Source organism: Bombina bombina, chromosome 3, assembly GCF_027579735.1.
Source record: "Bombina bombina isolate aBomBom1 chromosome 3, aBomBom1.pri, whole genome shotgun sequence".
NCBI lineage: Eukaryota > Metazoa > Chordata > Amphibia > Anura > Bombinatoridae > Bombina > Bombina bombina.
Window position 1 is genome coordinate 545,508,291 of NC_069501.1, and position 72,089 is coordinate 545,580,379.

Consider the following 72,089-nt stretch of genomic DNA (forward strand, 5'->3'; position numbering starts at 1 on the left):
AGATCTTATGTGGATGTGTGGTTGACATGGGCTACAAAGCCAGGAATCTTATCTGTGATCTAATCAGGACTTTGGTTTACCGCTGCCCAGGTCAACCACTTGCAAACCCAGTATTTGTATGAGGGACAACCCGCCAACCCTTAATGGCCTCAGTCACCTCTCCCTATCAGGAGGCTGTGTGAATTTGCATAGCCCAAAAAAAATAGAAGATACATCCTTTAAATGTCAAAATAACTGGCACTAAGTTATTGTACTAGCCTAGCCCAACAATCTGCAATCAGGAGGTCTCCTTATTGTGTGTGAGAAAGAGTGATAGATAGCAAAAAGGAATGTGTGCATAGGAGAGTATTACTGTGCCCGCCCACCCACCCCCCTCTTCAGCTCCTGTCTCCAGTCTGTCTCTGGTCATCATCTGGAACACACATTCCTGCAGAGAGATGGCAACAGCCTTTATTGTTTGTTACTATAAATGTGCTCGTTTTGTAAAAGGTAAATTAATGCAACTAGATCTCCCCATATAATGTGCAGTCAGGAAACAACTGTACACATTGTACAAATTAAACACTCTTTGTTTTACCATCTTACATTGTATTTATTTACTCTCTAACAGTGTGTTATGAAGTCATTGCAGCAGCATGAAATACTAGCAGTGTTATGCAGGGTTATACTAGCACATTATACCCCCATGGGACAAGACACTCCAGTGCCCTTCAAACCACAGTAGCCATCAGGTTTCTTGTGCAGATATTGCTGGTGATAATCTTCTGCATAATAGAACACAGGAGCGGGGTGGATCTCCGTGGTGATGGTACCCAGGTTACGACTGGTCAGCTCCTGCGTGTAATCATATTAGAACATTCCGTTATCCCACACATTCAAATCTAAACATCTTGTCTTAAAGGTACATTGCTTCCCTGAAACCAAATCAGTTATAACATTAAAAACTCATTGTACTAAATATGTATACAAAAACTAACTAATGATTGCGCTTTACAACATTTTTTATTTTTTTATTGGCAGGGAAATAACTAATACTGGGGTAGATTTCCACCAAAAAAACAAAACAAAAACACTATAATAACTGAGCCACTTAATAGTATATTAAATAATAATGATATTGTTATTTTCTGATGTCCATGTCTGGATACAGAAAAAGTTCCACACTCACACAGAGTTGTCAAATTAGATACATTGACACACCATTTGGAGTCTGTTCACCATCTCACATGGGGCGCAATCACATATGTTGCACAATTTTCAGCGCAACTGCTGAAACCCGTCACCCGTAAGTTTACCTTGCACATCGGGTGAATCACATAACACACGCTGCCATATGATATACTGGCATAAGTAGGTCAAACTGGGGAGGTTCAGAAATATGCACAACTACAAATTTTTAGCATCACCAGTAATTTACGCCAGTTAAAGTTAAAAATAAAGAGTATTTCTTTTTTTAATGTTAAATTCACACAAAGCCATCCATAAGAAATTAATAAAACAACACGAAAACCGACTGCAAGGGAAACATAGTGGCTAATCAGGGTATGCATTTCCTGTAAGGTGTTTAAAGGCTGCAGGTGAAAGTTTGTGCTGTTTGTGATTGGTTTGGCAAACTTGCAGAGGGCGGATACCGGTTTAATTTATTAAAAGGACCAGTCAACACAGTAGATTTGCATAATCAAAAAATGCAAGATAACAAGACAATGCATTAGCACTTAGTCTGAACTTCAAATGAGTAATAGATTTTTCTGACAATTTTAAAAGTTATGTCTTTTACCACTCCCCCTGTACCATGTGACAGCCATCAGCCAATCACAAATGCATACACGTACCATGTGACAGCCATCAGCCATTCACAAATGCATACACACTTATTCTTGCACATGCTCAGTAGGAGCTGGTGACTGAAAAAGTTGCCAGGAAAGGTTTAACTGTTTGATATGTGTGGCTCAAATGTATGTGAGTGTGCATGCATTAGGTGTTTGTTAAGCCTTTCAGGGACTTGTGCTGCATTACTGTGCCGCAAGCTGAAAATGGAGTAAAAACAAAAAATTTATGCTTACTTAATAAATGTATTTCTTTCTGGGCATGGAGAGTCCACAAAACATTCTAATTACTAGTGGGATATTAACTCCTCGCCAGCAGGAGGAGGCAAAGAGCACCCAGGCAGAGCTGTTAAGATATCAATTCCCTTACCCGTAACTCCCAGTCATTTTGGCCGAAAGGAAATGGAAAAAGAAGATAACACAAGGGTATAGAGGTGCCTGAGGACTAGACAAAAAAACTGCCGTCCTTAATTTGAATAAGGGGTGGGTCGTGGATTCTCCATGCCCGGAAAAAAAAATACATTTATCAGGTAAGCATAAATTTTGTTTTCTTTCCTATGGCATGGAGAGTCCACAAAACATTCTAATTGCTAGTGGGAACCAATACCCAAGCTAGAGGGACACAGAATGAATAGGGGAGGGAGAACAAGACAGGCGGACCTAAACTGAAGACACCAACGCTTGAAGAAACTTTCTCCCAAAAGAAGACTCAGCTGAGGCAAAAAGTATCAAATTTGTAGAATTTGTAAAAAGTATGAATAGAGGACCAAGTGGCCGCCTTAAAGATTTGCTCCACAGAAGCTTCATTTTTGAAACCCCATGAAGATGAAACAGCTCTAGTGGAATGAGCCATAATTCTCTCAGGAGGCTGCTGTCCAGCTGTCTCATAAGCTAAACGGATAACACTTCTCAACCAGAGATAAAGAGTGGTAGAAGTGGCCTTCTGACCCCTACGCTTACCAGAGAAAACAAACAGGCAGAAGTCTATCAAAAATCTTTAAGTCGCTTGAAGGTAAAATTTAAGAGAATGCACAACATCCAAGTTATACAAAAGACGTTCCTTCTGGAAGAAGGGTTAGGGACAAAACGGAACAACAATTTCCTGATTAATATTGCGATCCAACACTACTTTAGGGCGAAAACCCAGCTTAGTACGAAAGACCGCCTTATCAGCATGAAAAATAAGGTAAGGGGAATCACACTTCAGAGCCGAAAAGTTTGGAAACTCTGCGAGCAGAAGAAATAGCAAGAAGAAACAAAACCTTCCAATATAGTAATTTAATACTAACAGAATGCATCAGATCAAACAGAGCCTGCTGCAAAACTCTAAGAACAAGGTTAAGACTCCAAGGAGGAGCAACAGATTTGAACACAGGCCTGATTCTGACAAAGGCCTGAACAAAAGACTAAACATCTGGCAGAATTGCCAGACATTTATGCAGAAGAATATACAGAGCAGAAATCTGACCCTTCAAAGTACTGACTGACAAACCCATCTCCAGGCCCTCCTGAAGAAAAGTCAAAATTCGAGGAACCCTTACTTTGTTCCAAGAAAAACCTTTTAAATCACACCAATGAAGGTATTTACACCATACTCTATAGTAAATTCTGCGAGAAATTGGTGTACGAGCATGAAGCATAGTATCTATGACTTTCTCAGTGAAGCCACGTCTAGCCAAACTTAGACGTTCAATCTCTCCAAGCAGTCAGCTTCAGAGAAACCAGATTTGGATGAAGAAAGGGAAGCTGAAGTAGAAGGTCCTTCCTGAAAGGTAGCCTCCATGGCGGAAGAGATGACATTGCCACCAGATTCGCCAACCAGATCCTGCGAGGCCATGCAGGAGATATTAGAATCACAGAAGCTCTCTCCTGTTTGATGCAAGCAATTATTTGTGGAAGCAACACAAAAGGAGGAAACAGGTATGCTAGATTGAAGTTCTAAGGAACCACTAGAGCATCTACCAGAACGGCTTGAGGATCTCTTGACCTTGAACCATACTTTGGAAGCTTGGCGTTTTGATGAGATGCCATCAGATCCAACACCGGAACCCCCCACCTGAGAGTTATCATTGTGAAAACCTCTGACTGGAGAGCCACTCTCTGGGATGAAAAGTCTGCCTGCTTAGAAAAATCCGCTTCCCAGTTGTCCACCCCTGGTATGTGGATGGCACAGAGATGGCCATCGTGAGACTCCATTGCCAAGGAACTCTGAGTTACTCCCTGGTGATTAATCTAGGCCACTGAGGTGATGTTGTCCGACTGAAATCTGATAAATCCGACCAAAGCTAGTTGAGGCCAAGCTATTAAAGCATAGAAAATTGCTCTCAACTCTAAGAGGTTTATTGGAACAGATGACTCCTCTGGAGTCCACAGACCCTGTGTCTTTAAGAAACTCCAAACTGCTCCCCAGCACAGGCTGGCGTCTATGGTCACAATCACCCAGGAAAGCCTCAGGAAGCATGTGCCCCGAGACAGATGGTCCTGTGAAACCCACCATAAAAGTGAGACTCTTGTTGGGGAATCCAAATTTATCTTCTGCAAGAGATCTGAGTGGTCCCCGTTCCATTGACCAATCGCATGCATAGCTGCAGAGGTCTCAGATGGAACCAAGCAAAAGGAATGATGTCCATGGAGGCAACCATCAGTCCAATCACCTCTATGCATTGAGCCACAGATGGACGAATAGCAGACTGGAGAGACAGGTAAGAAACATGAAGCTTGAATTTTCTGATGTCCGTCAGAAAAATCTTCTTGAACAGGGAATCTAGGATTGTTCCCAAGAAACAAACCCTTGTATCTGGAACAAGGGAATTCTTTCCCAGATTCACTTTCCACCCGTGGGAAAGTAGAATAGACAACATCTCTGTATAAGATCTTGCTAGATGAAAAGATGGCGCTTGAATGTCATCTAAATAAGGCGCCACAGCAATACCCTGGGACTGCCAGAAGAGCCCCCAGAACCTTTGTAAAAATTCTGGGAGCTGTAGCAAGGCCAAAAGGAATGGCAACAAACTGGAAATGTTTGTCCTGGAAGGCAAACCTTAGATACTGGTAATGATCTCTGTGAATAGGAACATGAAGATATGTGTCCTTCAGATCTATGGTCGTCATGACCCTTTTGGACCAAAGGAAGAATAGAACAGATGGTCTCAATCTTTAAGGATGGAACCCTGAGGAATTGATTGAGACACTTTAGGTCCAAAATGGGACGAAAAGTGCCCTACTTCTTGGGAACTGCAAATAGATTTGAAAAGAATACTAGACGCTGTTCCTCTAGAGGAACTAGACCAATCACTCCCAGGGATGATAGGTCCTTTACACAGTTTAAGAAGGCCTCTCTCTTTATCTGATTTGCAGATCACCTTGACAGGTGGAACCTGCCCCTGGGAGGACAAGATTTGAATCATATTCTGTAACCGTGGGATACTATATCTATGGCCCAAGGATCTGGAACATTGCGCATCCAAGCCTTCTGAAAAAAAGAAAGTCTGCACCCCACTTGATCCACTACAGGATCAGGGCGGCCCCTTCCTGTTGATTTAGAATCAACAGAAGGCTTCTTAGCTTCCTCCTATTCCAAGGCTGACTGGACCTCCAAGAAGACTTCGATTGATCCGACTTAGAAAAAAAAAAAAAAAGAGAAAGACTTCTGTCCCTTAAAGTTAAGAAAGGGACGAAAATTAGAATTCCGGCGACCCTCAGGTCTATTCTTTTTATCCTGAGGTAGGAAAGAACCCTTTCCACCTGTAATGTCAGAAATAATTTCTGCCGGAGCTGGTCCAAACAGGGTTTTACCCTTATAAGGCAGAGATAAAAGCTTGGACTTGGGATGTAACATCTGCAGACCAAAATTTTAACCAGAGAGCTCTGCGATCTTAAACAGTAAAACCAGAAATCTTAGCACCCAACCTAAGAACTTGCATGTTGGCATCACAAATAAAGGTATTGGCTACCTTGAGAGCCTTGATCCTGTCTTGGATCTCCTCTATAGTAGTCTCTTCTAGGATATTAGAAAAATCATTGCACCAATAAGATGCTGCCCCTGCAACTGTAGCAATACTAGCAACAGGTTGCCACTGGAATCCCTGATGAATGTACATCTTCTTCAAAAAAAGCCTCCAGCTTCTTATCAATGGGATCCTTAAAAGAACAACTATCTTCAATAGGAATAGTAGTTCTCTTAGCAGAGTAGAGATCGCTCCCCTCTGCCTTGGGCACCATGCGACACGAGTCACGAATAGAGTCAGCAACAGGAAAAATCTTTTTAAAACTGGGGACAGGGAAAAATGAATCTCTGGTTTATCCCATTCCTGAGTTATAATATCTGCCATACGGTTTGAAACTGGAAATACTTCCACAGATAAGAGTACATCATATACCCTATTAAGCTTACTACACCTCTTTGGAGTCTCCGCAACAGATTCGGATTCTTCCAAAGTAGCAAGAACCACCTTCAAAAGAACTTGGTGTTTTAACTTAAATCTGAAATTAATCTCCTCTGAATCTGCAGAATTTGTCACTATAGTATCAAAATCTGACAATTCCCCCTCAGAAGCCGCTGAAGAATCATCCTCATCAGATAACTGAGACAAGCAGCTTTAGCGGAGTCAGCCTTACTAACATCAATATGTTTAGATTTCCTCTTATGTTCACCAGAAACCTTTAGAAAAGCAGATAAAGCGGCAGAAACAGCAGAAGTAATCTGCACAACGAAATCCCCAGGTTAAAAACACCCCCAGGAGGTCGAGAGGAACCGCAGGGTACTGCATGTGAAGCATGGGTAGCTTGAGGAGAAAGCTGAGGCGTAGCTAGGATAACACTATCCTGAGAGACAGGAGGCTCAGGGAGAGTTATCATTGAATGACTGGGGTTATGGGTAAGGGAAGTGATACTTAAAGTGAAGGTAAAGTTACATGCTTCGCTATCCTCAGTTACATAGTTCATCTAAAAATAATAGTACTTTCATTCATGATTTTTTACAAAGTTCGATGTAAATACATTTTAATCCGCAATGAAATATTTTTGTCAACTTACAATTCAACCCGTTTTTTTTTAAATTCACATTGTTTGATCTTCCAAATGACTTTCTGGCCATTAGGTGGCCGTGCAGCGGCCTCAGCCTATTGATTGAGTTGCGCATGCGGCAAATATTATTATTCGCACGTTCCCGATTCTCGCATGCGCATACCCGTTTTTCGCCACTGAGCCAAGAATGTCATCTGTTTAGACTCGGCAACATTGAAGCACATCGCTCACTTGCGTTAATAGCATAGTACTGAATAAATACATTATGTCATTCATTGGGTATTATGTTTCCAAAGACATTGACGCATGCGCGTTGGACACCGGCTTTACAAAGAATCGCATGTGCATTGAAGGATCCATCGACGATTCGCGCATGCGCAATGCGCTAGTAGCTTGTGAACGCACATTACAGCTACGTATAGAGTGGGTGGGACCGCTCTATACGTCAACACACAGAAAGATAGGAAGTGGAAGATGGGCAGAGCATGATAGATAACGGTAGGAATTATAAAAGTAAAAATAAAACTGATATTAAAAAAGTGTTTAATAAAAAAATATAGCGATCTGGATATGTTAATGCAATACAATACTTGGATGTGTTGTAAAGCCTGAAAATTTACTTTCTTTTTAACAGCTCTGCTGGGGTGCTCTTTGCCTCCTCCTGCTGGCCAGAAGTGAATATCCCACTAGTAATTAGAATGTTTTGTGGACGCTCCATGCCATAGGAAAGAAATATATCATTCTGCGCGCGTCCATGCGCTGCCTTTGCGATATCGACTGCCTATGCCAGTTCTATGTTAGTATATGGGAGTAAAAAATGCACACGCCGTGAAAAATCTACATGCATAACTTTGGGTTTGTGAATGCATGATTTGAGAAAAAAAATGGTGACGCTGGTTTTTGCGCACGTTGCCAAGTATGTGATCGTGGTCATGGTGTATTAGTAAAATTACACTTTAAAATGAAAAATAAGATTGTGAAAATCTCTTCCCACGAGACTACAAATCTGCAGTAAATATACCTTTGCCGAATTTAACATGTAGTGAGATTCTGTCACACTACATGCATTAAAAAATGTTAATGAAATATTTAAATAACTATTCACAATCACAAACTGTATTCCGGTGTAGATTCTATTACATGTATTTTGCATCTACATACAGTTTTTAAAATCAGACTGCAGAATTTAAAACATTGTTATTGTCAAAAGTGTAAATAATAATTAAAAAAAAAATTATATCTAGTGTTACACTTCAGCTACAATGTATTTCCTATTTAATGGCGATTTCCAGTTATTTAATTTGATGGTTAAAGCATTAATACAGTTTTAGATGTAAAACATGTTTATTCACTAATAATATATATTTAGATTTCATATCCTCTATGAGCATCTCAAGTAAATCTTAAATTAAAACAAGTATATTATATTTTCCAGGCATGATATAATACACGCTACAGCTGGCAGGCCTGGGCACATAAAGACAGAGTTTACAACATTGGATCTCACTGTATCCTTTAGCCCTCAAACAACTGTTATTGATTGGAAGTCAAAGGTTTCCTATCCAATTATCTGGCTAATTGCTGTATCAATTCCATCACTAATGTCTTTAGCACTCCAGACAGAGCATCCTATTACAATGCATCTGCGTGTTCCAGGAGCTCCCTCTGCTGGTCATAAGAAGCATCTCATCATACACTACAGCTACTATAGTAGTAGTGTACATGTAAACTGTCTGGTAGTAATGCTAATCCTGTTGAAAAGCATATCAATATGTTTCTCTTCAAAAATTCTCCATTAATATCTACAGAAATCTTTTTACATAAATTATGTGATAAACATTTCATCTGAAGGGGAATCTGTCTATTACAGCAGAACACTTCTGTCTGAAAAGGAGCATATTCTACCTGTAAAAAACAACCAGGTTGCCCATACATGGTCAGCTGATTATCATTATATACTTTATCGTTCATGCACTCTTCTGTTTGACTAAATTCTTATTTGTTGAAACAAAATATATGGCAGCCAGAGCTCTTTGTGAGTGCCAGGCATGTGTATTGAGACCTACCATCTTGAAAAGCGCAAGAGCGAGTGAGAAAAAGAGCGAGTGAGGAAAAGAGCGAGCGAGAGAGAGAGCGGAAGAGAGGGAGAGAGCAACAACAAGCGAGAGCGAGAAAGAGAGAGAATGAAAGCGTGAGAGTGAGCGAGTGAGAGAGCGAGCAAGAGAGCGAGAGAGAGCGAGAGAGAGCGACCGAGAATAAAAGAGTGAGAGCGAGAGAGAGCGAGAGCGAGCGAGCAAAAGAGAATAAAAGAGTGAGAGCAAGAAAGAGAATGAAGGAGTGAGAGCGAGAATGGAAGAGCTAGAGCGCAAGAGAGCGAGGGAGAGAGAGCGAGAGAGAGAGAGAAAGAGAGAGTAAGCAAGAGCGAGAGAGAGCGCGCAAGAGAGAAAATGAAAGAAGTGAGCGAGGGGAGAGCGTGAGAACGCGAGAGAGAGCGTGAGCGAGCATGAGAGAGCGTGAGCGAGCAGGAGAGAGCATGAGAAAGCATGAGAGAGCGTGATAGAGAGAGAAAGAGAGCACGAAAGAGCAAGAGAGAGCAACAGTGAGTAAGAGAGCGAGAAAGAGAGAGAGAATGAAGGAGTGAGAGCGAGAGAGAGCGAGCAAGAGAGAATGAAAGAGCGAGAGAGAATTAAAGAGTAAGAGAGAGAGAATGACAGACAGCGAGAGAGAGCAAGAGCAAGTGAGAGAGTGTGAGCGAGCGCGAGAGCAAGTGATAGCAAGAATGAAAGAGCGAGAGAGAGCGAGAATGAAAGATTGAGAGGGTGAGAATGAAAGAGTGAGAGCGCAAGAGAGTGAGAAAGAGAAAGCGTGAAAGTGTGAAAGCGTGAAAGAGAAAGCGCAAAAGAGTGAGAGCGAGAGATGGAAAGTAAGAGAAAAAAGAGTGAGAGCGAAAGAGTGAGAGCGCAAGAGAGAGAATGAAAGAGCGAGAGCAAGAGAGAGAGAATGAAAGAGCGCGAGAGAGAGCAAGAGCAAGTGAGAGAAAGAGCGAGTGAGAGCGAGAAAGAAAGAGAATGAGCGAGTGAGAGCGAGTGAGAGCAAGAGAGAGCGAGAGAGCGTGAGCGAGAAAGAGAGAATGAAAGAGTGAGAGCGAGAAAGAGAGAGAATGATCGAGAGAGAGGGAGAGCGAGAGAGCGAGAATGAAAGAGTGAGAGAGAGCGTGAGCGAGTGCAGAAGAGAGAGCGTGAGAGAGTGCGAGAGAGCGAGTGAGAGCGAGAATGAAAGAGCGAGAGAGAATGAAAGAGTGTGAATGAAAGAGTGGGAGAGAATGAAAGAGCGAGAGAGAGCGAGAATGAAAGCGTGAGAGCGTGAAAGAGTGAGAGCGAGAGGGAAAGAGAAAAAAAAAGAGCGAGAGAGAGAGAATTAAAGAGTGAGAGCAAGAGAATCCTGTTACAATGCATCTGCGTGTGAGCGAGAGAATGAAAAAGCAAGAAAATGAAAGAGCAAGAGAGAGAGAATGAAAGAGTGAGAGCGAGAGAGAGAGAGAGAATGAAAGAGTGAGAGAGAGAGAGAATGAAAGAGTGAGAGCGAGAATCCTATTACAATGCATCTGCTTGTGAACGAGAGAATGAAAGAGTGAGAGCGAGAGAATGAAAGAGCGGGAGAATGAAAGAGCGAGAGCATGAAAGAGCGAGAGCATGAAAGAGCGAGAGAAGGAAAGAGCGAAAGAATGAAAGAGCGAAAGAGAGAGAGAATGAAAGAGTGAGAGCGAGAGAGAGAGAATGAAAGAGTGAGAGAGAGAATGAAAGAGTGAGAGAGAGAATGAGAGAGAGCGAGAGCATGAGAGTAAGAGCGAGAGAGAATGAAAGAGTGAGCGAGAGAGAGAGAGAATAAAAGAGTGAGCGCGAGAGAGAGAGAATAAAAGAGTGAGAGCGAGAAAATGAAAGAGTGAGAGCGAGAGAGAAAATGAAAGTGAGCGAGAGAGAGAGAATGAATGAGTGAGAGTGAGAGAGAATGAATGAGTGAGAGTGAGAGGATGAAAGAGTGAGAGCGAGAGAGAGAATGAAAGAGTGAGAGCGAGAGAGAGAATGAAAGAGTGAGAGCGAGAATGAAAGAGTGAGAGAACAATTTTTTGCTAGCTGGTGTTTGGTGGCTACACACATTTGTCTCATATCATTGGTTTATCGGTTGTGTTAATCTGGCTTCCAGATGTGCACTGCTGCTCTGGAGTTGACTATTAATAATTAGATTGTTCTATGCAACCAACATATTTGAACATAATGTTTTACACTTTTTTTTTTTGCTTAAAATATTTACCTGTTTTACCATACTATGGAAATTAATTATATATAATTTGTTAGTATATGTACCAGTGAATACCTGCTAAACAGCAAAAGAAAGCCCTACACAAGTCATCACTTAACCTAGAACAAAGTATATGGCATTGGGGACAATTCATTTAAAGGTGCCTCCAGCCTCTCCAGTTTCACCAGTTCCTTTGAGGGGTACATAATCTTAGTGAACCTATATAATCTGGAGTGACTAATTTGTGAATTTTAGCCACTGTATTGTAGCTCGGATTCTATTCTCTATTATGCCACCTAGTGGACAAAAATTGTAATAAGATGCTCATAGTAAACAGCCTCCCTCTACTATGGCACATATTTAAAAATTAAGTGAAACTACCGATTCACATGAAAACTTGCCTCAAATTCAGGAGGTGGCTTTCAAAATCAAGTGGTCCAGTTGATATATACAGCTCTTCTGCAGATGTGTGAAATGTTGCAGGAAAATATACGAGGCTGCAATATTTCACACTTCAAGGTTGGCTTGTAAATGCTATTCAAAAAGCAAGCGAAAATATAAACTCGCTGCAAATCTTTGCTTCCTACTTGCTGGCAAGCACCATTGTAAGCAATGGAGGAAACAAAACCAGCAGTGCAAAAAAAGTACTTGTATATGCATAATACTGCATTCTATTTTTGGTCCAGTTAAAGATTTAAAGGGACACTGAACCCAAATGTTTTTCTTTGATGATTCAGATAGGACATGCAATTTTAATCAACTTTGTAATTTACTCCTATTATCAATTTTTCTTCGTTCTCTTGCTATCTTTATTTGAAAATCATGAATGTAAATCTTAGCAGCCAGCCCATTTTATGTTCAAAACCATGGATAGTGCTTGCTTATTGGAGGCTGACATTTACCCACCAATAAGCAAGCATAACTCAATGTTCTCAACTAAAAATGGGCCGGCTCCTATGCATCACATTCTTGTTTTTTAAATAAAGATAGCAAGAGAACAAAGAAAAATTGCTAATAGGAGTAAATTAGAAAGTTGCTTAAAATTGCATGCTATATCTGAATTATTTTAAAAAATGGCATTTAGTGTCCCTTTAATCTTTATTTTTTTATGTCTATAAGCACTGTATTGTATTGAGTGGTCATGGAGGGGGCTTGGTTTGAGTACCATAGGTGTTAGAGTTGTGTTTCTTGGGTGATAGAGGTAGAGTTAGGGTGGTTAGGCTGGAAACACATTTGGGGAGCACTGTAGGGGTTAATTTGGCGGTGGAAGATCATGGTTAAGTTTAGCTGCTATTTGGGAAGAGGTTCTGCAGTGATGGTGGTCTTGATTAGGTTTAGTTCACCATGGTGGGTTTGTGATGTAGGGGTTAACTGTAATGAGTGGCATTAGTGATTATTGTTGCTGTGCCAGTGTTGGAACTAAGGGTATCAGAGGATCTTATTATGGGAGCGATAAAAAAACTTTAAAACCAAATGTTTTTCTTTCATGATTCAGATAGAGAATACAATATTAAACAGCATTCAAATTGACTTGTATTTTGCCTCATTCTCTTGGTATCCTTTGTTGAAGAACAAGCAATGCACTACTGGGACCTTGCGGAATGCATTGGGTGAGCCAATAACATGAGGCATATATGTTCTGCCACATATCAGCAGCTCCTGAGCCTACCTAGGTATAATTTTCAACAAAGGATACCAAGAGAACAAAACAAATTAGATAATAGAAGTAATTTGGAAAGTTGTTTACAATCAATCACATGCTCTATCTAAATCATGAAAGAAAAAACAGTTTCATGTTCATTTAAAGTAAAAATGTTTTTAACTGAAGCAAATACAACCTTATGTACTTTCTTAAAGGGACGTGAAACCCAACATTTTTCTTTCGTGCTTTAGATAGAGAATACAATTTTAAAGGGACAGTCTAGGCCAAAATAAGCTTTCATTATTCAGATAGAGCATGTAATTTTAAACAATTTTCCCATTTACTTTTATCACAAATTTTGCTTTGTTCCCTTGGTATTCTTAGTTGAAAGCTTAACCTAGGAGGTTCATATGCTAATTTCCTAGACTTTGAAGCCCACCTCTTTCAGATTGCATTTTAACAGTTTTTCACCACTAGAGGGTGTTAGTTCACGTATTTCATATAGATAACACTGTGCTCGTGCACGAGAAGTTATCTGGGAGCAGGCACTGATTGGCTAGACTGCAAGTCTATCAAAAGAACTGAAATAAAGGGGCAGTTTGCAGAGGCTTAGATACAAGAAAATCACAGAGGTTAAAAGTATATTTTTATAACTGTGTTAGTTATGCAAAACTGGGAAATGGGTAATAAAGGGATTATCTATCTTTTAAAACAATAAAAATTCTGGTGTAGACTGTTCCTTTAAACAACATTCCAATTTACTTCTATTATCTAATTTGCTTCATTCTTTAGATATCCTTTGTTGAATAAATAGCAATGTACATGGGTGAGCCAATGAAACAAGTCATCTATGTGCAGCCACCAATCAGCAGCTACTGAACCTATTTAGATATGCCTTCCAAAAAAGGATATCAAGAGAATGAAGACAATTAGATAACAGAAGTAAAATAGAAAGTTGTTTAAAACTGCTTTCTCAATCTAAATCATGAAGAAGAAAAAAAAATGTGGGTTTCGTGTCTCTAATATGCTCATCGTTTCTAATTTAGGCGGCTTTTACTTCACATGTTTGGGGGGGGGGGCATGTTTAAATGCTGTTCTTTCAAATGGATCACAAACACTTTGAATACAATCTCCCTTTTATATAACCTGACTGCAACATTTGAGCCCTTTATAAGCAAAGCAGAGTTTCTTTAATATGGTCCCTGGTTACAGCAGCTATTGTATTGTATTGTTTATTGCATTGTATTGTTTATTGCATTGTATTGTGAGCAAATCATTAGAGTTTTGCACTAATGAACAAGTCTTACACATGCAAAGAGAAAGGGGAGAGTGCTTTTGTTCCAGTATTCAGATGATTTAAGAGTCAGTATTGGTTATCACGAACAACTCCAGCCAGAAAGTTTCTGTTTTATTTCTGTTGCAAAGTTTGGGTTTGTTTCGTAGGACTCATAAAACGTATTGATTTAAAGATCCAATAGTGTTAATTAAAGGGACAGTATACACCAGTTTTTATATAACTGCACGTAATACACTACTATAAAGAATAATATGCCCAAATACTGATATAAAAATCCAGTATAAAACCTTTTAAAAACCTACTTAGAAGCTCTCAATTTAACACTTGATGAGGTTAGGATGGGACACCCACTGCAAGGTGCTGAGAGCAGACCCTCCCCTGCATATTAAAACACCCATCATGCAAACAGTGGCAAGTAGGAATCTGTAGACATCAGTATATATCTAAAACTTTGGGGCTTGGTCAGGACAGTCAGCACAATGTCTGATAGTCAGCACAATGTTATTAAAAAAAATAAGCAAAACGATACATTCTTACAAAAACACTACTAGATGGGCTATATACATGGATCATCTACAAAACATTTATGCAAAGAAAAATCTAGTGTACAACGTCCCTTTAAAGTTAGACCCAGGGCCACCATCAGGGGGTGAAAGAGGTGACTCCTGTCAGGGGCCCACTGGGCCAGGGTGCCCCATGAGGCAAACACAACTAATATTTAAATAAATAAAAAATTGGCAGCCACCAGAGGGCGCTACAATGTTCTATTGAGCACAGGATATGAGCATTAGCATTTGAGAGGATTTTTGAGTGTGCACTAAATCACTATATTAAAAACCATGCAGAAATGTTTCCTCCTCAATACACAAATGGTAGGTGCCCTTTTGGCAGATATGATTATATATATATATATATATATATATATTTTTTTTTATTACATTCAAGTTTACTGCCCCTTTATGCAAGGACTTTCCAGATGCCAAGAGGCATTTTTACATCTGCATAAAATGTTATACTCTCAGGCTAAGATTGCTCAGTGTTCTAAATGAGACAGGTTAACGTAGCACTGTTCAGTTTACACTATAGCTGACTTAATTTTGAAATACATACAAATAAGCCTAAATCCTGCATTTAACCAGATCTAAGGGTATGAGACTAAATACCACAGCTTATGGTTCCACCAAGACCATATAGAGTACAGCATTTTCAAAAGTACAGCTGACAGATGGGAACATTTGTACACCAGATTTGAGGTGGTGCTCTTGGTTGACGAAAATGGGGAAACCCATGGGGAAACATATGTCAACCTTTCAAAAGTACTTTTAATCATCTACTAATTTTTGTTTGCACATTTACAAACATGATTCTTTAAAAAGTAATCTCTTCATTTCTGCAATTTTTTTTAATCATGCATGTCACACACTGTTGATTTAGGGGATGGCAATGTGCAGAAATTTTACCTCCTGTGAGTGTTTCTGTGGGTGTCTGTTTTTACGTCTTTGTGCTTTTGTTGGTGTCTCTATGAGTATGCTTTTTTTTCTGTGGGTCTCTCTGTGAGGGTGTGTGTGTGTCTGTTTTTGTGCATTTTTTGTGGATCTCTCTATGAGGGTGTGTGTCTGTTTTTGTGCATTTTCTGTGGATGTCTTTGTGAGGGTGTGTGTGTATGTACGTCTGTGGGTGTCTCTGTGAGGGTGTTTGTCTCTCTGTATGTATGTATGTCTTTGTGTGTTTTCTGTGGGTGTCTCTCTGTGTATGTGTGTATGTCTTTGTGTGTTTTCCGAGGCTGTCTCTGTGGGTGTTTCCTTGGGTGCATGTGCAAGTTTGTGTTTGAGTTTGTGTGTGTGTTCATTGTCTGTTCCTTTTTAGGACATTTTGACCTTACTACTGATTATTCACATCTTTCTACATACTTTGAGACTAATGAGACTTTTCCGGAAGTCACCAATCCACCATTTAACCTTTAAATTATTGTTTAGGCAGTTCAGGGCCCTTCCTTTCAGCCACTGCATGCTGTTGTCATCATTTAGTTGGCATCTTCCTTGACAAAAAGATAATCAGAACTCTATATTTTGTTTTGTAAATCTCCTTTTTTGACAAATCTGTAGTCTTCCTCATTACTTGTCAGGTCAATGTAAACAAGTGCTGAGTGTCTGTCTCTGTTTGTTTCTTTGCGTGTCTGCTAGAGTGTCTATATGTGAATCCTTATGTGTGAGTGTGTGTTTCATTGTATGAGTGTGTCGGTGTGTTTCTGTGTTTGTGTGTTACAACCTTTACAACATTTCCAAGTTTGACTACACTTAAGATTCTTAAGTTAAGAATAAAGTGCACATACATTTTAGTCACTTGGTCAAACATTGCACGTCAATGGGGGGCCAAAATTTCTAGTGACGGCCCTGGTTAGACCTATTATACTAGAGCAGGATTATATATAGAGCAGGATTATGGAAACTGGGCAACTGCCTAGGGATACCTACACTCAACACAGGGTACCAGCCTGGCTGATTAGGTGCTATATCTATACAGTCCAATGGTTGCCCTACACAAACTGTGCTGTCTTTAGTCAGTATGAAACACCTTTAGAGGACCAGCTTAATCTGATGATAATGGGACGTGAAAGTGCAAAAACACTTAAATGCATTTTATTATTGTTGCTCTGTTACTTGCTTACAACCATGTGTTTATCCCCTGCAAAGACAGCTTTAGAGTAGCAATGCACTACTGGGAGCTAGCTGAGCACATCTGGGGAGCCAATCACAGACATGTGCAGCTACCAATCACCAGCTAGCTCCCACTGCGCTGGGCCTGATACTTAGATATGCTTTCCAACAAAGTATATCAAGAGCAAATTTGATAATAGAAGTAAATTGTTAAGTAATTAAAATGTCATTCTCTATCTGAATCGTGAAAGTTTAACGTAGATTTTTTGTATCCCTTAAAACTCGAAATGTAATTCCCTACAAAAGATGTAATTGGGCATAAGAGATCACAAGTCATTCCTTTACAGCTGGTGCGCCAAAAACACAAATAGAAGATCTAGGCATAAGTCCAGCGCTACGGAATTTGGCTGCGCTTTACAAACAGATGATAATAACAGAAATAAAATCTTATTGCACATGTTTAGTTAAAATGTTAATAATCACGTGTTTCATTGTTTAATATAAACGGACACTGAAGTCAAAATAAAAAACTTTCATGATTTAGGTAGATTATACAATTTTATAAAAAAGTTCTTTCCAATTCACTTCCATTATTACATTGTGCAGTCATTTTATATGCACACTTTCTGAGGCACCAACAAATATTACAAAGTGATGGTAAACACGAAGTATTGCGAATATCATAAATCATATTATACTTTTATAATTTGAAACGCTACTATAATACATACACACACACTGTATATATATTTATGATATGATTTTTAGTTTTTTAAAAGGTTTTTATACTTGTGATTTAATACTGCATATTTGTATGTTGTAAATTTGTATATTGTATAAAAGTGGGGACAATAGTGCTCCATTTCATCTTAAAAACTTTAATTTGCCCTCCATTGTGCAAATAGTTTTTTAACTTGTGTGTTAGTACTATATACAATAGCAACATTTAATACTATTGCTTTGTGAATAGGTATATGTTAGATATTTTTAAATGTTCTAAGACATGGTCTGTCAGTAAAATAAATAGTTTTTTTTCTACACATTGTGTATTTCTAGTTTATATTTGCTGTATACAGCGCTGTTTATATACTCTCATATATATATATATATATGTATATATATATATATATATATATATATATATATATATTAGTATACTTGCAATTTATTGTAATCATTGATTTATCTCATCGTCCGTTGCGCTCCCTATTATCTTATTTGTGATGTGTTCAGAGGACCCACCTGCTGGACACACATCATTCCTGAAGCACTTCCAATTGTGAGTGCGAATAGCGCATGCGCAAGTCCTAAACTGTAAATCAACCAAATAGACAGTGAATCACGAGATTCATTGTTTACTTGGTTTAGTGCTAGAGAACAAGCAAGTTAGCTTATCGTCCCCTTAGCACAAACTAGCAATACTTTATATTTGTGTGTGTGAGAGTTAATACTGATGTGTTATGTTGTCTGTGTTTGTGCTTACTGATCGATAAGGCATTTTGGGCTCGATTTATCATACTATGGCGGACAGGGGCATACATATGCGGCCCTGTCTGCTGCAGCTCGCTGCTGGTGGAATTCAGCATTGCAAAAGAACGCTATTTTGCGCTCTTGTGCAACGCGGCCCCCTGCCCGTGCGCAATTGCACTGTCAATCTCCCTGGTCGGATGAGACCGGGGAGATTGAATTTCTCCACCTAAGAGTGGAAAAGGCAGACAAAGCCTTTGATAAATCGACCCTTTTGTGTATGAATGTGAAATTAACTATTTTTTTTATTTATTTTTGAATTCATTTATGTTTTCTAAAAACTTTATATTGCCAATAAAAATGTTTTACATTTCATTCATTTAAAAAATATTTGCTATAAATTGATGTATAATAAATTATAAATTGATTATATAAATTCAGAACATAAATATTTTTTTATTCTTCAGTATAGATTTTAAAAACAATTCTGAATATATCTCAATAACATTAGCTGACAATCTGCTACATAAATACTTACTGGCTCTGATCCAGGTAAACAGTGAATCGATTTGTAAAAATCGATTCACTGTTTACTTGGGCTTAGCCAGAGAATCCCTATAGTGATATGCACGCATGCGCTAAACGATCGTGCATGCACATAATGTGTGAGTCACTGCAAAATCCTGATTGGCTGGCTGTAAGGAGACAGATAATAATTATGTGCATGCGTATTAGAATTGAAATGGAGACTTGCATAGAATCTTAAAGGGACAGTAAACACCAGAATTTTTTTGTTTAAAAAGGTAGATAATCCCTTTATTACCCATTCCCCAATTTTGCATAATCAACACAGTTATAATAATATACTTTTTACCTCTGTGATTACCTTGTATCTATGCCTCTGCAAACTGCCCCCTTATTTCAGTTTTTTTGACTGACTTGCATTTTTAGCCAATCAGTGCTGACTCCTAAGAGCTTCACGTGCTTGAGCTCAATGTTATCTATATGAAACACATGAACTAACGCCCTCTAGTGGTGAAAAACTGTCAAAATGCTTTCAGATTAGAGGCGGCCTTCAAGGTCTAAGAAATTAGCATATGAACCTCCTAGCTTTAATACCAAGAATACCAAGAGAACAAAGCAAAATTGGTAATAAAAGTAAATTGGAAAGTTGTTTAAAATTACATGCCCTATTTAAATCATGAAAGTTTTTTTTTTACTTTACTGTCCCTTTAATTTAAATAAACCAGTACACAGGCAAGCTTCCTGATCGGCACCAGGGCTGAGCTGAAAATACCAAACAAGGTGGGCCGGTATTGGGGCACTATACACAGAGGAATACAGGTTTGAATATCTAAAAAATTTACACATACATGATTAAGAGAAAAATGATATGCAAACTTATTGGGCAACATATTATATTTACTGAAATTATATAAATCAGATTTTACCATCAGACTTCACAGTATATACATATATGTATTTTGTGATTGGCTGGTGGCTGTCACATGATGCATTAGAAAGGAAAATGTAACTAACTTTTACATATGTCAGAAACAAATCTACTACTCATTTGAAATTCAAACTAAGTGATTTTGCTTTGTCTTTTTATTATGCATGTATTGATTATTACTGTGTTTAGTGGTCCTTTAACTCGCCACTTAATATATGAGCACAGTATGAAAGTCAATAGTGCCCTTTGCGCTATCAAATAAATAGTACAGGGTGCTCAAAATGTTTCAACTGCATTTACACACTGGTTAAAATATTTAACCATCTCCTACCACCAGATTGTGCATTATTCTTTGCACTATAACAAGTACAAGGTAAGGCACCCTGTGCTATTGATTTGGCTCCACTTGTAATCTAGCCCTATGTGTTTAACCTCCCACAAAGGGATTAAACACATAGCTAAAGTAATGCTTGGGAGGGTAACATATTTCCGCTTCTGAGCTTGATATTGGTTCGCTAAATGGACATGGCATTCCTATTTGGCTCACCTGCTATTTCCTGTTTAGGATGTGCAATGTCTTGCAGATCCAGAGTAGAACTTTAGCTGTGTGTTTAATTAAAAAAAAAAAATTAAACACAGCTTTGGAAGGGATACTAATGCTAAAATAAAATATTTTATTGAATTAGAGCATTTTCTTAGCTTTAGAAGGTTCCTTCAAACGACTGCACTAATGGATTTTTATGTCATAGAAAAGGAGGTAAAACTATAGAAAAGTTGAGTTTGACGTGTTGCATGGTACACTCTAATGTACTGGAAAGGGGAACCAGAGTAAGATAAAACCTGAATCTTTCTCTGTGAATAAAGGTGTTTCACTAAGATGCATCATACTCCATTAAAGGAACAACATATTCAAGAACAAACTTTTGCATTTTACTACTATTGTACTTCATAATCCAGCTAGCTACTTCAGAAGAAATGTAACTTTTCAAAAGTTAGGAGGGTCCGATCAATGCCTGATTTGAAGTCAATGTTAGAAATGGGCGCAAATCAAATGAGGCTCTGGATCTAGAAATAAAATGTAAAAAAATTTAAATAAAATAATGAGCATGTAAAATATGTAGCCCTCACACGTGTCAAAAGCAGCAGCATCAATAAAGGGGGCTAACAGGGGCTGTAGCCCTGAGCCTGGGGAGTAAAGCCACAAGTTTTGTAAGGCTTTTTTCAACTGTTAAGCCTTGAAATCTAACGACCAATAAAGCTTTTCATTTACAAAATGCCAAATCTTATAAGAATTATTCTGGTTCGAACTGAATGCCAGATAGAAACAGTGGCTCTGGAGGTACAAATGAGCAAGTAAAAGTGATAGCTGCCATATGTACCACTGACCTTGATAAGCACCAATAGCCCTGAGTTATAGTAAAGCTTTATGTTATATACTGACAGGACCAGTGTTCTGTCGAGAACTCCAATTCCTCGAAAACTCCAATCTGACGTCACTTCTGGTGACTCTTCTATTTTTAATATCTGTTTTTGCCTCTGTCTGGGGGGGCGCACCGCTGATGCTCTGGCATAGACCCCAAGTAAACTTTGCGGAATGAGGTTTACAAGGGGGGCTTTGCCCCCCTTGAACCCCCCAGACAGAGGCAAAGTAGATAGTAAATACGCTATTACAGTGCCCATCTGATTGGTTGTGAATCCTATCACGAGACTCGGACCAATCAGATGCATGGAATCAGCGGAAGTCACGTCAGATTGGAGTTTTAGATGAATTGGAGTACTTGACAGAACACCAGCTAAACAATGCAAAATTCAATAAAGGTAGCCAGAGCTACTTCGTTTAAAAAATGATGCTCCCAGAAACACATAATACAGCAAATGTGCAATAACATGCATATTCCTTCTTTATGATAACGTAGATCTTTGCCTACAGGTAGAACCTTCTACAGCAGAGCAGATGCTTGCTAGATGTGAGAAAAATGGAGAGAGTCGCTAAGAACACAGCACACTGGGGTATAAAGTTTCATAAGGGTAACACAATAAAAAAAATATTCCTGTCTGCTTAGCACCTTCCTCTTGCAAACCACTAATGCGTCAGTAAAAGTGACAACACCACAGATCAATTATAGCAACATGAAATATGGTATCAAGCTATCCATAAGAGCAAAAAGGATCAAAATGTGTAACTCACATTAATGCACATCTAAGAAAAAACAAAACATCTTATTAAAATCAAATATAATCCCTATAACATGTTTCATGAATGAAAATAACAATTTTGCAATATTCATTCATTGTTTTATCTTCTTTTGCTGTAAAATGTTCTAAAAATTTCCTTTTTTGGACTCGGTTCAGAAAGACTTAAGTGCATGATATGTACTTAAAGGGATATTAAAGTTGTTGTTTTTTTAAAGACGCATTAAAAGTGAACAACTGCATTGTAAAACAGCCACATACAAATGAAAGGTTTTAAAAGCATTTAAAACTGTCATTTTGATTGGATAAATTGCAATGCTTTCCAGTCCAAGGACAAACACTTTGGAAAAAAAAAATTCTACACTGATCACACAATCTTTGTACATAACATAGAAGGGTCAGCAGTCTGAATTCCTTGGATTGTACTTCAGTCTCTCTGGGACAGTAAAACACTTTTTTATTTAAATTATAGGCACAGTAAATAATGAAAGTGCATTACAAAATATTTTCACTATACATAGTTAAAGTGGCATGAAACCTATTTGTTTTTGTTAATGATTCAGGTAAAGCATACAAAAAAATGTTTACTTTGTTTTCATGGTATTCTTTGTTGAAAGGTATAGATAGGTAGGTAGCTTGCACCTGTCTGGAGATCTATATGGCAGCAGTTTAGCAAGAATACTTCTGTGCACTAGATGGCAGCAGTGCTTGCAGTTCATAGGACATTGTTAAAAGCATTCTAGCAAAACTGCTGCCATATAGTGCTTCCGACACATGCATGCTCCTGAGCATACCTACCTGTCTTTCTACCTGCTAAGACAATTAAGTACATTTGATAACAGTGAACAATTTTAAAAAACATTTTCCAATTTACTTCTATTTGAATCATGAAAAAAGTGGGGTTTCATGTTAATTAAAGCCTTTTATGGGGAATTTAATTTGTATGTTTAATATCCATTTTGGCTGACCCCACTGCATACTACACAGTGTTTGCTTGGATCAGTGAATCATCTCATTTACCTCTGGTTCTAATTGATCACGTTTAAATTAATGCTATCCATGTACGGCTTACAAAACAACCTTGTTAAAGGGACACTCAAATCAAAATTAAACTTTCATTATTCAGATAGAGCATGCAATTTTAAACAACTTTCCAATTTACTTCCATTAACAAAATGTGCACAGTCTTTTTATATTTACACTTTTTGAGTTATCAGCTCCTACTGAGCATGTGCAAGAATTCACAGAATAAGCGTATATGCATTTGTGATTGGGTGATGCCTGTCACATGATTCTGGGGGAGTGAAAATAGACATAACTGAAATTTGTCAGAAAAAAATCTACTACTCATTTGAAGTTCAGACTAAGTGCTATTGCATTGTATTTTTATCATGCATTTGTTGATCATGCAAATGTACTGGCCCTTTAAGTGATTACAAAACATTTATTGTGTATGTTGACATTTTGCAATGCAGTGCTAACATATTGTATTATATAAGATTTTTGGAGATTGTATCTCAAAGCTCAATCAACATAGCTGAGACACCAATTAAAGGAACACAAAAGTCACAATAAAACTTTTATGATTCAGATAGAGCATGTGGTTTTAAGAAACTTTTAAATGTACTTATATTATCAAATTCACTTTGTTCTCCTGGTATACGTTGTTGAGAAGTATACCTAGATCAGGAGTACCAATGCATTACTGGGAGCTAGCTGCTAATTGGTGGCTACACACATATGCTTCTTGTCATTGGTTCACCAGATATGTTCAGCTAACTCTTAGTGGTGCCTTCCGGCTATGGAGCTAGCTTTAACTATGGGGTTAAACACATATTATATACAAGAAATAGTGCAATACAAATGCTATCATTCATTAAAGCATTTTATTTTTGCACTTTTAAAGGGACAGTCAAGTCCAAAAAAAACTTTCATGATTTAAATAGGGCATGCAATTTTAAACAACTTCCCAATTTACTTTTATCACCAATATTGCTTTGTTCTCTTGGTATTCTTAGTTGAAAGCTAAAACTAGGAGGTTCATATGCTAATTTCTTAGACCTTGAAGACTGCCTCTAATCTGAATACATTTTGACCACTAGAGGGCATTAGTTCACATGTTTCATATAGATAACATTGAGCTCATGCACGTAAAGTGACCTAGGAGTGAGCCCTGATTGGCTAAACTGCATGTCTGTCAAAATAACTGAAATAAGGGGGCAGTCAGCAGAAGCTTAGATACAAGATAATTACAGAGGTAAAAAGTATATTAATATAACTGTTGGATATGCAAAACTGGGGAATGGGTAATAAAGGGATTATCTTTCTTTTTAAACAACAAAAATTCTGGTGTTGACTGTCCCTTTAAATCATTTTAGCCACCTCTACTCAAGCAGGTAAACACGGTGTTATGTGCCACAAGGCCAGGGTTGAGGTGCACTGCATTAAGAAGACAACTTATATGGAAGTTACCAGAGTGAAAAATAATCAGTTGAAAATTAAATTAAAATGTGTTATGGAAGTAGAACAATGGCAAGTGTGCAAATGTATTTAATGTTATAGAAATGAGAAGAATACCCATGGGAGTATATATTTGGTGGTTGTTAGGTAGGAAGGTACAATAACGCCTTATGTTCTGTAAGTGTAATACAGCAGCTCTGTATGGCTTTGGATCCTTCTGTTATATGAAGAATCTTGGGCACTAAGACTATGGGGTCAGATATGCTGCCAGATGTTAAAAGGAGTGATACAACATAGTAGTGTTCAGAAGACGTAAGGCTGTCCAGTAAAATATTCACAAAAAAACATTATTTATGTTTATCTGATAAATTCATTTCTTTCATGGTGACGAGAGTCCATGATCCATTACTCCTGGGAATTATGCTTTCTCACCACTAGGATGAGATTCCCAAACCCAAAGAGCTCTATAAAACACCTCCTACCTTACTAGAAACTAGTCTGACGTATAGCCAAGCAAGATAGGTAGGTAAAGTAATAAGAGTGAGAAAAAAAATAAAGGTGCAAAAAGAAAAATGAAGCTACCACCAGAAGAAAAAACTGGGTGGGGAATAGTGGACTCTCACCACCATGAAAGAAATTCATTTATGAGGAAAGCATACATTATGGTTTTCTTTCATACAGGTGGTGAGAGTCCATGATCCCTTACTCCTGGGAAACTAATACCGAAGCAGAGAAGTCCACGAGTAATGAGGGTGAAACAAGAATGATATATAATGCTTTTAAAAAAATTTTTTTACACAATACTAGATAGATTAGAATGTTTTTGGCAAAAAAAACAAAATAGGTGGCAGGAGCCCATCAATTGCAAAATAATACACTAATAGCACTCTTAATTCCTATTCATTGTGAATAAATAGTATTAGTGTAGTATTTGGTGTGACTTTATTTCACAGACATAAGTTAAACATATCCTTTATTAGTTAAATTAAAAATAGGTGAAAATATAAAAGCATTAATCCAAGTACACTTGTGATGTACTAAGTATTAAAGGAACAGTCAAGTCCAAAAAACCTCTCATGATTCAAACAGGGCATGTCATTTTAAACAACTTTCCAATTGACTTTTATCACCAATTTTGCTTTGTTCTCTTGGTATTCTTAGTTAAAAGCTAAACCTTGGAGGTTAATATGCTAATTTCTTAGACCTTGAAGGCTGTCTATCTAAATGCATTTTGACAGTTTTTCCCCACTAACTGTAATATATTAATAGTTATTCCACACAGACACTGTCTGGCGAAACATGTCAAGGGCGGGAGGGAGAGTTGTGGGGCTGTCGGTTTTGTTTTCAACTAATCCAGACCTTGTCTAACATGTTTTATTGGTAAATCCATTATAGTTTCTGACTAGTGTTGGCCAATGCGCAGACTTGCTTGGCATTATATGAATATTATCTAGCATATTCTTAATGATATAGACTGTCTGTGTGGAATAACTATTAATATATTACAAGGCAGCAGTTTAAGCGAACAATAATTGTTGCTCAATACGTTAGCTTGGCAAATTGCATATACTGCCTAACCTTGACCGTGTGATATAGTAATATCATTTAGCTCACAACTACAGCTAAGATTGCATTATTGAAGTAATCTAGCTTCTGGCGTTACATCTTAGGTGTCTGTGTACATCAGCTGCAGTTTCCAATATTAGCAACAATTAGTCCCAACGTATACATTTTTACGGTTGCTTGACACATATGTTGCAAATCTACATGTTACTTTATTAATAAGCATTTTGATACAACTGGAAAGTCAAACACTTTTTCAAAGCAACCACTTATATTTAACTTACAAGTTTGCGACTATGGATAATAGTACCATGTTGAGCCAAACTTTTGCCAACTTATATTAGACCACCTTATAATATCTATTTTCTTTGGATAGAACAGATAAACACTGCTATCATGATACTGTATCAATACAATAGCACTAGCACAAACGCATTGCAGATTGATTTATTGTACCACAGTGCGTAGTTTGACATTATACCAAGGTATTAAGGCTATTAATTAAGCAAAAAGGCAGCCAACTTTATATTCCTCCAATAGCGGTTAATACTTAGTAAATCACAAGTGACTTGGTCTTGTATTAATGCTTCTATATTTTCACCCATTTTTTAATTTAACTAATAAAAGTTATGTTTTAACTTATGTCTGTGAAATAAAGTCACACCAAACAGTACACTAATACTATTTATTCACAATGAATAGGAATTAAGAGTGCTATTGGTGTATTCTTTTTCAATTGGTGGGCTCCTACCACCAATTGTGTTTTTTGTCAATACTTCATTTAATACACAGCACCTATCAGCAATACTAATAATATATATTCAATCGGACTATAAGATTAAAATAATATTTATCATAGCCGATTATTATTCCTAAGGTGGTGCCATTGGTTCTGCTCCTTTACATAGAATGTTTTTGTTTTTCTCATGCAGAACATGAAAAGTAAGCAAAAATAATTTAACAAAACTACATCAACCAGAAACAACAACCTGAAGGACTTTCCTACCAAAGGCTGCTTGAAAAGAAGCAAAAACATCAAAATGGTAGAATTTTTTTTTGCTGCCTTGCAAATTTGATCTACAGAGGCCTCATTCTTAAATGCCCAAGATGTGGCAACTAGTAATCCATTTAGGAGGTGACTGACTCACCTTCAAGTAATCCATAGTAGCCTGCAAATAGTACTTTAAAGCTCTAACAACATTAGAATTCTAGGGATTAGGACAAAAACAAAGCAACAATGTCCCTACTCATAATGTCCGAAGACACCAACTTAGGTAAGAAATCAAACTTAGTTCTCAAAACTGCCTTATCCTGATGAGCAATAAGTGAAGGAGGATCAGAAGAAAGGGCAGACAATTCAGAAACTCTCCTAGCAGAAGAGATAGCCAAAAGAAACAAAACTTTCCAAGATAAACACTTGATATTCAGGCATGGGCTCAAATGGAGAAGCCTGCAAAACATACAAAAGCCTTCCAAATCTTATGCTTGATCTTCCTAGTCACAGGTTTACAAGCTTGAATCAAAGCCAACTACAGACTCAGAAAAAAACCCTTTGTCTAAGAACTAACTATTAAATCTCCATGCTATTATTATTATCAGGTATTTGTAGAGCGCCAACAGATTCCGCAGCGCTTAGGTATTTAAAATCCTAATGAAAAAATGGACCTTAATGATCATCTTGCCAAAGATTCTCTTCCTATGTCAAAACCTACTGTTATTCATCAGAGATAAAGATATAAAAAAATTCCAATCGTGTTCCCAATTTCTGTGGAATAAAAAAAAAAAAAAATGTGTATTGCTTTTTGGAAATTGATGGAAAAAAAAAAAGTATTTTGGGGTCTAGGCTTTCCAAATCTGAAATACCATAATTGGGCATTCATGGTAAAGGTGGAGAAATTTGGGGGAGACTGGTCTTTGGGGGAGATCGATCAAGGAGTCAATCTTTACAAGGCGGGCCAAACATCCATTGCCATTTGGTATAACCTTCTGATGTATAAGTCAGGGCTCAGAAATTTAGAGATTATACAATCCGAATGGCAAAAAGACTTTATAGAGATTTCAGTGGAGGAGATTGGTACGAGTCTGAAACTAGTTTATTTATGTACTAATATACAAACCCAGAGGGAATCCCATATGAAAGTAATAAACAAAGCTTAACTGGCACCGGATACCATAGACAAATGGTCTCCACGGAAGGATGCCGCCTGTACAAGATGCTCTTTACCCAAACCAGATTTAATCCATTGCTTCTGGACATGACCTAAAGTTAATAATTTTTGGCAAAAGGTGAATTTTTGGTTGAACAAATATTTACCTAGTAAAATAACGATAAATATAACTCACATTTTGTTCCTACAGATCAAAAACAGGGATAACCCAAATAACAACTTGGTAAATACAGCTATTTTGATAGGAAGGAATATGATACTGAGTTCTTGGAAAACAAAATTTATGCTTACCTGATAAATTTCTTTCTTTCCAGGCATAGAGAGTCCACGATTCATTCCAATTACTAATGGGATATTCACTCCTGGCCAGCAGGAGGTGGCAAAGTACACCACAGCAAAACTGCTGAGTATCACTTCCCTTACCCATAACCCCCAGTCATTCGGCCAATGGGAACGGGAAAAGAAGTAACAAGGATATAGAGCTGCCTAAGGTTTGTTTAAAACAAACTGTCGTCTGAATTTAAACAAGGGTGGGTCGTTGACTCTCTATGCCCGGAAATAAATAAATTTATCAGGTAAGCATACATTTTGTTTTCTTTCCTATGGCATAAAGAGTCCATGATTTATTCCAATAACTAATGGGAACCAATACCCAAGCTAGAGGACACAGAATGAAAGGGAGGGAGAACAAAACAGGCGGACCTAAACCGAAGGCACCACCGCTTGAAGAACTTTTCTCCCAAAAGAAGCCTCAGCCGAGGCAAAAGAATCAAATTTGGAAAAAGTATGAATAGAGGACCATGTGGCCGCCTTGGAAAATTGCTCCACAGCTCTAGTAAAATGAGCCGTAATTCTCTCAGGAGGCGGATGTCCAACTGTCTCATAAACTAAATGAATAACACTTCTCAACCAGAGAGAAAGAGTGGTAGAAGTTGCCTTCTGATCCCTACATCTACCAGAGAAAACAACAAACCGGGCAGAAGACTGCAGAAAATCTTTAGTTGCCTGAAGGTAATATTTTGAAGCACGCACAACATCCAAGTTATGCAAAAGACGTTCCCTTTTGGGAGGAAGGATTAGGACAAAAAGAGGGAACAACAATTTCCTGATTAATATTATGATCCAACACTACCTTAGGGAGAAACCCAAGCTTAGTACGAAGGACCACCTTATCAGCATGAAAAATAAGGTAAGGAGAGTCACACTGCAGAGCCGAAAGTTTGGAAACTCTGCGAGCAGAAGTAATAGCAATAAGAAACAAAACCTTCCAAGAAAGTAATTTAATGTTTACAGAATGCATTGGCTCAAACGGAGCCTGCTGTAAAACCTTAAGAACTAGGTTAAGACTCCAAGGAGGAGCAACAGGTTTAAACACAGGCCTGATTGTGACTAAGGCCTGAACAAAAGACTGAACATCTGGCAGAACCGCCAGACATTTATTCAAAAGAATAGATAGAGCAGAAATCAGACCCTTCAGAGTACTGGCTGACAAACTTTTCTCCAGGCCCTCCTGAAGAAAAGCCAAAACTCAAAGAACCTTCACTTTGTCCCAAGAAAAACCCTTTGAATCACACCAAGGAAAGTATTTACACCATACCCTATGTCAAATTCTGCGAGTAACTAGTTTACGAGCCTGAAGCATAGTATCTATAACTTTCTCAGTGTAGCCACGTCTAGCCAAAACAAGACGTTCAATCTCCAAGCAGTCAGCTTGAGAGAAACCAGATTTGGATGAAGGAATTGACCCTTAAGTAGAAGGTCCTTCCTCAAAGGTAACCTCCAAGGAGGAAGAGATGACATCATCACCAGATCCACAAACCAGATCCTGCAAGGCCATGCAGGGATCTATTAGAATCACAGAAGCTCTCTCCTGCTTGATCTGAGCAACTACTCGTGTAAGTAGAGCAAACAAGTATGCTAGATTTTAAATCCAAGGAAACGCCAGAACATCTACCAGAAGGGCTTGGGGATCTCTTGACCTTGAACCGTACCTTGGAAGTTTGGCGTTTTGACGAGACGCCATCAGATCCAGTTCCGGAATCCCCCACCTGGGAGGAAGGATTAGGACAAAAAGAGGGAACAACAATTTCCTGATTAATATTATGATCTGACACTACCTTAGGGAGAAACCCAAGCTTAGTTCGAAGGACCACCTTATCAGCATGAAAAATAAGGTAAGGAGAGTCACACTGCAGAGCTGAAAGTTCAGAAACTCTGCGAACAGAAGAAATAGCAATAAGAAACAAAACCGTCCAAGAAAGTAATTTAATGTCCACAGAATGCATTGGCTCAAACGGAGCCTGCTGTAAAACCTTAAGAACTAGGTTAAGACTCCAAGGAGGAGCAACAGGTTTAAACACAGGCCTGATTCTGACTAAGGCCTGAACAAAAGACTGAACATCTGGCAGAACTGCCAGACGTTTATGCAAAAGAATAGATAGAGCAGAAATCTGACCCTTCAGAGTACTGGCTGACAAACTTTTCCCTAGGCCCTCCTGAAGATAAGCCAAAATTCAAAGAACCTTCACTTTGTTCAAGAAAAACCCTTTGAATCACACCAAGGAAAGTATTTACACCATACCCTATGGCAAATTCTGCGAGTAACTGGTTTACGAGCCTGAAACATAGTATCTATAACTTTCTCAGTGTAGCCACGTCTAGCCAAAACTAGACGTTCAATCTCAAAGCAGTCAGCTTCAGAGAAACCAGATTTGGATGAAGGAATGGACCCTGAAGTAGAAGGTCCTTACTCAAAGGTAACCTCCAAGGAGGAAGAGATGACATCACCAGATAAGCTAACCAGATCCTGCAAGGCCATGCAGGAGCTATTAGAATCACCAAAGCTCTCTCCTGCTTAATCCGAGCAACTACTCATGGAAGTAGAGCAAACGGAGGAAACAGGTATGCTAGATCAAAAATCCAAGGAACCACCAGAGCATCTACCAGAACAGCTTGAGGATATCTTGACCTTTAACCGTACCATGGAAGTTTGGCATTTTGACGAGATGCCATCAGATCCAATTCCAGAATCCCCCACCTGAGTTATCGTGAAAACCTATGGGTGGAGAGCCCACTCTCCGGGATGAAAAGTTTGCCTGCTCAGAAAATCCGCCTCCCGGTTGTTCACCCCTGAAATGTGGATGGCAGAGAGATGGTAATCATGAGACTCCACCCACTGGAGAATGCAAGCCCCATCCTCCATTGCCAAGGAACTCCAAGTTCCCCCATGGTGGTTGCTATAAGCCACCGAAGTGATGTTGTCCGACTGGAATCTGATAAACTGGACCAAAGCTAGTTGAGGCTAAACTATCAAAGCATTGAAAATTGCTCTCAACTCCAAGATATTTATTGGAAGAGACGACTCCTCCAGAGTCCACAAGCCTTGTGCTTTTAAGGAACCCCAAACTGCTCCTCAGCCCAACAGGCTGGCGTCCGTGGTCACAATCACACAGGAAGGTCTCAGAAAGCATGTGTCCCAAGACAGATGGTCCTGAGAAAGTCCAGATTTATCCTCTGCGAGAGATCCGAGTGATCCCCAAACCCTTGACTGAGCATGCACAGTTGCAGAGGTCTCAGATGGAACTGAGCAAAATGAATGATGTCCATCGAGGCAACCATCAGACCAAACACCTCCATGCATTGAGCCACAGGTGGAAGAATAGACTGGAGAGAAAGGCAAGAAGCATGAAGTTTTGATTTTCTGATGTCCGTCAAAAAAATCTTCATGGACAAGGAATCTAAAATTGTTCCTAGGAAACACACCCTTGTATTTGGTACAAGGAAACTCTTTCCCAGATTCACTTTCCACCCGTGGGAACGTAGAATAGACAACAACATCTCTATATGAGATTTTGCTAGATGAAAAGGTGCCGCAGCAATGTCCTGGGACCTGGCCACCTGTCCTTTGTGAAAATTCTGGGAGCTGAAGCAAAGCCAAAAGGAAGAGCAACAAACTGGAAATGTTTGTCCAGAAAGGCAAACCTCAGATACTGGTAGTGATCCCTGTAAATTGGGACATGAAGATACGCATCCTTCAGGTGTATGGTCGACATGAACTGACCCTTTTGTACCAAAGGAAGAATGGAATGGATGGTCTCCATTTTGAAGGACGGAACACTGAGAAACTGATTGAGACACTTTAGGTCCAGAATTGAGACCCTGTTCCTCTAGAGGAACTGGAACAATCACTCCTAGGGAGTATAGATCCTTTACAAAGTTTAAGAAGGCCTCTCTCTTTATCTGGTCCACAGATAACCTTGACAGGTGGAATCTGCCCCTGCTAAGACAAGATTTGAATCCTATTCTGTAACCGTGAGATACAATATCTATTGCCCAAGGATCTGGAACATCTCGTATCCAAGCCTGCCGAAATAAAAAGAGCCTGCCCCCACTTGATCTAAAACAGGATTGGGGCGGACCCTTCATGCTGATTTAGAATCAGAGGAAGGCTTCTTGGCTTGCTTTCCCTTATTCCAAGGCTGACTGGACCTCTAAGAAGACTTGGAGTGTTCTGACTTGGAAGAGGAGGAGGAGGAAGACTTCTGTCCCTTAAAGTTAGGAAAGGAATGAAAATTAGAATTCTGGCGACCCTTAGGCCTATTCTTCTTATACTGAGCTAGAAAAGAACCCTTTCCACCTGTAATATCGTAAACTATTTCAGCCAAACCCGGACCAAACAAGATTTTACCCTTATAAGGCAAAGATAAAGTCTTGGACTTGAATGTGACATCTGCAGACCAAGATTTCAACCACAGAGATCTGCGAGCTAAAACAGTGAAACCAGAAATCTTAGCTCCCAGCCAAAGAACCTGCATATTGGCATCACAAATAAAGATATTGGTTAGCTTTAGAGCCTTGATCCTATCTTGGATCTCCTCTATAGTAGTTTCTTCTAGGATATGATTAGATAAATCATCGCACTAACAAGATGCTGCCTCCGCAACTGTAGCAATTCTAGCATCAGGCTGCCACTGTAATCCCTGGTGAATGTACATTTTCTTAAAAAAAAGACAAGCTTTTTATCCATTGGATCCTTGAAAGAACAACTATCCTCAATAGGAATAGTAGTTCTCTTGTCAAGAGTAGAGATAGCTCCCTCTACCTTGGGCACTGTAAGCCAAGAGTCACGAATAGAGTCAGCAACAGGAAACATCTTTGTAAAAACAGGGGACGGGGAAAAAGGAATCCCTGGTTTATCCCATTCCTGAGTTATGATATCTGCCATACGTTCTGGAACTGGAAACACTTCCACAGACGAAGGTACATCATATACCCTATTAAGTTTACTAGACCTCTTTGGATTCTCAGCTGAGTCGGATTCTTCCAAAGTAGCAAGAACCTCCTTTAACAGAACTCAGAGGTGTTCCAACTTAAATTTGAAATTAATCTCCTCTGAATCTGCAGAATTGGTCACTACAGTATCAGAATCTGACAATTCTCGCTCAGACATTGAGGAATCATCCTCATCAGATAGCTGAGACAAACTGACTAATGCAACGAAGTCAGAACCCTTATTAATATCAATATGTTTAGATTTCCTCTTGCGCTTACCAGCAACTTTTGGAAAAGCTGATAAGGCTGCTAAAACAGCAGAAGTTATCTGCGCAGCGAAATCCCCAGGAAAAGAAACACCCCCAGGAGCTTGTTGAGAGGAACCGCAGGGCACTGCATGTGAAATTTGGGATGTTTGAGGGGAAAGCTGAGGCAAAGCTGGAACAACATTATCCTCAGAGACAGAGGGCTCCGGAGGAGAAATCTTATCTTTAAATAATAAAGTCTTATTTAAACAAGAGGAGCATAATTGCACAGGAGGAACCACCTGAGCCGCCAAGCAAAACAAACCTTGGTCAATTGCCAAATTTGAATTCTCATTAGTGTCCATAATAACAAAACAAAATAAACCGAAAAACCTAGACACCTTAAACCTCAGCACTGCTGAGGGCTTACCGCTCCTAGCACACCAGAAAGATCCCACTATTAATTTGGATCCTCTCCAGCCGCTCACATACAGCAGCTTCAACACAGCAGAGAAACTGCGGTCTGTCAGAAGCCAGAAAAAACGCAGTCTCATGACCGCAACTAAAAAGAGAATTGCGCCACTAGACGAAACGGCGCGAAAGAACCTCACTTCATGAAATTTAAAAACAACTGAAGAAAAAAAAACCGGCTCTGATAACATGATCGCTCACCTCTTATTGCCGAAAAAAAGTTTGAGGGAATTTACTAAGAAAATGTTGTACCAAATTAATGTGGAGCAATATGACCCAAAGCTAATACAGGAGGTAGCAGTTAAAATATTATTTTCTAAATGGCTTAAGGTCATATCTTCACTCCCAGAAGGTACGCAGAGACAAATAGTCAAACCTTTTAGGTGCTGCTAGTTTATCGCATATATATATATATATATATATATATATATATATATATATATATATATATATATATGTTCTAAGCCAATAGTAAGATCAGAGGCGTAACTAGAAACCACAGGGCCCAGGTGCAAGAATCTAGAATCAAGTATTATGTGGTTGTAGGTTCAGGACCCAGGGAGGAAGAGACCTTGATGTGTCCCTGGGACTATCACCATTTAGCTAAATTATGTACCTTCAAATTTTCTTTTAGCCTAGCTGTGTGCTTGAAAGAGTGCCATACTTTTTATCTTGATAGATAGATAGATATGTGTGTGTGTGCGCATAAATAAAATGCTCAGCCCTAGATTTCGTATAATATTTCTCAACCCCTATCTTATATCCAGAGCCGCCATCAGGGGTGTAAGAGGTGACTGGGGTCAGGAGTCCGGTATTTGCAGGGGACCCGTCCGTGCCTCAACCACCAGCAGACTTCCCTCTAAGCCTAAGGTTTTCACATTTTGAGTGTTGCAATTTTTCAGAGATCTTTGCGCTACTTAGTGCAGGTGCTTTGAGTGACACGCATAATATTTTGTGTGGACTATAGTTTTCTAAGAGCTGATCCAACCCTGCCTTTCCCTTTATTGCTGTCTTAGGCCTGGGTTCCTTCACCCACCCCTGTTCATGTGAGCAGGCTCAGACAGTGTGGGGCCCGTCCCAGCATTATAGCTAGATTCTAAATGAGCGGGAGCAGAAACACAGGCTGCAAGCAATGATCCTGGAGTGAGCTGTGCAACAATTTAGTAAGGGTACAAATAAACACAACAGTTGTTACACTTGTTTTTGAGATTATACACACACACACACACACACACACACATATATACATATATATATACACACACACACATATACACTGTATATATATTCAAAATTCTCACCCTGACCTACAAAGCCCTAACCAATGCTGCCCCTCCCTACCTGTCCTCACTCATCAACAAATATACTCCAGCCCGCCCCTTAGATCCAACAATGACCTGCTCCTTGCGTCCTCTACCATCACCTCCTCTCATGCTAGACTACAGGACTTCTCTCGTGCAGCACCAACCCTTTGAAACGCACTTCCTCGAGCTGTCAGACTTTCCCCTAACCTCCCCTCCTTTAAACGTTCCCTAAAGACCTTTTTGTTCAGGGAAGCTTATCACCCGACTTATTAACAAAATAACTTTACTTACCTAATAGTTGCCCTCATCTATCTCCTCACTAATATCATTTTCACCTTTGCAGTCCCCACCTCCTGTTTCCCATCCACCTACCCATCTAGATTGTTAGTTCCCACGGGAATAGGGCCCACAATTCCCCCTGTATTTGTCTGTAAAATTTAGTATTTTATTGTATTGTTTCTCCGTTGTACTTTTATCCTTGTACCCATGGGCAGCGCTGCAGAATCTGTTGGCACTTTATAAATAAAGAATAATATATATACACATACATATATACATATATATATATACATACTATATATACATACACACATACACACATTTTTAAAAAAAAATGCACAAGTATTTTGTTATTTATTTTCTAACAACGTTTTTTTGTTTTTAATTTAAAAAACACACAATTATCTTGCGTGTGAGCGATACATTTACTGCACTCAGAAGCAGGGCCATTTTTAGGGGGCCAGGATTTTTCCTACTCATCCCAAGCACTGCCTATAGATTAACTTGTTATGTGTGACACTAGTAACATTAAACACAAGCTAATCTATAGGCAGGGGTTGGGATGAGTAGAAAGAATCCTCCAGTATCTATTCTGCTGGCTACATATCCCAATATGCCCTACAGACAGGTGAGAGGTGTGGTTAAGGGGTTATTCCCTCTAAGAGGCTTACCCACCCTGCACAGCTGGATGACAGTTTTCTCGCTCCTGGTTGAAAACTGGAGCATCAAGGTGCGCTGAGGACAGATACTTTATTGCAGGCCCCTTCCTGTGCCCCAGGGGTACAGCTACAACAGACCCTCCAAATGAGTGTGGGAGGCTGGTGTGGATTTCATTTCTCTTCTGTAAAGCACAAGGAGGTCTGGAGCTGTCAGGATGGCGACCCCTAGTGGTGAGAGAACTGTAATATTTGCATCTAACATGTTCCTGATTGATTATGCTTTTATTTCTTTATAAATATTTTTGTGTTGTTAATATTCATTTGTTTGAAACTTTAAATGATAGATAAACTTTTTCTGGCTAATTAAAATGACATAAAAGTTGAAAAAAATATATTTGTGTTGTTTTGCATTCCAAAGACATACCCCTTTTCAGTATATTTATTTTATCTCCTCTGATCTGGCTTTTCAAAAAGACAAAAGTGCAAATAAAAATACTCTATGTTACAGCATTTTATTTTTGCAATGCTGTTTGCATATAACTAACTGCAAATGTATTTAAACACATAGCTAAAGTAATCTACAGAGGAGCAATGCACTTCTGAGAGCTACCTGGACACATCTGGTGAGCCAATGACAAAAAGTTATATGTGTGTACCAACCAATTGCCAGCTAGTTTCCAGTAGTGCATTGCGGCTTTGGATATTTATATATGCTTTTCAACAAAGGATGGCATTAGAACAAATACATTTGATAATAGAAGTGAATTTAAAAGTGACTTACATGCTCTATCTGAATTGTGTGGTTTAATCCCCCCTTCAAGGGACATTACACACTCATTTTTTCTTTGCATAAATGTTTTGTATATGATCTATTTATAAAGCCCAAAAAGTTTTTTTTTTTTTAAATTTATAATTTTGCTTATTTTTTAAGAACATTGCTCTGATTTTCAGACTCCTAACCAAGCCCCAAAGTTTGTGTAAAGGGTCTTTTCATATGCAAAAGAAGGGGGTGTGTATGATATGTGTACGGTCATGGTGTGTGTGTGTGATGTGTGTGTGTGTGTGTGTATGATGTGTGTACAGTCATGGTGTGTGTGTGTGTGTATGATGTGTGTATGATGTGTGTATGATGTGTGTATGATGTGTGTACAGTCATGGTGTGTGTGTGTGGTGTGTATGATGTGTGTATGATATGTGTACGGTCATGGTGTGTGTGTGTGTGTGTGTGTGTGGTGTGTATGGTGATGGTGTGCGTGTGTGTGGTATTGTGTGGTGTGTGGTATTGTGTATAGTGTTTGTGGTATTGTGTATAGTGTGTGTGTGTGTGTGGTATTGTGTATAGTGTGTGTGGTATTGTGTATAGTCATGGTGTGTATGGTGTGTATTGTGTGTGTGTGTGTGTGTGTGTGTGTGGTATTGTGTGTGTGGTGTGTACGGTGTGTGGGGTGTGTGTGTGGTGTGTATGGTGTGTGGGGTGTGTGTGTGGTGTGTACAGTGTGTGGGGTGTGTGTGGGGTGTGTACGGTGTGTGGGGTGTGTGTGGTATAGTGTGTGTGTGTGTGTGTGGTATTGTGTGTGTGGTGTGTACGGTGTGTGGGGTGTGTGTGTGGTGTGTACAGTGTGTGGGGTGTGTACGGTGTGTGGGTTGTGTGTGGTATAGTGTGTGTGTGTGTGTGTGTGGTATTGTGTATAGTCATGGTGTGTATTGTGTGTGTGTGTGTGTGTGGTATTGTGTGTGTGGTGTGTACGGTGTGTGTGTGTGGGGGGGTGTACGGTGTGTGTACGGTGTGTGGGGTGTGTACGGTGTAGTAGGATGTGTGTGAAAATGAGACAAAACAAAAGAAAGAAAGACTGTGATTATAAAAAGAGAGCGTGTATGTGTGTGTATATATATATATATATATAATTGTATATACAATTTCTTTGAGGGAGGGGGCCCTGACCTCGGGTTTAGTATATCTCTAGTGGCAGCCCTGCTTATATTGAAGCATCAGCACTCACTTGAGTCACTCTTTTGACACTAATGAGCTACCATGTTTAAAATTGTGTGCAGTTCATGAGTACAACAAGCAACTCTGTCTGTTTAACGTGTTGCCACTATTATTATTATTCTTTGGGTAGTTTATTTATTTTGTTGCCCCCCCCAGGAAACATTTCTGCGGACGCCCCCATGCATAAAGCTATAGGAGTGTTTTCTCTTTTTATAGTGCTGAGACTGTGACATATGTGAGATGTCTCTAGAAAAACTGTTGAAAGGAAGTGAGAGAGCTTGCAAAACAATGAGGCATATTCATTTCACTGGTATCATCTATTTAATAACATGAGAGAGAGCAAATATGTTTAGGAACTGTATGTACCTTTTGGAAGGTGTCTCTTGACAGTAGAGCTGCTTCTCTTTGCTGGTCCCCATAGGTGAATATTACAGAGCGGTATTGAGTACCAATGTCCTGACCTTGCTTCATCCCTGTAAAAAAACACAATGAATGAATGCTGACAAGGCCTGATGCACTCTGATGGGCAGCAAGATGTAGGTGATCACTCACCCTGCGTGGGGTCATGGTTCTCCCAGAATAACTGCAGAAGGGTCTTGTAATTTATTACTTTGGGATCAAACACAATTCTGACAACTTCAATGTGAGCAGTGAGGCCTGAGGAGAGAGCACAGGAATGGGAGAAGGAGGCTGCTGTACAGATGTAATAACACAGCTGTGTGCAGGGCAAAGAGATAAAGCAAAAACACAACGGAACTGCAAGTCTTTTAAAGGGACATTTTACTCAAAATTAGCACCCATATTAATGAGAAAAATTTAAGCATGGGTTGGATTATTTTTTCCATAAAAAAAAAATGCAAATTAAAAAGTATTTACATCAAAGGGATACTAAACCTAAATGTTTTCTTTAATGATTCAGACAGAGCAGGCAATTTTAAGCAACTTACTAATTTACTCCTATCATCAATTTTTCTGTGTTCTCTTGCTATCTTTATTTTAAAAGCAGGAATTTAACCTCTTAAGGACATAAAACAATTGAGCAAACTGAAAGCTGTGTCCTTAAAGGGTTAAAGCTTAGCCCATTTTAGGTTCAGCACCATGGATAGTGATTGCTTATTGTTGGCTACATTTAGCAAACCCGTAAGCAAGAGTAACCCAGGTTCTCAACCAACAAATAGGCTGGCCATCAGCCAATTATAAAATACATACAGTATCTCACAAATGAGTACACCCCTCACATTTTTGTAAATATTTTGTTATATCTTTTCATGTGACAACATTGAAGAAATGACACTTTGCTACAATGTAAAGTAGTGAGTGTACAGCCTGTATAACAGTGTAAATTTGCTGTCACCTCAAAATAACTCAACACACAGCCATTAATGTCTAAACTGTTGGCAACAAAAGTGATCACACCCCTAAGTGGAAATGTTCAAATTGGGCCCAAAGTGTAAATATTTTGTGTGGCCACCATTATTTTCCAGGAATTCCAGCACTGTCGTAACCCTCTTGGGCATGGAGTTCACCAGAGCCCAATTAGCCATTTTCCCTCCCCGGTGTCATGTGACTCAGTGTTACAAGGTCTCAGGTGTGAATGGGGAGCAGGTGTGTTAAACTTGGTGTTATCGCTCTAACACACTCTCATACTGGTCACTGGAAGTTCAACATGGCACCTCATGGCAAAAAACTGAGGATCTGAAAAAAAGAATTGTTGCTATACATAAAGAAGGCCTAGGCTGTAAGAAGATTGCTAAGACCCTGAAACTGAGCTGTCGCATGGTACAGAGATTTCACAGGACAAGTTCCACTCAGAACAGGCCTCGCCATGGTCAACGAAAGAAGTTGAGTGCACGTGCTCAGCGTCATATCCAGAGGTTGTCTTTGGGAAATAGACGTATGAGTGCTGCCAGCATTGCTGCAGAGGTTGAAGGGGTGGGGGGTCAGTCTGTCAGTGCTCAGACCATACGCCGCACACTGCATCAAATTGGTCTGCATGGCTGTTGTCCCAGAAGGAAGACTCTTCTAAAGATAATGCACAAGAAAGCCCGCAAACAGTTTGCTGAAGACAAGCAGACTAAGGACATGGATTACTGGAACCATGTCCTGTGGTCCGATGACACCAAGATAAACTTATTTGGTTCAGATGGTGTCAAGTGTGTGTGGCGGCAACCAGGTGAGGAGTACAAAGACAAGTGTGTCTTGCCTAAAGTCAAGCATGGTGGTGGGAGTGTCATGGTCTGGGCCTGCATGAGTGCTGCCGGCACTGGGGAGCTACAGTTCATTAAGGGAACCATGAATGCCAACATGTACTGTGACATACTGAAGCAGAACATGATCCCCTCCCTTCGGAGACTGGGCCGCAGGGCAGTATTCCAACATAACAACCGCAAACACACCTCCAAGTCGACCACTGCCTTGCTAAAGAAGCTGATGGTAAAGGTGATGGACTGGCCCAGCATGTCTCCAGACCTAAACCCTATTGAGCATCTGTGGGGCATCCTTAAACGGAAGGTGGGGGAGCGCAAGGTCTCTAACATCCACTAGCTCGGTGATGTCATCATGGAGGAGTGGAAGAGAACTCCAGTGGCAACTTGTGAAGCTCTGGTAAACTCCATGCCCAAGAGGGTTAAGGCCGTGCTGGAAAATAATGGTGGCCACACAAAATATTGACACTTTGGGCCCAATTTGGACATTTCCACTTAGGGGTGTACTCACTTTTGTTGCCAACGGTTTAGACATTAATGGTGTGTGGAGTTATTTTGAGGGTACAGCAAATTTACACTGTTATACAGGCTGTACACTCACTACTTTACATTGTAGCAAAGTGTCATTTCTTCAGTGTTGTCACATGAAAAGATATAACAAAATATATACAAAAATGTGAGGGGTGTACTCACTTGTGAGATACTGTATATACTGGGCACTTTTGCCCATGCTCAGTAGTAGATAGCGACTCAGAAAAAGTGCATATACACTGTGTGCAGAATTATTAGGCAAATGAGCATTTTGACCACATTATCCTCTTTATGCATGTTGTCTTACTCCAAGCGGTATAGGCTCGAAAGCCTACTACCAATTAAGCATATTAGGTGATGTGTATCTCTGTAATGAGAAGGGGTGTGGTCTAATGACATCAACACCCTATATCAGGTGTGCATAATTATTAGGCAACTTCCTTTCCTTTGGCAAAATGGGTCAAAAGAAGGACTTGACAGGCTCAGTAAAGTCAAAAATAGTGAGATATCTTGCAGAGGGATGCAGCACTCTTAAAATTGCAAAGCTTCTGAAGCGTGATCATCGAACAATCAAGCGTTTCATTCAAAATAGTCAACAGGGTCGCAAGAAGCCTGTGGAAAAACCAAGGCGCAAAATAACTGCCCATGAACTGAGAAAAGTCAAGCGTGCAGCTGCCAAGATGCCACTTGCCACCAGTTTGGCCATATTTCAGAGCTGCAACATCACTGGAGTGCCCAAAAGCACAAGGTGTGCAATACTCAGAGACATGGCCAAGGTAAGAAAGGCTGAAAGACGGCCACCACTGAACAAGACACACAAGCTGAAACGTCAAGACTGGGCCAAGAAATATCTCAAGACTGATTTTTCTAAGGTTTTATGGACTGATGAAATGAGAGTGAGTCTTGATGGGCCAGATGGATGGGCCCGTGGCTGGATTGGTAAAGGGCAGAGAGCTCCAGTCCGACTCAGACGCCAGCAAGGTGGAGGTGGAGTACTGGTTTGGGCTGGTATCATCAAAGATGAGCTTGTGGGGCCTTTTCGGGTTGAGGATAGAGTCAAGCTCAACTCCCAGTCCTACTGCCAGTTTCTGGAAGACACCTTCTTCAAGCAGTGGTACAGGAAGAAGTCTGCATCCTTCAAGAAAAACATGATTTTCATGCAGGACAATGCTCCATCACACGCGTCCAAGTACTCCACAGCGTGGCTGGCAAGAAAGGGTATAAAAGAAGAAAATCTAATGACATGGCCTCCTTGTTCACCTGATCTGAACCCCATTGAGAACCTGTGGTCCATCATCAAATGTGAGATTTATAAGGAGGGAAAACAGTACACCTCTCTGAACAGTGTCTGGGAGGCTGTGGTTGCTGCTGCACGCAATGTTGATGGTGAACAGATCAAAACACTGACAGAATCCATGGATGGCAGGCTTTTGAGTGTCCTTGCAAAGAAAGGTGGCTATATTGGTCACTGATTTGTTTTTGTTTTGTTTTTGAATGTTAGAAATGTATATTTGTGAATGTTGAGATGTTATATTGGTTTCACTGGTAAAAATAAATAATTGAAATGGGTATATATTTGTTTTTTGTTAAGTTGCCTAATAATTATGCACAGTAATAGTCACCTGCACACACAGATATCCCCCTAAAATAGCTATAACAAACTAAAAACTACTTCCAAAACTATTCAGCTTTGATATTAATTAGTTTTTTGTGTTCATTGAGAACATGGTTGTTGTTCAATAATAAAATTAATCCTCAAAAATACAACTTGCCTAATAATTCTGCACTCCCTGTAAAAATAATGTGCATATTTTCATAATAAAAGTATATTGGAAAGTTTATTTTTTTAATTGCATGCTTTATCCAAATAATGAGACTTTAATTTTGACTTAAGTGGGCCTTTAATCCAAAACTGAAATGCTCATCCAGACATTTCAGTTTTGAATAGAAATTTTTTTTGTAAAACACTTTTATTAGCAAACATTCTTCTAATAAATGCTATTACTGTTTTCAGTGAGAGCTTTTCTTGTTCATGTGCATATCAAGCATATATAAATATGCTAAATGAACCAGCATTTTAAACAGTATGTCTGCTCAGAGATCTGGTGGCATCTTGCATTGTGTTGGCAACAATTAAATTTACATGTCAGAAGCCACTGTCAACCCTCTGAGCAGAGAGTGTTTATAATGCTGCTGCATGGAGCATATTTATATATCATTCATGTCCACATGTGCAGTAAAAACAATTTATGCTTAACTGATAAATTAATTTCTTTCATGATGGTGAGAGTCCACTATCTACTACTCCTGAGAATTACTCTTCCTGACCACTAGGAGGAGGCAAAGACTCCCAAATCCCATTAGCTCTATAAAACACCTCCCACCTCACTAATAACTAGTCTGACGTATAGCAAAGCAAAAAAGGTAGGATAAAGTAATACGAGCAAGAAAAAAAAGGGAGCAGGGCATAAAAAAAAGGAGGTGCGAAAAAAAAAAAAAAAAGAGAGCTACAACCAGAAGAAGAAGAAAAAAATATATACGGTATATATATATATATATATATATATGTGTGGGGTCTTGTGGACTCTTTCCACCATGAAAGAAATGAATTTATCAGGTAAGCATAAATTATGTTTTCTTTCATACAGATGGTGAGAGTCCTCAATCCATTACTCCTGGGAAACTAATACCCAAGCAGTGAAGTCCAGCATGACATTATCTAACAATGTTTATTTATTTATTCGAACTCCTTTTCCACAATACTAGAAAGATTTGTTTTTTTTCATGCACACAATAAGAAAAAGCAGAAAAAGAATCTAAAATGAATCAGAAACAACTTGGGCAAATAATACATGAGGATCAAACTGGCTTTATGCCAAGAAGATCCTCTATCAGAAATATTAGGCGTGTCATCACCATATTAGAATATCTTTTGTTCAATAGGCAATACGACAAACATGGTAAAAAACAGGACTATGCACTATTAACAGCCAACGCCGAGAAAGCTTTTAAATCAGTAACTTGGGACCATTTATATACTACACTTGGAAAATTTGGCTTTAGTGGGAATTTTCTCTCATTGGTTAAGTCTATATATAATTCCCCTACCTCCTATATTTTAGTTAATGGTATTCCAACTTCTAGATTCCGGATACATAAAGGGACGAGGCAGGGATGCCCTCTATTGCCCCTCTTATTCAATATGGCTATAGAGCCTCTGGGAATCCTATTAAGAGATACTATTCAAGGTATAGAAATGGGAAATCAGCGAATTGTATTATCGCTATATGCGGATGATTTATTGCTTTTTTTACAAAATACTAAAGTAAGTATCCCTCTTGTTCTGAATATTGTTAAACAATTCAGCTCTTTATCGGGATATAAATTGAATTTGGGCAAATCTGAAATTATGTGGATCCATCAACAGAAAGATAGCTATCAAGAGCACCCTTTCCAGGCCACAGATAATATAAAGTATTTAGAAATCAATCTACATAGGGATCCTAAGTTCTGGTATAATGATAATTTCTCCATTTTCTTTCTGAAGGCTTTTGAGAAGATGAGCAGATGGACCCTGTTCTCTATCTCTTTCTCGGCCAGAATTATGTTAATTAAGTCTGTTCTGCTACCACAACTAATATATTTTCTCCAAAGCCGTCCTCTTTTTGTCTCCAACAAAGATTTAAGGTTGTTTAATAAACATTGCCTATCTTTTGTTTGGAGCAGGAAAAGGCATTACTTATCTCGAGTGAAACTGCATCAGCTACCAGAATTTGGAGGATTTGCCCTCCCTGATATAAAGTGGTATAATATCTCTATACTTGCACGTTTTGCTGTTGACTGGGTCACAGATACTAACTATTGTACAAATCAGCTAATTGAAAAACACTTGGTGACTCCTCTTTCACTCAAAGCCATCATTCATTGCCCAACTGTCCAATTACCTCCACATATTAAAAAATTGTTGGTAATCCGTAATGTGGTTCTAGCATGGCAAAAACTATGCACTGCCCTAGATATAGATTATCATATATCTTCATATTTACCTATTAGAGGTAATAATTTGTTTCCAACAGGCTTGACTTCTGAAGATTTCAGAAAATGGGAAGAGAAAGGTTTGATTTTTGCTTCGCAACTACTTGATAATGATTGTAGAGTTAGAATGTTCGAAACTATCTCTCATGAATATAACTTATCAAATCATAATTTTTTCGCCTATCTACAAGTTAGGCATTTTATCAATGGACTCCAAAATATTAGGCAAGACTTTGCTAAATTTGGTGATCTTAAAGATTATATTGTCTTACACCAAAATGGCATTCACACTATTTCACTAATCTATAATATTCTAATGTCAAAACAAGGACAACTGGCTCTAGAGTCTTTAGTGGACTCTTAGCGCCCTCATTTCCAAGAGATAATATTGGAAAAGATTAAATCTAGTATTAGACGGGTAAAAGAGGCCAAAATTGATAATTCTTGGAAAGAATCCCATATCAAAATAATCAATAACTCATATATTACGCCGAAAATATTGGCTAAGTGTTCTCATAACACTGCAGGTGATTATGGTAAATGCAAGAAATCAAACGCTGATCTTTTACACTGTATTTGGTTCTGCGCTAAAATTCGACAATTCTGGTCTAAAGTTTCATACTGGCTAGCTAAGATCTTGCAAGAGAAGATTACATTAGATATATATCAAATTTTCTTTTTAACGAATGAGACCTTCATTAAATCTCATAAAATCCTAGACACATTAATCCTACTAGGCCGTAATTTAATCCTCCGTTATTGGAAAAAGAAGACTGCCCCTCCATTTACATTGTTTAAACAGGCAGTTTTATCACAAATAATTTTTGAACAAGTAAATATGAACGCATTGATAGATAACCAGATTCAAGCATTTTTTGATAAATGGCTCACTTTAATTCTAGAGCAACCTAGTAATTTACAGTTTTCTTTAACAAAATGTTTTCACAAATCAGATTTTTTTGGAACTTTGGTTCTGAACAATATTTTTCCTCTTGCCTGGTATTAATAAGGTAACGTGAAGTGAGCGGGAGCCGTCAGGATTCTCTTCCCCTCTTTTTTTTTTTCTTCTGTCTTCGTTTAGTTTTGTTTTTTATCTATTAATTTTCTTTATTATTTTTAGGTAAAGTAGGAATTGCAGCACATTTGTACAATAATAAAAGCTCAAGATTATAGAAATATATGATAAATTAATGATGTTGTTTAAATGATGTCTAATCCGTCTATATGGAACTAATGGAAGGTTTCCTTTTTTTTTTCTGTTTATATTTTGTCATGACCGACTAATAACTTTCTGTTGTGTATATGGAAGTTTTTCTGATATAGTCTTATTCTTTGTAATGTACTTTGTGCTTGGAAATTAAAAAAAGATAAATAAAAAAAAAATCAGAAACAACAACTTAAAAGGACTTTCATACAATAGGCTGCTTCAAAAGTAGTAAAAATGTAAAAATAGTAAAACCTAGTAAAATTATGCAAAGAAGACCAAATAGCTGCCTTGCTAATCTGATCTACAGAGGCCTCATTCTTAAAGACCCAAGATGTGTCAACTGACCTAGTTGAATGGGCAGTAATCTGTTTAAGAGGAGACCCACCCACCTCCAAGTAAACCTTCTGAATCAAAAGCAGGACCAGTAAATACAATAGATTTGCATAATCAACACATGCATGATAAAAAGATAATGCAATAACACTTAATCTGAACTTTAAATGAGCAGTAGATTTTTTTTTTTTTTGGACAAATTTCAGTTATGTCTATTTCCACTCCCCCTGTATCACGTGACAGCTATCAGCCAATCCCAAATACGTATACGTATATGCTGTGAATTCTTGCACATGCTCAGTGGGAGCTGGTGATTCAAAAGGTCTAAATATAAAAAAACTGAATACATTTTGTTAATGGAAGTAAATTGGAAAGTTGTTTAAAATTGCTGCTCTTTCTGAATCATTAAAGTTTACATTTTGAATTTCCCTAGTCATATTGTCTTACAGGGACAGTATACACTCATTTTCATATAACTGCATGTAATAGACACTACTATAAAGAATAAGATGCACAGATGCTGATATAAAAATCCAGTATAAAACTGTTTAAAAACTTACTTAGAAGCTGTCAGTTTAGCTCTGCTGAAAAGGTAGCTGGAAAGCCCACTGCAAGTGGGAAATAAGACCCTCCCCCCTCCCCCTTCTTTTGCATATGAAAAGACCCTTTACACAAACAGAAGCAAGCTGGAGAAGGTAGCTGACGGTAGTCTCATAAAACTTTGGGGCTTGGTTATGAGTCTGAAAATCAGAGTAATGTTATTTAAAAATAAGCAAAACTATACATTTAAAAAAAAAAAAAACTTTATGGGCTATATAAATAGATAATCTACAAAACATTTATGCAAAGAAAAAAATTGTGTATAATGTCCCTTTAAGACCACCTTAGGTAAGAAACCAAAAACTTAGTTCTCAATACTGCCTTATCCTGATGAAAAATAAGACAAGGAGGGTCACAAGAAAAAGGGAAGACAATCAAAAACTCTCCTAGCAGAATAGATTGCCAAAGTAAACAAAACCTTCCAAGATAAAAGTTTGATTTCCACCTTATGCATGAGCTAAAATGGAGGAACCTGAAAAAGCATTAAAACCAGATTAAGGCTCAAGGGAGGAGAAATCTGTTTAATAACAGGCTTAATCCTGACTAATGCCTGAACAAAACATTGAATATCAGGAAGATTAGCAATATTTTATTAAACAAAACTGAAAGGGCAGAAATCTGACCCTGTAATACAACTTGCGGACAAAACCTTTATCCAAACTAACCTGCAGAAATTGCTAAATCCTAGGAATTCTAAAATAATGCCAGGTAAAACCATGATCCAAGCACCACAAAATAGACTTCCAAACCTTATGGTAGATCTTCCTAGTCACAGGTTTCTAAGCATGAATCAAAGTGTGGAGTTAGTAGAGCATCAACAAATTTCACCCGAGGATCCCTGAACCTCGCAAAGTACCTGGGAAGTTTGTTGTTCAGCTGAGAGGCCATTAGATCGATCTCTGAGAGACCCAATCTGATTGAAAACATCCAGATGGAGAGACCATTCTCTCCTCCATTCAGAGATAGAAGACTGAGAAAATCCACTTCCCAATTGCTCACCTCTGTAATATGAAATGCAGAGGATGGACAACAATTGCCCTCTGCCCAATTAAAGAATTTAAGATACTTCCTTCATTTCTAAGGAACTACGAGTCCCCCCCTGATGATTGATATATGGTACTACTGTACCATTGTCTGACTAAAAATGCTGATGAGACTCCCTTTCCAGCAAGGTCCAACTCTGAATGGTACTGAAAATCGTAGTTCCAAAACATTTATCCGTAACCTCGCTTCCTGAGGAGACCAAACTCCTTGTGATCTCTAAGACCCCCAGACTGCACCCCAGCCTGAAAGACTTGCATCTGTCGTGATCAAAGTCCAGATAGGATGAACTAAAGAAACCCCCTAAATAATAGACCAACGTTCCAGCCAGAAAGACAGGGACTGGAGTTCAAACAAATTATCAGATAAAGTGAAGTATGATGCATGCACCATTGCCGGAGCATGCAGAGCTGAAGTGGCCTCATGTGAAACTGAGCAAACAGAATAGCATCCGATGCAGCAATCATTAGACCTAGAACTTCCATGCAAAGAGCCACTGAAGGACAAAGAACAGACTGAGGATTTGAACAATCTGAAATCAGCATCAACCTTCTTTGTTCAGTCAAAGAGAGTCTCATGGAGACTGAGTCTATTTGAATGACCAGAAAAGTGACTCTGGACTTGGGAACAAGATTACTCTTTGGAAAATTGATTTCCCAACCATGCTGCTGAAGAAACAACAAAAGTCTGTTGGTGTGAGATACTGCTAAATGAAAATATGAAGCTTGTACCAAGATATTGTCAAGGTAACGAAAAACTGAAATAACCTGGGCTCTTATCACTGACAAGAGGGTGCCCAGAACCTTTAAAAAAAAAATCCTGGGAGCAGTAGCCAGACCAAATGGAAGAGCAACAAAGTGAAAATGTCTGTCGTGGAAGGCAAACCTTAGAAACTGCTAATGATCCCTATGAATAGGAACATAAAGATAAGAATCCTTTACATCTATTGTGGAACTTGCTGCAAAAGAAGCAGAAAAATCAGAACTGAACCCAAATTTTTTCTTTCGTGATTCAGATAGAGCATGCAATTTTAAGCAATTTTAAAGAAAGAAAGAAAGAAAGAAAGAAAGGTCTCTAGGCTACAGAGTACAATAATGTACAAACTAAATAGCCCGCCCCAACAAGCTTATATGAGTGCCAGAATTATAAAAAAAAGAAAAAAGTACTTACCTACAAGCACCCAACTACTGGAAGATAAATTGGAATACAGTAGAAAGCCAAACAGGTGCTGAAACATAACAGCAGAGGATATGAAATATGAGTTTCATATACAAACAACCCAACAGGAGTAAGCAAAGGACAGGTCCCCTGTGACAGGCTTGAGACTAACTCCCATTATGTGCAATTGTGCCACTACCCAATACATCCTTCCGTTAATCAGCAACACTACTCAGTCTGAGAACCCCCCTCACAGCAAAACATCCGGAGCACCTTCATTCTTCACCTATCTCCAGCAGAAGTAACAACAAAACTAGTTTCTAGGAAGTTGGAAGGGGTTTTATAGAGCTCTTGGGGTTTGGGGATCTTTGCCTCCTCCTAATAGTCAGGAAAAGTTGTTCCCAGGAGTAATGGATGGTGGACTCTCATCACCTGTATGAAAGAAATCTCTCACTAAAACAGTGACAGCTTTTACTAGAAGCATTTTGCTAATACAAGTGTATTGTAAAGTCCTTATATTTAAAAATGAATTGAACTGATGTGCATTTAAATATATATATGTCTTGAATATCCCTGTTATAATGATTATAAATACAACATCCCTTTTAAAGGGCCATATTGACCCTATGAGAAGGGTGTATGTGAGAGGGCGCTGATAAGCTTAAAGGGACACTGAACCCCAATTTTTTCTTTTGTGATTCAGATAGAGCATGATATTTTAAGCAACTTTCTAATTTACTCCTATTATCAAATGTTCTTTATTCTCTTGGTATCTTTATTTGAAATGCAAGAATGCAGGTTTAGATGCCGGCCCATTTTTGGTGAACAACCTAGTTTGTCCTTGCTGATTGGAGGATAAATTCATCCACCAATCAAAAACTGCTGTCCAGAGTTCTGAACCAAGAAAAAAGCTTAGATGCCTTCTTTTTTTTATATAGAAATAGCAAGAGAACGAAGAAACATTGATAATAGGAGTAAATTAGAAAGTTGCTTAAAATTGCATGCTCTATCTGAATAACAAAATACATTTTTTTGGTTCAGTGTCCCTTTAAACACCAATGAAAGTATATATCAAGATCTCTTTATCTAATGTTATATATAACATCTAGCAGAAAAAAGGAATGTAGGACTCTGACCAGTGCAAACCATTTAAATAATTAGATCATTTACTAGATTACACCTATATGACTTAAACCACTAAAATAATAAAGCAAAGATCAAAATATAGTTAAACATATATTTAATATAGCGCTGGGCTAAAGAGCTATTTTGCAAATAAGTAAAACACATATCTAAAAAGAGTCTAAAAATCAGGGAAGTCTCCCTTAAAATGTTAATGTCCATGCAACATATGTATCAGTCTTCCGGTATACCACCTTAGTAAGTGTATAATAAAAAGTTCATTAAAACTTCCTCTAAGCTCCTTTTAGAAGTTCAATATGTCCAAAAAGTTAGGAAACAATTTGTTAAAAGACAATTTACTTAAAAGAAACAATGTGCTTGGAGAACTGCAGAGCCGTTAATGACACAAGACCTTCGGGTCGTTTGTTGAATAGACTCAAAACCAGGAGTATCACCTGATACAGATAAAGCTCTTCCTACAGTTCACCACGGAATTAGTGATGTCCAGTTCATGAACGAATCGTTCATTTGAACTGGATCTTTTCAGTGAACTGTGTGAATCAGTTCACCAGACTGAACGTACATAGAACAGAGTATACAGCATGCTTTGTTCTATGTACTGTGTTGTATCCAACGCTGCCTGTGAGGACTCAGGAGGAGCTGAACTGTCAGACACTTAATCATGAGTCATGATTCAAACATCAGATCAGCGGGCAGAGAGTCTGCAGTAAGAGAATCTGCAGCTCTGCATCACATGCTCAAGTGAACTTATGAATCGGTTCATGAATCGGTTCAGTTAATCGAACTGTCCGAAATGAACCGATTCATCTAAATGAACCGAACTTCCCATCACTACACGGAATGTATCACCTTCCGATTCTTGTGTACTTTTCCTCGGCATGTGCGTTCGGCTTCAACTTCCGTGTACATCACATGACCTTCTTGCGGCTTTTTGATTGGTCAATAACTTACGTCTCTGTTTTGCAATATTGCGCAATGCGCACTGCAAATCTTCAACTAGTACTTGTCCTGTAGGCTGTAATAATCTGTGGTGGACCAGGCACCCCAAACAACTGTCAACTCGTTTTGCCCGGTTTATGGGCTTTTTCAAGAGTATAATTGATTGTTGGTGCTAAATTTTATATCCATTTAAAGCATCTGATTGGATCTTAGATTAAGGTGGTTTTATGACGATCGAGGCAGTCTCTTATTTTTAAGGTGGAATTTGTAAGACGACTTATCTTAGTGATATATACAGGTATTCAATCCTAGTGTTAAATGAAACTTTTAATCTATGTGATTCGATAGTACGATCAAAACATTGTGATAACTCTTACTATATAGTATGGCTATCAAAATAATTAGAAAGCCTAATCACAATAATATATGTGATATAGTGTAAATAAAAATATATATACAAATGTGAATAAGAGTGATAAAATATAACTTAATATCTAAAAATTATATGCATAACAGAATACATAAAAGTAATATATGAAAATTATATGCATAATAGAATACATAAAAGTGAAGAGGGGTGATCATAAAAAAGGACTAAGGTCTATCTCTAAATAAAGACCCATATCGACCCTAGACTACTGTGCGTTTAAAGGGCCATTATACACTCATTTTCTCTTTGCATAAATGTTTTGTAGATGATCTATTTATATAGCCCATAAAGGTTTTTTTTTAAATAAATGTATAGTTTTGCTTATTTTTAAATAACATTGCTCTGATTTTCAGACTCCTAACCAAGCCCCAAAGTTTTATGTGAATACGCTCGACTACCTACTCCAGCTTGCTCCTGTTTGTGTAAAGGGTCTTTTCATATGCAAAAGAAGGGGGAGGGGGGAGGGTCTTATTTGCCACTTGCAGTGGGCTTTCCAGCTACCTTTTCAACAGAGCCAAACTGACAGCTTCCAAGTACGTTTTTAAACAATTTTATACTGGATTTTTATATCAGTATCTGTGCATCTTATTCTTTATAGTAGTGTCTATTACATGCAGTTATATGAAAATGAGTGTATACTGTCCCTTTAACCACCGCAAAGGGATTAAACACACAGTACAAATAAAGCTTGGGACTCAGAGCACTGTTGGTCCCGAGAGGAAACTGATGCTGATCTAATCTAATCTAATCAGAAGAGCTAGTCGCGCAATTTAGATTTGGAGCTAGCACTGCTGTGTGTATCAGCAACATTTTCCACTTGGGACCAGCAGTACTGTGTGTATAACCCCTTGGCGCTGATTAAACACAAAGTAGTCTAGGGTCGATGCATTTTTTTTACTATAATGACCATTAAAGTTTCTATACAATAAAGTAAAGCGCTTCCCAGCAGAATGAAGATAAAAGCTGTGTAGCGAAGCAATACAAGATTAACAAAAAATAATGCTAGGCACAATGGCTGTGTGACTGCAGATAATTATTTACCTGTGCATACTTCTTGGTAGGTGGGATTTGGGGTGAACCCTCCGGCATATCCCACTTGTGTGGAAAATACCCCCTTTTGTTTCCAGAACAAACGCTCTACACCCCAGAAACAACCCATACCTGTAAAACAGCAAAAAGCAAATAGTCATTGTAGCTACAAACTTCATGTCCTATAGCTTATTATTCTGTGTCACATTATGGTGGTGGCCCCATAGCTACCGATGTCTTATTCATGTGTCACCCTGTGAGGTCATGGAGCAGACTCACCAAACATTGCCAGCTCTAGCCCTGCTGGGAATGGTTCAAGTGCTGACTTCCCATTGACTACATGTTTGGCTGAAAAACAGAAAAAAGGGAGAGACAAGAGTTTAAATCAAATTAATACATTTGTATTACAGATTTGTTTTGCTGAACATTAAAGTGGGTACCATACCTAGTTTTGATAAAAAGAAAATGTCAGTTATTCAGAGTTTGCAAGAACAAACTGTTTCCTCAGCTATTAAAAGGGACAGCAAACACCTTGAGATTTTTATTTAATTTTTTTTGTTATGCACAGAAAAACAACTTTGCAATATACTTGTATTTATTTTACCCCCGTTTCATGTAATTTTAGCTCTGAAAAGTGAGTTTTTTATTTTATATATCTTATATCGAGATTAAATTTGTACAGATATATTGAACATTTTACATAGCATCAAAAAAGAAAAAGATAGTGATACGCAGATCACTTAGACCATAACAACCGATGATTAATGTCAATATGCAGAAAATTATAAACAATAAGAGAAAAAGACACTTCTTAAAAAAGCCTCACTTTTTCATTATTCTTTTGTTTACGTTTTACATGCTAAAAAGTGCATATTGCTGCTTAATTTCAGCAGGAGAATTTTCTAATTTTCAGAGTTTGAAATGCACACTGCTGACTGCACAAGGTTAACCATGCTACATATTTCTCTAAATGGCTTTAACTGAAAACAAATGCAAAATAATTTTATACTAATATTATGATTTTGACTCTTGTTTGTCTGCAGATTGTCCCTTCCAAAAAAGGCAAATGGTTCATGGAATTTGGCTATTGAAAATCAACAGCAGTAATAAGTCCAACTAAATAAATGATAATTTGTTTAAACCTTGTTTCATATGTTCTAAAGCAACATAACAAAGATGTCTTGTCATTACAAGGTGCACCCTGCCCATTTAAGCATCACAATGAACTCTCTAACCCCCTGTACTATAACAATCTATAGTGCAGAGTTCACATAGTTTTGACGACTCCCTTAATAAAATGATATAGGGAGCTGGTTCTTACGTGCCACTTGCAGAGCTTCAGCCCGACCTGGCAGAGCTTCCTCAGCTGTGGGTAGGACAGTCTTGCTTGGCATTGTTGTAAGGCACCAGTGTGGACAAAGGGATAGCTCAGGGGAAATTTATACTGGAAATTAGGTATAAAGTGCAGAGATTACACACACATTTCTAATAAGTAACCAGTGTATCTTAACCCTTGTACTACCAGCACAACACCGGTATCCTGTAAGTGTAAACCTATGCTTTTTCCCACCATAGGTTGACATAATGGGCTAAATTAATTAAAAAGGGACACAAGTCAAAATTAAACTTTCATGATTCAGATAGAGCATACAATTTTAAACAAATTTCTAATTTACTTCCATTAACAAAATGTGCACATTATTTTTATATTTAGACTTTTTGAGTTACCAGCTCCTACTGAGCATGTGCAAGAATTCACAGACTATACGTATATGCATTTGTGATTGGCTGATAGCTGTCACATGATACAGGGGGAGTGGAAATAGATATTACATAACTTTGAAATTTGTCAGAAAAAAACATACATACTATTTATTAAAGTTCAGACTAAGTGCTGTTGCATTGTCTTTGTATCATGCATTTGTTGATTATACAAATCTACTGTATTTACTGGTCCTTTAAAACATATAAGAATGCATAAATATGTGTTCCTCTGTCATAACCAAGAGGTGAGAGTCAATCTCTATTATAATTAATGGAGCAGCACCTAGCATGTAACCATTCACTTCTCAGCGTATAGAAAATCTTCGCTCTGTTAAAGGGACAGTTTAGTCCAAAATAAACTAATTATTCAGATAGGGCATGCCATTTTAAACAATTTTCCAAATTACTTTTATCACCAATTTTGCTTTGTTCTCTTGGTATTCTTAGTTGAAAGCTAAGGAGGTTCATATGCTAATTTCTAAGCCCTTGAAGGCCGCCTCGTCTCCCAGGGCAATTTGACAGTTTTTCACCACTAGAGTGTTAGTTCATGTGTGTCATATAGATAAAAGTGCTCACGCACGTAGAGTTCCTAGGAGCCAGCACTGATTGGCTAAAATGCAAGTCTGTCAAAAGAACTGAAATAAGGGGGCAGTTTGCAGAGGCTTAGGTACAAGGTAATCACAGAGGTAAAAAGTGTATTTATATAACTGTCTTGGTTATGCAAAACTAGGGAATGGGTAATAAAGGGATTATCTATTTTTTAAAACAATAAAAATTCTGGTGTAGACTATCCCTTTAAGGATAACAGCATCTCAAAAAAACACCTTCAAAACTCTATAAAAAATAAAACTTTGTTTAAGAGAAATAATATAAGAGAGACTACTTTTTTATCCTTGAAATAGTGACACACGGCCTTGTGACAAGATCATTCACAGAGGCAATAGAATCTTTTTGAATTCATCATGCTGGGCATGAAAAATCATGACCATGTCTCTACAAAGTCCCAGAATGCCTGTAGCCAGCCCCTGAAGACACCTTTTGTTCTACCAGCGAGACTACCATAACAATAATGGGTGTGTGTATTTTAGTTACAAACATTGACATAAACTGATTTGCAAAGCAAGTTTGCCAAGTGTTGTAGGTAGGATGTTTATTTTTCCGTGCTGCAAGTGATTCTCGTTGGATGTGCGCTATACCATGTATTGGGAAACTAAAGCTGTGAATGGCAGATAAAACTCTCTAACGAAATACTGGGAAATATAACTGAAGGAAGGCCCAATGAATTTTGATGAATAATCTAATCTTTACATGATGTCTCCTCGCCAACCTCACAAGTAAATCTATCAATAGAAAAAGATTTGCAGACTTCACTATGATGCAAATAAAAATCCATATTTATTGTATCTAAAGTATACATAAAACCTCACGTGTCTATGAATTTATACTAATGACATCGGCAGATGGAGCAGGGTGCCAAGTATGTGGTCTGTACCTCCGACTATAGAGTGCCAGTAACACAGACAGCAGGTATCTATCATTACCACCCCCAAAGTGATACAGACGAGTGATTCTCGCTGGATGTGCGCTATTCCATGTATTGGGAAACTAAAGATGTGAATGGCAGATAAAACTCACTAATGAAATGCTGGAAAATATAACTGAAGCGAGGCACAATGAATTGTCACCCTGTCCCTCCCACCATAGGGTGACAGTGACACAAAGAAAAGGTAGTTTGTGAACTGTAGTCTTCTCCCTCTTACCTTAAGGGTTACAGTGTTGAAGACAAAATAATCTACAGAGCGAATGGTGACAGTGACACAAATAGAGGTGGATACAGAAAATAGGAACAGTGTAAAAGCCGGAACGGAACAGGCCTTTTATAAAGGAAATTGATTGAAAGTATAATGTGATGTGTTAGAGACTCGAGAACAATTTTAGGAACAATAATCTTTGTGATGTAATATTTAATTAACCCTTTAACTACCAAAATAGTGTCTGGAACCAAACATAACAGCCCGGAACAGCACCTTCCCAGAAAACCAGATACACCAAATTCACAAGTCGCCTGTTCCGGCCTGTAATACGCTTTTTCATGGAAAGTGATAGAACAGCACTTTCCCAGCAAACCAGATATCAAATTTACTAGTCACACATGACTAAATGTAATGAGTGTAATCAGCCACAAACCATCCACAGAAACCACATTATATCTGTTCTGGCCTGTAATATGCTTTTTTATGAAAAGTGACGGAACGGCACCTTCCCAGCAACATATACAGACAAAACCAGATATCAAATTTACCAGTCACACGTGACTAAATGTAACAAGTGTAATCAGCCACAAGCCATCCACAGAAACCCTGTTCCAATGCCTGAGATACACTTTTTCATGAAAAGTGACGGAACACACCTTTCTAGCAACATATACAGACCAAATTCACCAGACACACATAACTAGATGCGATAAGTGTAATCAACCACAAACCATCCACAGAAACCATGTTGCATTACCTGTTCCAGCCTGTAATACGCTTTTTCATGGAAAGTGATGGAACGGCACCTTCCCAGCAAACCAGATACATCAAATTCACCAGTTAAAGGGACACTGAACCCAAATTTTTTCTTTCGTGATTCAGGTAGAGCATGTAATTTTAAGCAACTTTCTAATTTACGCCTATTATCAATTTTTTTTTCGTTCTCTTGCTATCTTTATTTGAAAAAGAAGGCATCTATGCTATTTTTTGGTTTAGAACTCTAGACGACACTTTTTTATTGGTGCACACCAGTCTGGCCATACAAGGAAGTGCAGAAAATGAGCAGCATCCCCCACAATGCACCATAGTCAGGAAGAGAGGTGAATAAAATGGCTGCCAGCAGCACAAGGCAAACAAACAGGGAAAAAACCCTGACAGTATCCTCCCCTCAACGACCCCTCCCCAACGGGAGGACAAAAGGCTTATTGGGGAAATGGGCATGGAAGGCACGGAGGAGGGCGGGAGCATGAACATCAGAGGAGGGAACCCAAGAACGCTCTTCTAGAACGTAGCCCCTCCAGTGAACCAAATACTGTACACGGCCCCTGGACATACGAGAGTCAATAATGCTGCTGACCTCATACTCCTCATGGTTGTCAACAAAGATAGGACGGGGACAAGGCAACACAGTGGTAAACCGATTACAAACCAATGGTTTCAAGAGGGAGACATGAAAAATATTGGAGATGCACATAGCAGGAGGAAGGTCAAGAGCGTAGGCCACAGGATTAACCCGTCGGAGTATCCGAAAAGGACCAACATAACGGGGAGCCAATTTATTGGAAGGCACATGAAGGTTCAAGTTGCGGGAGGAAAGCCAAACTCTCTCACCAACCTGGTAGGAAGGTGCGGGCAGACGCCTACGATCAACCTGGAACTTTTGGCGCTGCATAGAACGATGAAGGCAATCCTGAATCTGCAGCCACGTGGAACGGAGTTGCCGGAGATGCTCCTCCAAAGCCTGAATACCCTGAGACATGAATGAATCGGGCAACAAGGATGGTTGAAACCCATAATTCGCCATGAATGGGGATAACTTGGAGGAAGCATTTATAGCACTATTACAAGCAAACTCTGCCCAAGGTAACAGTTCAGACCAATTATTGTTGTGATCTGAGACATAGCAACGGAGGAACTGTTCCAGAGCTTGATTAGACCGTTCCGCAGCCCCATTGGATTGAGGGTGATATGCCGAGGAAAAGGAAAGCTGGATCCCCATTTGAGCACAAAAGGAACGCCAAAATCTGGAGACAAACTGGCTACCCCGGTCCAACACTATCTCCTTGGGTAACCCATGTAAATGGAAGACCTCCCGGGCAAAAATTGAAGCAAGCTCCTGAGCGGTAGGCAGCTTCATCAAGGGAATGCAATGTGACATTTTAGAAAAACGGTCAACCACCATAAGGATAACAGTATTGCCATTGGAAACAAGGAGCTCAACAATGAAGTCCATGGAAAGATGTGTCCAAGGACGCTCACCATTAGCAATAGGTTGAAGAAGACCCACAGGAAGACGTCGAGGAGTCTTATTCTGTGCACAAACTGAGCAGGGGGCAACATACGCAGCAACATCAGAACGAAGACCTGGCCACCAGAATTGTCGAGTGATAGACCAAATCATTTGGTTCTTGAATGGGTGACCTGCGGCTTTAGGATAGTGGTAAGTGTGCAAAAGTTTAGTTCAAAGATTTTCAGGAAAAAAACACTTACCACTAAGTTTCTCAGGAGGTGCATTGGTTTGTGCAGCCAGGATCTCCTCCCCTAAGGGAGAAGTCAAATTAGTACGTATGGTAGCCAAAATATGGTCAGGAGGTATAACTGGAGTAGGTACAGACTCCTCCTTGGACAAAGGTGAAAATTGTCGAGAGAGGGCATCAGCCCTAACATTCTTACAACCAGGCAGATAGGAGACCACATAATTAAACCGAGACAAAAACAGCACCCATCTGGCCTGTTGGGGCGACAAACGTTTTGCTTCAGATAGATAAGTTAAATTCTTGTGGTCAGTAAGAATGAGCACTGGCACGCTAGTACCCTCGAGAAGATGCCTCCATTCCTTGAGTGCCAAAATTATGGCCAGTAATTCCCTGTCGCCAATTTCATAATTGCACTCCGCTGGAGACAAGTTCTTAGAGAAGAAACCACACGGATGCAAGGAACCGTCAGACATAGGACGTTGAGACAAGAGGGCACCTACTCCAGTCTCAGACGCATCAACCTCAAGAACGAAAGGCAGGACAGGGTTAGGATGAGCCAGAACTGGAGCGGCAGTAAAGGCAGTCTTAAGACTATCAAATGCCTTAATGGAAGTAGGTGACCAATGGAGTGGATCATTCTCTTTACGGGTCATGTCTGTGATAGGTTTGACCAAGGAAGAAAAGTTTTTAATAAACTTTCTATAGTAATTGGCGAACCTCAAAAAACGTTGAATAGACCGAAGACCAACTGGGCGAGGCCACTGCAGAACTGCAGATAACTTGTCAGTATCCATGGAGAACCCTGCAACGGAGATAACATAACCTAGGAAGGTTACTTGAGTCTGATGGAACTCACATTTCTTGAGTTTACAAAACAGGCCGTTCTGACGTAGTCTCTGAAGAACCCGTGTAACATCAGAACGATGAGCCTCAAGTGTGGTTGAGTGTATGAGGATGTCATCTAAGTACACCACAACACTCTGTTGCAACATCTCGTAGGACATCATTAATAAATTCCTGAAAAACAGCAGGAGCATTACATAGGCCAAAGGGTATTACAAGATACTCATAATGCCCGCTCCTGGTGTTAAATGTTGTTTTCCATTCGTGGCCCTCCTTAATCCTAATGAGATTGTACGCTCCTCTCAAATCAAGTTTAGTAAAGACCGTAGCTCCCTTGAGGTGGTCAAAGAGTTCCATAATGAGCGGAATAGGGTAAGCACTCTTAATGGTAAGACAATTAAGACCCCTATAATCGATGCATGGTCTTAACTCGCCACCCTTTTTCTTCACAAAGAAGAAGCCAGCCCCTGCAGGAGAGCAGGATTTGCGGGTGATCCCTCGTGACAGAGCATCAGCAACATACTCCTCCGTAGCACAATTCTCTGCAACAGAGAGGAAACACCTGGCCCCGAGGAGGAATGGCTCCGGGTTGCAGGTCTATGGCACAATCGTAAGACCGGTGAGGAGGCAACGTACCGGCACGCACCTTGTCAAAAACGTCTAGGAACTCTCTGTACTCCTCTGGCAATTGAGATACTGAAGTAGTGCACAAGACTTTAACTGGTTTCCGAAGACAAGTGGAAATACATTGCGGGGACCATGACAAAATTTCGGACCTGCGCCAGTCGAGACTGGGATTGTGCTTTTGGAGCTAGGGATAACCCAGAAAAACCGGAAAATGCGGAGAGTTTATCACCTGGAACTGGAGGGTTTCAAAATGGAGAGCCCCAACAGCCAAGGACAACGGAGCAGTTTTGTGAGTAACGAGTGCGGGCTGAAGGGCCCTGCCATCAATGGCCTCAATAGCAAGCAGAACAGACCGAGGCAAAACAGGAATGGAGTGCCTTGATACAAAAGCACTGTCAATGAAATAGCCCGCAGCACCGGAGTCAACAAGAGCCTGAGTGACTATGGAGGAGTCCACCCAGGAAAGGACAACCGTGACTAAAGGTTTCTCCTTAAGCGGTTCCGGGGACGAGGATAAACCACCCAAGGTCTGCCCCCGACAGGACCTTAGGTGTGAGTGTTTCCCGGCCGTGTAGGACAAGACTTCAAAAGGACCAGGAGGCATGGGAGGAGAGGGAGGCATGGGTGGGAATGAACAAGTAGGAGACAACGGAACAGGAGGCTTCCGCAAGCGCTCCTTGAAAGAGGGCCTCTCTCTGAGTCTGATGTCAATTAGGATCAAAAAAGACACCAATGCCTCGAGATCCTCTGGTAAATCTCTGGCAGCAACTTCGTCTTTAATCGCATCAGAGAGCCCATGAAAGAAGGCGGCAACAAGGGCTTCATTGTTCCAACCTACCTTTGTGTTGACGTTTGAACCACATACAACCAGCTCGAAGGATTGGAGAACTGTTCTGTTGTTCCCTGCAGAATCTCGGACGAAAACGAGTACAGGGGAGGAGAACGTTAACGAACTGCCATTTGTTTTATCCAACCCATAACACCTGCAAACACGCTGGAGCGTGCACCTCACTCTTATGGTCTGTAAATCCACTTATTACGAATAAGTGCCGATAGTGTCTTCAAAAACACGCTGGAGCGTACACCATATCTGAACTTTGGGCAGATTTGGATGCTTTAGTTTTAATTAGCTAAGGTTGAATTAGCCAACGGTTGATTTTAGTTTCTGCATACAGTATTTTAATTTTTGAGTCCGACATTATTTTAACCAATTTATTGAATATATATTTGATCTGTTATTGCAAAAGGGAGACATCCCTGTTATTTCTGTTTTAATTTTGTACAATAAATAAGAACCTTTAATTAAGATGTGTAGAATGTTATATTGATCTCCAGACTACTCCTATAGCTTTTGGTAGCGCTCCTGAACTATTCTAGTTGGTTTTATTTATTGTTTGATTTGGTTAATCCTAGGGAAGATTACCTGTAAGGGAGCTTAGGGGTAATATACTGGGCGCTATACTTAGTACCTTTTAACAAACCTACCTCTGCGGCAAGCGTACGGAACTCAATAGCATACTCAGCAACAGATCTTGTACCTTGCTGAATGGACATGAGTCGTTTGGCAGCAGAGGAGGAGCGAGCCGGAACATCAAGTACCCTTCGAAAGGAGGCCACAAATTCAGGGTAATTTGAAATCACAGGTTTATTAGTCTCCCACAAGGGATTAACCCAGGCAAGAGCTGTGTAAGAGTAACGAGATGAGAAATCCCACCTTAGCTCTATCAGAGGGAAACGCCTGAGGTAACATCTCAAAGTAAATGCCCACCTGGTTCAAAAACTCTCTGCACTGAATAGGATCGCCTCCATATCGCTGAGGTAGAGGTGCAGAACCGGACATGCTCCTGGTAGGCATAGGTTCAGCAGCGTAAACAGGAGCAGCCATAACTTGCGGGACACTTTGGTCCAAATGTGCAGTGCAAGCCAGCAGGGTTTGCAGGGCTAGTGCAAATTGATCCAAGCGGTGATCCTGTACATCCATCCTGGAAATGATAGCAGGTAAAGGTGGATAATTAGCACCATCAGGATTCATGGCCTTTGCGTAATGTCAGGGTGCCAGGAATCAGACTAAGACGAGAAGTGCAAAAATAATCACACCTTTATTAATAGCAAAAAATAATAAAAAGTCCACAAGTCAAATAACAAGCCAGGAGTCAAAACCAGAGCTGGTAGTCAGACGAGCCTAGTCAGGAGCCAAAGCGAATAGTCAGACGAGCCAGAATCAGGAACAAGTAAAACAGCAGAGTCAGGAACAAGCCAGGGATCAGGAATCAGGAAGGACGTCAGGCAGCCAGGTAATACACAGGAACTCTCACAAACAGGTCTGAGACAACGCAAAGGCAAAGCATAATGAACAGAGGCCCTTTTAATAATAAGTGATGACATCACAATTCTGAGACTGCATCCTGTCTCACATGGATGATGCACACCAGTCTGGCCATAAAAGGAAGTGCAGGAAATGAGCAGCATCCCCCACAATGCACCATAGTCAGGAAGAGAGGTGAGTAAAATGGCTGCCAGCAGCACAGGGCAAACAAACAGGGAAAAAACCCTGACAATAACTAGATGTGATAAGGGTAATCAATCACAAATCATCCACAGAAACCACGTTCCAATACCCGTTCCGGACTTCCGGCCTGTAATATGCTTTTTATGAAAAGTGACGGAACAGCCCCTTCCCAGCAAACCAAATACACCAAATTCACCAGTCACACATGACTAAATGTAATAAGTGTAATCAGCCACAAACCATCCACAAAAACCACATTATGATATCTGTTCCGGCCTTAAATACGCTTTTTTCATAAAAAGTGACGGAACGGCACCTTCCCAGCAACATATACAGATCAAATTCACCAGCCACACATAACTAGATGTAATAAGTGTAATTAACCACAAACCATCCACAGAAACCACGTTCCAATACCCGTTCCGGTTGGTAATACACTTTTTCATGAAAAGTGATGGAACGGCACCTTCCCAGCAAACCAGATGTATCAAATTCACGAATCACGCATGACTAAATGTAATGAGTGTAATCAGCCACAAACCTTCCACAGAAACCACATTATGGTATCTGTTCCAGCCTGTAATACGCTTTTTCATGAAAAGTGATGGAACGGCACCTTCCCAGCAACATATACAGACAAAATTCACCAGCCATACATAACTAGATGTGATTATTATACTTTATTATTATACTTTATTTATTAAGCGCCAACATATTCCGCAGCGCTGTCCATGGATACAATTCATTTAAATAAAACAATACAAGACTTGTAAGATACAAGACAAAATTTACAAACACATACAGGAGGGATTGAGGGCCCTATTCCCGTGGGAACTTACAATCTAGAAGGGTAGGAGGTTGGGAAACAGGAGGCGAGGACTGCAAGATTGAGAAGGATGTTAATACAGAGTTAGATGAGGGAAATATTAGGTAAGTGAAATTAATTTATTATTGAGTTGGGTGGTAGGCTTCTCTGAACAGAAAAGTCTTCAGGGAGCATTTAAAGGAAGAAAGATTAGGGCAAAGCCTGACAGCATGAGGGAGAGTGTTCCAGAGGGTAGGTGCTGCACGACAGAAGTCCTGCAGTCTAGCATGAGAGGAGGTGATAGTTGCGGATGCAAGGAGCAGGTCATTGTTGGATCTTAGTGGACGGGCTGGAGTATACTTGTGTATTAGAGAGGATAGGTAGAGGGGAGCGGCGTTGGTGAGAGTTTTTTATGTAAGGGTGAGAATTTTGAATTTAATTCTGCTGTGAATGGGGAGCCAATGAAGGGACTCACAGAGAGGTGCAGCAGATACAGTTCGACGGGAAAGGTGGATCAGCCTGGCAGAGGCATTTAGGATGGATTGAAGGGGGGAGATGCGGGAAAGAAGAAGGCCAGCGAGTAGGTTGTTGCAGTAGTCAAGTCGGGAGATAACAAGGGAGTGGATTATTTGCTTTGTTGTGTCAGCGCTCAGAAAAGGGCGAATTTTAGAAATATTGCGTAGATGATTGCGGCAGGATGTAGAAAGCAATTGGATATGGGGGATGAAGGATAAGTTTGAGTCAAGTGTGACTCCGAGGCAGCGGACTTGGGGCGATGGGGAAATGGTGATGCCGTCAACAGGGATAGAGAAGTCAGAAGTCGGCGTAGAGCTTGAGGGGGGGATAAGAAGGAGCTCAGTCTTGGACATGTTAATCTTTAGGTGGTGAGAGGCCATCCAGGAAGAAATACCAGATAAGCAGTTGCTGACATGAGAGAGGACAGAGGGAGAGAGAGCAGGGGTGGAAAGGTAGATCTGGGTGTCATCAGCATAGAGGTGATATTTGAAACCATAACTATTGATAAGTTTACCTAGCGAAGAAGTATAGATGGAGAAGAGTAGAGGACCCAGAACAGATCCTTGAGGTACTCCAACAGACAGAGGCATAGGAGAGGAGGAGTCGCCGGCAAGTGACACAGAAAAAGACCTGTGAGAAAGATAGGAGTGAATCCAGGAAAGAGCAGTGTCACAGAGGCCAAAAGAGCTAAGGGTCTGTAGGAGGAGGGGGTGGTCAACTGTGTCGAAGGCAGCTGAGAGGTCAAGTAAGATGAGTATAGAGTAGTGGCCAATATTTTTAGCAGAGAGAAGATCGTTTGTGACCTTGGTAAGGGCAGTCTCAGTTAAGTGTTTTGGGCGGAAACCGGATTGCAGTGGGTCAAGCAAGGAGTTGGCGGACAGGAAGTGGGTTAGGCGATTGTAAACTAATTTTTCAAGGAGTTTTGATGTTAGTGGAAGCAGTGATATGGGGCGGTAGCTTTCAGGAGAATTAGGGTTGAGGGAGGGTTTTTTGAGTATGGGAGTGACTTTTGCGTGTTTGAAAGAAGATGGGAATGAGCCGGTAGAGAGAGATAGGTTGAAGATGTGGGTAAGAGCAGGAGTGAGGGTGGAAGATAGGGAGGGAATTAGATGGGAAGGGATAGGGTCGAGTGGGCAGGTAGTGAGGCGTGAGGAAGATAGTAAGGAAGTAATCAATCACAAACCATCCACAGAAACCAGGTTCCAATACCCGTTCCGGCCTGTAATACGCTTTTTATGAAAAGTGACGGAACAGCATCTTCCCAGCAAACCAAATTCACCAGTCACACATGACTAAATGTAATAAGTGTAATCAGCCACAAACCATCCACAGAAACCACATTATGATATCTGCTCCGGCCTTTAATATGCTTTTTTTATAAAAAGTAATGGAACAGCGCCTTACCAGCAACATTTACAGACCAATTTTACCAGCCACACATAAATAGATGTGATAAGTGTAATAACCACAAACTATCCACAGAAAACACATTATGATACCCATTCCGGCAATACGCTTTTTCATGAAATGTGACTGAATGGCACCTTCCCAGCAAACCAGATACATCAAATTCACCAGTCGCACATGTCTAAATGTAAAAAGTGTAATCAGCCACAAACTATCCACAGAAACCACGTTATGATATCTGTTCCGGCCTGTAATACACTTTTTCATGCAAAGTGACGGCACAGCACCTTTCTAACAACATAGACAGACCAAATTCACCAGCCCCACATAAAACCCTGACAATAACTAGATGTGATAAGGGTAATCAATCACAAACCATCCACAGAAACCACGGTCCAATACCCGTTCCAGACTTCCGGCCTGTAATATGCTTTTTATGAAAAGTGTCGGAACAGCCCCTTCCCAGCAAACCAAATACACCAAATTCACCAGTCACACATGACTAAATGTAATGAGTGTAATCAGCCACAAACCATCCACAGAAACCACATTATGGTATCTGTTCCAGCCTGTAATACGCTTTTTCATGAAAAGTGATGGAACGGCACCTTCCCAGCAACATATACAGACAAAATTCACCAGCCATACATAACTAGATGTGATAAGGGTAATCAATCACAAACCATCCACAGAAACCTCGTTCCAATACCCGTTCCGGCCTGTAATACGCTTTTTATGAAAAGTGACGGAACAGTATCTTCCCAGCAAACCAAATTCACCAGTCACACATGACTAAATGTAATAAGTGTAATCAGCCACAAACCATCCACATAACCACATTATGATATCTGCTCCGGCCTTTAATATGCTTTTTTTATAAAAAGTAATGGAACAGCCCCTTACCAGCAACATTTACAGACCAATTTTACCAGCCACACATAAATAGATGTGATAAGTGTAATAACCACAAACTATCCACAGAAAACACATTATGATACCCGTTCCGGCAATATGCTTTTTCATGAAAAGTGACTGAATGGCAGCTTCCCAGCAAACCAGATACATCAAATTCACCAGTCACGTGTCTAAATGTAAAAAGTGTAATCAGCCACAAACCATCCACAGAAACCACGTTATGATAGCTGTTCCGGCCTGTAATACACTTTTTTCATGAAAAGTGACGGCACAGCACCTTTCCACAGAAACTGCGTTCCAATACCCGTTGAGGCCGGTAATACGCTTTTTCATGAAAAGTGATGGAACAGCCCCTTACCAGCAAACACATGACTAAATGTAAAAAGTGTAATCAGCCACAAACCATCCACAGAAACCACATTATATCTGTTCCAGCCTTTAATATGCTTTTTTATGAAAAGTAATGGAACAGCCCCTTACCAGCAACATATACAGACCAAATTCACCAGCCACACATAGCTAGGTATAAGTGTAATCAACCACACTGGTGAATTTGATGTATCTGGTTTGATGTGAGGGTGCCGTTCCGTCACTTTGAATGAAAAAGCGTATTACCGACTGGAATGGGTATTGGGACATGGTTTCTTTGGATGGTTCGTGGTTGATTACACTTATTACATTTAGGCATGTGTGACTGGTGAATTTGGTGTATCTTGGTTTCTGGGAAGGTGAAGTTCCGTCACTTTCCATGAAAAAGCATATTACAGACTGGAACGGGTATTGGCACGTGGTTTCTGTAGATCATTTGTGATTGATTACACTTATCACATCTAGTAAGGTGCTGTTCCGCCACTTTTAATAAAAAAAACATATTACAGGCCTAACAGATATCATAATGTGGTTTCTGTGGATGGTTTGTGGTTGATTACACTAATCACATCTAGTTGTGTGTGGCTGGTGAATTTGGTCTGTATATTTTGATGTGAAGGTGCCGTTCTGTCACTTTTCATGAAAAAGCATATTACAGGCTGGAACAGATATCATAATGTAGTTTCTGTGGATGGTTTGTGGCTGATTACACTTATTACATTTAGTCATATGTGACTGGTGAATTTGGTGTATTTAGTTTGCTCCATCACTTTTCATAAAAAAGTGTATTAAAGGCCGGAACAGATTATATTATGTGGTTTCTGTGGATGGTTTGTGGCTGACTACACTCGTTACATTTAGTTATGCTTGACTGGTGAATTTGATATATCTGGTTTGCTGGGAAGGTGCTGTTCCATCACTTTTCACGAAAAAGCATACTACCGCCCGGAATGGGTATTGGAACGTGGTTTCTGTGGATGGTTTGTGGTTAATTACACTTATAACTTCTAGTTATGTGTGTCTGGTGAATTTGGTCTGTATTTGTTGCTGGGAAGGTGTGTTCCGTCGCTTTTCACGAAAAAGCCTATTACAGGCCGGAATGGTTATTGGAACGTGGTTGCTGTGGATGATTTGTGATTGATTACACTTATTTCACTTAGTTATGCGTGTCTGGTGAATTTGGTCTGTATATGTTGCTGGAAAGGTGCCGTTCTGTCATTTTTCATAAAAAAACATATTAAAGGCCGGAACAGATATCATAATGTGGTTTCTGTGGATGGTTTGTGGCTGATTACCACTCATTACATTTAGTCATGTGTGACTGGTAAATTTGATATATCTGGTTTGCTGTGAAGGTGCTGAAAAAAGCATATTACCGGCCGGAATGGGTATTGGAACGTGGTTTCTGTGGATGGTTTGTGGTTAATTACACTTATAACATCTAGTTATGTGTGTCTGGTGAATTTGGTCTGTATATGTTGCTGAGAAGGTGCGTTCCATCACTTTTCATGAAAAAGCGTATTACAAGCATTGGAACGTGGTTTCTGTGGATGGTTTGTGGCTGGTTACACTTATTACATTTAGTCACGTTTGACTTGTGAATTTCGTGTATGTGGTTTTCTGGGAAGGTGCTGTTCCGGACTGTTATGTTTGGTTCCAGACACTATTTTAGTAGTTAAAGGGTTAATTAAATATTACATCACAAAGATTATTGTTCCTAAAATTGTTCTCAAGAGTCTAACACATCCCATTATATTTTCAATCAATTTCCTTTATAAAAGGCCTGTTTCGTTCCGGCTTTTACACCGTCCCCAGAAAATGGCTTTAACCTTTTAACGCCGTTATGCCGTTCTATTCCGTCATATTTACACTGGGCTTTAAAGCCGTTATGACGGAATAGAACGTCATAACAAACGGCTGTCCTGAAGCCTTCTGTGCTTCAAGGACTTGATTGCGGTCTGGAGGGCATTCCTAGGGTTGTAGGGACGCCCCCCAGATGAGATCCAATAATTGAAATCTCGCGATCGTATGCACGATTGCTTAGTTTCAATTTGTCTACATCGGAACAGGTGTTCCGATGTAGACACTTTAACCCTGTCACGAAAGGGTTAATAGACAAATAGGGGGATTTTGCTTCTGCCAAACAGACCCATTAGTACTTAATAAGTTAATTCTCAAAGGTTAAAGGAGCGATGTGATAGGGCAGGTGAGGTGAGAGATATGTCACTTGCCAATAATAAATGGTTATCTAAGTGGAACAGATGAAGTGACAGGTCAGTGACTGAGAGGAGAAATGGTGGCAAAACTAGCACATTGTAAAAATCTCTCAATAGAATGAGTAATCTTGTTATCCTCTTAAAAATAAAAAGATACTGGACACTTATTCTTTTGTAAGAAATTGACTATAAATTTCTGGTTTTAAACTAAAAAAAGGACATTAAGCCAGCATTTTTCCTTTCATGATTCAGATAAAGTATATAGTTTTTAACAACTTATTTCTATTATCAAATTTACCTCATTCTCTTTGTATCCTTCGCTTCTATCCATTGTTAAAGGAGTAGCACTACTGGGAGCTAGCTAAATACATCAGGTGAGACAATGACAAGAGGCATATATGTGCAGTCCCCAATCACCAGCTAGCACCCAGTAGTACATTGCTGCTCTTGACCCTACCAAAATATGCTTTTCACTAAAGGATAATAAGAGAATGAAGCAAATTAGATAACAGAAGTAAATTGGAAAGTTATTTAAAAACATAATTTATGTAAGAACTTACCTGATAAATTCATTTCTTTCATATTAGCAAGAGTCCATGAGCTAGTGACGTATGGGATATACATTCCTACCAGGAGGGGCAAAGTTTCCCAAACCTCAAAATGCCTATAAATACACCCCTCACCACACCCACAATTCAGTTTAACGAATAGCCAAGAAGTGGGGTGATAAAAAAGTGCGAAAGCATATAAAATAAGGAATTGGAATAATTGTGCTTTATACAAAAATCATAACCACCACAAAAAAAGGGTGGGCCTCATGGACTCTTGCTAATATGAAAGAAATGAATTTATCAGGTAAGTTCTTACATAAATTATGTTTTCTTTCATGTAATTAGCAAGAGTCCATGAGCTAGTGACGTATGGGATAATGATTACCCAAGATGTGGATCTTTCCACGCAAGAGTCACTAGAGAGGGAGGGATAAAATAAAGACAGCCAATTCCTGCTGAAAATAATCCACACCCAAAATAAAGTTTAATGAAAAACATAAGCAGAAGATTCAAACTGAAACCGCTGCCTGAAGTACTTTTCTACCAAAAACTGCTTCAGAAGAAGAAAATACATCAAAATGGTAGAATTTAGTAAAAGTATGCAAAGAGGACCAAGTTGCTGCTTTGCAAATCTGATCAATCGAAGCTTCATTCCTAAACGCCCAGGAAGTAGAAACTGACCTAGTAGAATGAGCTGTAATCCTTTGAGGCGGAGTTTTACCCGACTCAACATAGGCAAGATGAATTAAAGATTTCAACCAAGATGCCAAAGAAATGGCAGAAGCTTTCTGGCCTTTTCTAGAACCGGAAAAGATAACAAATAAACTAGAAGTCTTTCGGAAAGACTTAGTAGCTTCAACATAATATTTCAAAGCTCTAACAACATCCAAAGAATGTAACGATTTCTCCTTAGAATTCTTAGGATTAGGACATAATGAAGGAACCACAATTTCTCTACTAATGTTGTTGGAATTCACAACTTTAGGTAAAAATTCAAAAGAAGTTCGCAACACTGCCTTATCCTGATGAAAAATCAGAAAAGGAGACTCACAAGAAAGAGCAGATAATTCAGAAACTCTTCTGGCAGAAGAGATTGCCAAAAGGAACAAAACTTTCCAAGAAAGTAATTTAATGTCCAATGAATGCATAGGTTCAAACGGAGGAGCTTGAAGAGCCCCTAGAACCAAATTCAAACTCCAAGGAGGAGAAATTGACTTAATGACAGGTTTTATACGAACCAAAGCTTGTACAAAACAATGAATATCAGGAAGATTAGCAATCTTTCTGTGAAAAAGAACAGAAAGAGCAGAGATTTGTCCTTTCAAGGAACTTGCGGACAAACCTTTATCTAAACCATCCTGAAGAAACTGTAAAATTCTTGGAATTCTAAAAGAATGCCAAGAAAAATGATGAGAAAGACACCAAGAAATATAAGTCTTCCAGACTCTATAATATATCTCTCTGGATACAGATTTACGAGCCTGTAACATAGTATTAATCACAGAGTCAGAGAAACCTCTTTGACTAAGAATCAAGCGTTCAATCTCCATACCTTTAAATTTAAGGATTTGAGATCCTGATGGAAAAAAGGACCTTGCGACCGAAGGTCTGGTCGTAGCGGAAGAGTCCACGGATGGCAAGAGGCCATCCGGACAAGATCCGCATACCAAAACCTGTGAGGCCATGCCGGAGCTACCAGCAGAACAAACGAGCATTCCTTCAGAATCTTGGAGATTACTCTTGGAAGAAGAACTAGAGGCGGAAAGATATAAGCAGGATGATACTTCCAAGGAAGTGATAATGCATCCACTGCTTCCGCCTGAGGATCCCGGGATCTGGACAGATACCTGGGAAGTTTCTTGTTTAGATGAGACGCCATCAGATCTATTTCTGGAAGCTCCCATATTTGAACAATCTGAAGAAATACCTCTGGGTGAAGAGACCATTCGCCCGGATGCAACGTTTGGCGACTGAGATAATCCGCTTCCCAATTGTCTATACCTGGGATATGAACCGCAGAGATTAGACAGGAGCTGGATTCCGCCCAAACCAGAATTCGAGATACTTCTTTCATAGCCAGAGGACTGTGAGTCCCTCCTTGATGATTGATGTATGCCACAGTTGTGACATTGTCTGTCTGAAAACAAATGAACGTTTCTCTCTTCAGAAGAGGCCAAGACTGAAGAGCTCTGAAAATTGCACGGAGTTCCAAAATATTGATCGGTAATCTCACCTCCTGAGATTCCCAAACTCCTTGTGCCGTCAGAGATCCCCACACAGCTCCCCAACCTGTGAGACTTGCATCTGTTGAAATTACAGTCCAGGTCGGAAGCACAAAAGAAGCCCCCTGAATTAAACGATGGTGATCTGTCCACCACGTTAGAGAGTGTCGTACAATCGGTTTTAAAGATATTAAT

The 72,089-nt window shown here is 39.4% G+C and overlaps 1 protein-coding gene across 1 annotated transcript; it reads right to left on the reverse strand.

Moving 5' to 3' along the window:
• Positions 1–567: 567 nt before the first annotated feature.
• LOC128653632 (peptide methionine sulfoxide reductase MsrA) lies at positions 568–54,328 on the reverse strand. Its single transcript, XM_053707036.1, has 6 exons — positions 54,241–54,328; positions 53,199–53,267; positions 52,932–53,051; positions 38,822–38,926; positions 38,636–38,742; positions 568–834 (listed from the first exon to the last, which is right to left on the reverse strand). The coding sequence occupies exons 1-6, from the start codon at positions 54,311–54,313 to the stop codon at positions 676–678; spliced, it is 633 nt and encodes a 210-aa protein (XP_053563011.1). The 5' UTR covers positions 54,314–54,328; the 3' UTR covers positions 568–675.
• Positions 54,329–72,089: the final 17,761 nt, after the last annotated feature.

Excerpts from the sequence above, each read along its gene's own strand:
- LOC128653632 (XM_053707036.1), bottom strand. The coding sequence starts at position 54,313 with ATGCCAAGCAAGACTGTCCTACCCACAGCTGAGGAAGCTCTGCCAGGT. Across the intron at positions 53,268-54,240 it reads TGAAGCTCTGCAAGTGGCAC|CCAAACATGTAGTCAATGGG; the intron begins GTAAGAACCAGC and ends TCTGTTTTTCAG. Across the intron at positions 53,052-53,198 it reads GCTAGAGCTGGCAATGTTTG|GTATGGGTTGTTTCTGGGGT; the intron begins GTGAGTCTGCTC and ends GCTGTTTTACAG.